Raw genomic sequence first — 71526 nt, forward strand, 5'->3', positions numbered from 1 at the left:
TTCTTGCTTCTCTGAAAGGCGTGTAATATCTGGAATCGATATCCCGCTTGTTTCAATTAATTTCGAACTTGCTCTGAAGAGTGATCTGTCGCGATAGAACTGTGGAACAGGTCTGAGAAAACTCTGTCTGCGAGCTACATTCAAGAGAGAGACTCCTTTGTGGTATCATAGAGTGACGTCATAACCGCTGATGTCATTGATACCATTGGAATTGAACATTCTATCAACCTTATTCCTGGGAGGCTTACTGGGGAAACGATTAAGGGTGATACTTCCGTCGCCCACCAGAAGTAGAAGTATTTCATTGTAATTTGGAGGGTTTTTGGCTAATCTATATTCATGATAGAAGTTACATCTCTGTTTTCAGTTATTGTACAATATTTAGTAAATTTGTTTATGGACACCGTCTGCTATCAGAGAGCTATTCAGTACAGAGGATTGTAATTATGAGCTTAATCACGGGGAGCGACAGTGACACCGCGTTAAGTTTTGTAACGGAATTTCAAAAGAAAAGCCTAAATATTCCTCTCAGGGTAGTGCTAACTAATATTAGCCTTTACTATCTTTTTTCTCTCAGGTTATTGCACTGCCCTGCTGCGCAAGACAGTAAATTAACCTTAGCACAAACCTTTGCATTTCACTGCCCCCATTAGCATTAGCCTTTTCCCTAAAAGAAGATTTTAGCTATTTTCCTTATTTATTAGCCATGCTTAGTACACTGAATGGAGTGATGCTCCACATGCTACTGACAGCATTTTGGCTAATGTTAGCAGTTTGGCTCATTTTAACTTGTACACTAATTTCAACATACTGAATGGCATAAGTCCATGTTACTCAACACGTTTGTCAATCTCCACATGCTATTGAGTACATTGTAGCTTACTTTAGCATTGATGCTAATTTGTTGCATCAGAACGCCCACGAAGTGTGCCAACCGACAGGCACACTTTGGCAGGCCTCGTTTAAATTTCTTCAGAAATTTTCCAGTTTTATATTAATGGTTTGCTGTCATCACCACACACAGCCATCAAGCACCAAACTAGCGTTACTTTTTTCACAGATATTGAGAGGTCATTTCACATCTGATTGAGATTATAGTAGCAGAGTGCAAATGCGATCACTGTGTGCGTGTTTACTCGAGGCAAACAAACACAAATAAAGTGATGACCTCCAGTCAGAGATCAGGGTAAGTTAATAAAAGGTTTAGTTGTATTTATACCTGGATGAGAAGAGTGTCACATAAAGTAGTAGCAGCCCTTAAGCAGCCCTTATCCAGGTCAGGAGCTGAAAATACACAAAAGAAAACATAGAAAGGAGATAAGTCAATTAAACCTCACAGATTTCTCTTTCCTTTTTAACTTAAATAAATTTACAATATACTCTTCCATAAGGATTTACAAATTATAATGCAAATGTATTCTTGTCAGAATATCAAAGTTTGTGATATTCATATCATGAAGAACTGTGGTTTAACAAAACTTTCCTGGATTTAGGTGCTTTCAAATATGACAATTTATAGCATTTGACTGTGATGTATGTTTTGTTTTTTTTAATTACGTTTAATCATAGAACCTTCCACATTTCTTGACAGCCCTGGTAAAGATGAGTAAAAGGTCTGCAGTAGTCACAATGACAATTCAGAAACATCCAACCTTTTATTGAAGTACATTTATTTGGTACGAATAAAAAACCCAACTTGTTCCTAAGGTTAAGATTTTTTAAACAAAATTAGTAGGGGCATTATCACTGCTATGCTTCTACTGTTAACATGGCAGAGCAATGATTTCCTCTACATCCAACCATCCATCCACAAGTTCAATTCATGTGTACTGTATGTCAATTTCTTCCTTAATAGCATCTTCCCTACCACAGGAAAGGCCAGACAGTTGCTAAAGAACATCAGAGACCAGACCAAATCTGCTCAGAGCTGGAATAGACAACAATAACCTGGGGAGAAGGAGACACTGTTGTTGAGACTAATTCAATAAGAATGAAATACAGGATGGTCATCAACTATCCTGTCAACATGTTGCCTCATAGGGTCAAGCTAATCATGAAAAAGGGATTGCAGATCAGCTTATAGTACATGACAGTGGTTTGTTAATGACCAGATCAGGGCTTACCTGCATACCTTTCTTCAATTCCTAAGATAATATCTAAATTATACTGAAAAAGTCATGAGAAATTGTGGTGGTCAAATATGACCAAAATGAAGATCTTTGGAATCAGCTTGATCCACTGTGTTTAGAGGAAGATAAATGCTAATTATGACCCAAACAAAATGTTCTTTATGGTCTAGCATGGGGGTGGAGATAAGATGCTTTGGGGCAGTTTTTCTGCGTGGGATAAATGATAACTTCACTGCATTAAGAAGCCAAAGAACCGGGTCATATCTGACCTTAAAGAATATCCTTTGTCACTCAGCCAGAACACTAAAGATGGGTTGTGACAATAGCATGACAATGAACTCCACAAACATATCAGCAGAGCAACAAGTAAGTGGCTAAAGAAAGAGCACAAACAGGTCAAGGAGTGGATGCAGCAAACTCAAGATCTCAATTCTGCAGAAGTCTGTTAAGGAAGCTAAAACTTTGAGTTGTGAAGTAGCAGCCAAGAAACCTGGGTTTGGTTTACAGTTTCTAAAAAGCAGAGCAGGCCAAAGTCCCTCGGGAGGCATAGAGTCTGTATTTAAACTACAGCCAGTGGGTAAATGGAAGACATTTGTGTTTTAGATCTACAACAAATCATTTATATTGTGCAAGAGACATCATAAATCAAAAACATATTCATGTTGAACATGTTATATTTTTATATGTTCTTTTTCTGTGGAGTTCAGATATTATTGTTTACAGTAGAAGCAAAACTACTGCATCTGCTAAACCATAAAACCTTCACACGTCCAATAATGTCCTAAGCGTCTTCAGATGAATCGTGTTTAAAGTAACAGACTGTCCCTAAACAGAGCAGCAAGGTGCTTAATGAGTAAAATACAAAACAAATCACTCATGCAATCCCTTTGCTTAGTCTGATAATGGGATTCCTTTATCAGACTCATTGCGTAAAAAGTACTCTTAATAATCCAGGGGATGTGTGCATACGCAGGTCATCTGTTGTGGCTCACTGGCCAGGTGATTATCCAGTAGAGTTTCATAGGAAAGAAAGAGAGATGAGTGGGTGGAGCAGAGAGGATGGATAACTAAACAGATTAACTGATAGAAGAGTGACCGTCAGAACAAGGTGGAGAGAGGAGTGAGATTAAGACGGACTGTGACCCATACCGAAGGACCTTGGACACTGGAAATTGTACAAGTCAGCTTAGGGATGAGCAAACGGGACTCTTGTTTTTAAATTAAAAACACTCATTTTTTGTTAGTTTTTTATTTTCTGTATTAAAAGCAATTAGTTTATCTGGTAGGGCTGGCACAGCTTAAGTGTTGCCCTGGACCTGTTGAGGAAAACACACGGCCGGCGGAGGAGCACCAGGAGGAGACGGGCCGCCGGCAGGTCGAGCAGGAAGCTTGAGCAAAGGCTCCGCTGCGTGATGAGGACGGCCAGGCGTGCCAGCAATGTGGAGGTGCCCTCTTTTCTCCGGCAGCTGGTTAAAGAGACGGAAAAAATGGTAACATTTTTCTTCAAAGGGGGATCCAGAGAAAAGGGCTGTGAGGAGGAGGACAATTTAGAAGACGAAGACGCAATGCCAAGCCCCTACCTGGACCACCCCAACTTGGAGAAACATGTTGCAGAAGGGGGTTCTAGTTTGGGGTTGAACTACGCTGTGGCCAGCATGCAGGGCTGGAGGGCTCAAATGGAAGATGCCCACACCTGCATGACCCAGCTGAAGGGAGACCTGGGGGACTGGGCATACTTTGCTGTTTTTGATGGACATGCAGGCGTCACAGTGGCCCAGTACTGCTCCAGAAACCTACTGGATCATATCCTGACAACAGGTACACAACTAATGTTGATAATACCTTCAATATGGTTGAATGCTGATGCAAAACATACAGTTTACTGGGACTGCATGTTTTTACGGACTAGAAACACAACAAAACAGGTAAACGAGACCTTTGTAAGGGTTTAGAACAGAGTCTTGGAAGAATTTGAAAACATGTTTTGGGAATTCCCTAAATTAATAAATCTTAACCCAAAAGGCTTATAGAGGAGATCATCCACTATGCCAAACAGAGAGCCTCAAGTGCTTCTCCATCAACTCTTTGTTTTATGCCAAACCCACCATTAGATTCACAGTACAATATTTTAAAACCTACAAGTGGATCCCAAGCAACCAGTTGAAATGTAGACAGCTAAAATCTAATGGAATTTATAAAGTCTTGTTGACCCCTAGACTTAATCATTGCTCCCATATGCGGTGCACACATTTATCTGAATGCCAAAGTATTGTTTTCAACAGGTGGGATCAAAGCAAACGAGGACCCTGACCAGGTGAAGGAGGGAATCCGTGAGGGATTCCTGGGCATCGATCGCCACATGCACAAAATGGCTCGCAAGGACAATTGGGACAGAAGCGGCTCTACCGCAGCAGCTGTTATGATTTCTCCACGGTATATTTACTTCATCAACTGTGGGGACTCACGCACCTTCCTCTGCCACAATGGCCAGGTGGTCTTCTACACAGAGGACCACAAGCCGTTTAATCCTAGGGAAAAGGAGAGGATCCAGAACGCCGGCGGCTCGGTTACCCTGCAGAGGATTAACGGCTCACTAGCCGTTTCCAGAGCACTGGGAGACTTTGACTTCAAGGAGGTGGACTGGAGACCACAAACAGAGCAACTGGTGTCACCAGAGCCAGAAGTGTACGAACTGGAAAGGACACCCCAAGATGAGTTCCTCGTGCTGGCATGCGACGGCGTGTGGGACGCCATCGGTAACGAGGAACTGTGCGCATTCATACGGAACCGTCTCCAGGTGTGCGATGACCTGAGAGACATCTGTACCCAAGTCATTGACCTCTGCCTCTATAAGGTGAGACGTAAGACCAACGTAAATTACACAAGGACCAAGAGGTGTCAATATTAATATTTAATTTGTGATTAAGATGCAGATTTAATATTTCAGTATGACCTTCTAGGAGAGTAGATAAAAGGAAGAAAAATCAACAAATTTAGGAATCACACCGTAGAATACTTCTAGAAATAAATATAAATAATTTAGCAAATCCTTCATTTCCTGCTGGCTTCTTGTATCAAATATTCTGTAGCACATTTATTTCCTTCATGTGTCATGTGTTATTAAGAATTAACAGGACATATATAAAAGAAAAGCTGAAATCAGTGTCAGAGAGAATCTCTAAATAAAATGCTTAACAGTTTGATAAATGTAAACATTTATCTGAAAGAGTGTTGTGATGTGTTTTGGGATTGGGCCAGTTAATTACAAAAAATAAGATTAACATCCTAAATTCCACCTTCTGAATGTAAAAAAAAATTTACAGTTTACATTTGTTTTAGTTGATTTGTTTGCAAAATAAACAAGTAAGCATCGGTTATGTAATTCACTCCTCCAGTAGGATTGCAGCTCCTCCCGCCGGCTTCGTCACAAACAGACTTTGTTTCTCCATCGCCGCTCTGCATGGGTCCAGCGTGTAGTAAGCATCTCTGACGCATCTAATCATTTGTGGATTAGAAGGCCAATGATTTTGACATTTGTTTTTGGACGTTTTACATAAAAGGAAAGGAATATGGTTTACTTTATGCCACCTAAAAACACATATCATTCTAGTTTTTTTTTCCTTTGTCCTGATGCTAATCATAACATCAAAGCAATAAATGGCAAAATAGTAAGTATTCAAGATCGCAAATCTAATATCCAATCTAACCACACGACAACAGACTTGATTATTTCACTCATTTGTCCTTTTACTGCCTTTTATTAGATTATTGCAATCCTTTATCAACTGCCAAAACTAATAAAAGACTTTACTGTCCTATATTATTTTCAGTCCAATACTATAATACAGATAATTTCAACAGGCAAGTCTAGAATCAAGTGTGTTTTTCAGTATTTTGCTCTGAAGTGAACTTACAGCAACTCACCAAAACTTCTACGGACTCCAGTAGAACTCAACTGGTGGTTGTTTATCGGCTCACTAAATGCTACAGCAGGCAGATTTATGAATCAGTAGTCTCACACTGACAAATAGGTGAGCTAAGCAGGCTTTTAGTGACGCACCTAATTGTTACGTAAGTGGATTCTACTCCTGGATGATCAAAAATACCGATGAGCGCTTTGCCTGACCTATATATAGATGCACTAAGAGATCCTTAAACATTCGGTTGGAGCAAGAAAAGCTGCACATGGTTGGGATTAACACTGAATGTGAGCTTGTTGGCGAGAGCTCAGCAGGAGAGTGGAAGACACTCCCCCTCTGAGTTTTAATCCTTCCCTCTGTGTGTTGCTATTTATTTCACCTGGAAAGGCTTTAGTGTATCTATAACACTTCCTGTTCCAGTAGATTGACCCTCAGTGCTCACAGCTCTGCAGTTATAACACAGTCATGATGTAACCTGACTTTTATAAAAGCTACATGCCGTAGCCTATTAACATCACCAATTATATTATGTGTTATTACTGTAGATTTAAAACACTGCAAATGCAACAAATGACCTTACAGCCAATAGCCTAAATTACTCAGATCTGACCATCTACTTGTAAATAGTTATTAATCCATTCTTTTACCACATTTGGTTGATTAATATTTGATCAATCATTCAGCCCTTAGTAGCGGAACAGAAACACATGATAAAATTAATGTAATTGAAATATAATGCTGGAAATATTTAATTAAGAGAGTAGCAAAGCTACTAGATTATAGATATATTTTATTTAATGTTTTTTTTACGTTTACCACTGTTAATAATAATAATAATAATAATAACAACTTATATTATTATTATTATTATTAAGGTGCCAACTAGTTTTTTACACCTCTTAGTCACAATATAAATGCTATTTAATATAGCTATTAAGATCTTAATGTGAATAGAAAACCTAGAAATGACTTGTACACAGTTATATAAAAAAAAGCAAATCCCACAGGAACATAGTAAAGCAAGACCAAATATAGAAAAAACCTTTTCTTGTTTATGTGTTAAAATGCTTTGTTCAATGGCTAAAGTTATTATTATTTTTATTTTATGTTGTTTATTTAACTCTTCAAAATTTTAACTTTTCAAAACCTATCCCAACACCTTTTACATCATTTTAATCATTATCTTTTGCCTCAATTCCTCTCAGGGACTAATGTTTTTGCTGAACGGAAGCTAATTTAATTCTACATCCTCTAGCACTGGAAGTACTAGAGAAATGCCAAATGGCCTTTCTACCTTTGGAGTCCAGAGATGGGCCAACTGGCCTGAAGGATTTTAGCTAGCATCCTATAAGCAGTTTTGCATGATTTTCCACTCCTCCTTTCTGGCCTGACGGTCAATGGCCACGTTTACAATTGAAGAAGGGATGCTAATTTGAGCCATCAGAGTCGTCAGTTTGGACTCAGGGTCTTTTGGCTCTGTTTCAGTAAGTCTGGGAAGAGGTCGAAAACCCTTCGACTCCTAGTGCTAGGTGTATGAATAATGTTGGACTTACCTGCATTAATAATCCTCTGCTTCCCTCTGCAGGGCAGCTTGGATAACATCAGCATCATCATCGTGTGCTTCCCCGGCGCCCCCCAGGTGTCGCAGGAGGCACTGCAGCGCGAGGCAGACCTGGAGCAGCACATTGACATGAAAGTGGAAGGTGATTGGATGGCTTTGCAGAAGTTTACACTAACTTTTATCAGACTGCTTTCGTCTTGCATGCATTTTTCATCTCAAATTGTTGCCTCTGCAGAAATCATTCAGATGATGCGATCCAAAGATGAAGACCCCGACCTTCTGTATGTGATCAAATTCCTGGCTGCAGAGGAGTTACCGGGGCTCCCACCAGGGGGAGGCATCACCAGCAAGTGAGTTAAATGACATTGTGGTTAATAATCCATAACGCCATCAGCTTTAATAGATCAAAGCAGAAATGTGTGGACTGAACCACTTTTACATCTGTTTTTGCAGGAGAGACTGCATCATAGGAGCTTATCAGAAACACATCATGAATCTCAGGACGCAGGAACCTATGGTGAGGCATTCATGCATTTCATTCAGTCATCATTGCTATTTGGAACACAATTACTGCTTTTCAATATGTTCATCTTTTTGTCCAGTCAAAAATGAAAAATATTGAGTAGCAGAGTGAAAAAAATTCCAAAAGTCAAAAGTGAGAATTTTTGCCCTTGACAAGAATTAGAGGAATAATTAAAATCAACTAATGGTATTGGAAATTTTTACAGGATTGGAACAATTTACAATTTAGAAATGATTTATAACGTTTAGACGTTCCAACTGGACTAACTCATTGAATTGCAACTTTGCAGGACATTGGCGGGTCAGAGGAGGACTCAAGCTAACGTCATAACCACAGAGTCAACACTAGCTTCAAGTTTTACATTTTAGTTGAGCATTTAACCAAGAGGACAATGTTTCCTGTGATGCATATCCTGAATTTGTCCTCATGTTTTTATTTTCTGGTCAATTAAAAGAATATATGGATCAGACACTCACTGGGTTGATTTTTGACGCTGTGTTTTTCTGTATTCAAAGTATTAACAGTTTGTTATGGTAAGAAAGATTTTCTAATTTTCAGGCTAACACTCAACTTAATAAGTAGGGCGGCAATCAAAACTATGCGCACCTCAAAATCACAGGGTTTTGTGATGTAATCTGTGAGTCAGTACCAGAATTATCTCGAGTTCATACTGTCATCAATTATAATCTGGTTAACTACAAATAAACTTCAGCTGCCCAAGAACAATTTTCTACACTTTTGCTCATTCACCATTTTTGTGTGATTATTTTGGGCCATCATTTCATAGGGTATGGTTGGCACCAAACAGAACATGACCGAAACACTGAATATAAGTAACTGACAGCAACATAATTGTTAAAGACTTGCTGCCATATACAGACTTAAAGTCCAACTGTTCAATATGATTCACCATTTTATATAATGTTCTTTGATGTTAGTCGTTTTTACTTTATTTGTAAAGTAATCTTGAGTGTTATGAAATGCAATATTACAATTTGGAATAAGGCAATAACATTACAAAATGTGGGAAAAGTGAAACACTGGGAATACTTTCCAAATGCACTGTATATGTACTACTTCCCATTACTCCACACTTCTCCGCCATCAGGCATAGAAACTCTTCATATGAGGAGAGAAATGACAAATTTCAAACCACAGAGAATAAAAACCAGATTACAAAACAGATATACATTTTCTGTGTATTAGGTTACTCTTTTGATCTCTGGAAACAAATAGTTTTCTTCAAGTCTTGGGAAACAGAGGTAAATGAATAGAGAGAAAATGTTGGAGACACATTAACCATGACTGAAGAAAGTGAGACACAAGAGGAGAAAGAGAGCGGGTTCTTTCCAGGAATTAGCATTTCTGTAGCAGGTCACAACATGTGCAATGAACTCTCTTTGTTTTGTGTAAACAAGTCCATAACAGACAGCAACTTTCAGCAAAACAAGTTCTACCATAAATTATGCTGTATGGAATTATGCTGCCCCTTTACTCCCTTCAGTGATGTTTGTCAAATCTAATCTGTTAATGATTTAGTTAGGCTTGCATTTTTATCAGCTTATACTGAGTAGGTGATCATTTTTTCCCAATCTATAACCAATGGGCGAGAGGGGGGGGGTGCACCCCAGACAGGTCGCCAGTCCATTACAAGGCAGAACATTGTCACACAGGATAAACAACCATCCACAAACACACACTTATACCTGAGTATAAGTAACTACTTAATGTAGCATTCATGTTGTTGGACTTGTCCTTGACTAATATTTAAATTGGTTTCATGTTCTGAAACACATAAATGTAAGAGTAGCATGCAAAGAAAATAGGAAATCAGGAAGGGACCAAACACTTTTTCATACCGTTGTATATATTATTTTTTTTTATAAATAATCTTATTCGGATTATAAAACATCCACAATAAAAGCAAACTTGTGCAGCCAAGCCTTGCTTTAACACTCCCTGAAAGTAATGGTGTGTAATCATCCCTCCTTGAAGAAGAACTGTTCAATCATTAGAAGTCCAAAACCAGTCGTTGCCCACGGCGAGGCCAGCTACTAAACATTAACTACATATATAACTGCCTGGACTACATTGTGAAAGCTGAAAGCCAGATGGTGGAAAAAAGTTATTTTAAAAATCCGCTTTTTTCCCAATTTCACCTCTAGAAAACATACCGTGCCCATTTAAAGCCATCTACAGGCTACGATGGTCTTCAAGGAGCTGACATGTTTAGCAGTCATGGGGTTTTCAGAATGTGTGGTAGTGGTGTGGGGACGATTCACGCCTCTGTATTAATTAACTGAGCAGAGTTTGTATCTGACAGTCCTTCCTCTTGCCAAACAAAATCCGTACAAGTCAGATCATAAAATAATTAGACTCCGACATTTTGCTATACCAGAAACACTGGTGGACAACAGAAAGCAGGAAGGTAAAGGAAACACTGGATCTTTCTGGAGGAAAAACAGTGAGTATTGGTTGAGTTTTCCAACGTAAGACAATATAGACCTAGCTGATGTTGAAGCTCATCAAAATTGTTAATATTTCCGAGTCTTGCAAGTGTGACATTTGATAAAAATTTTCCTTCTGCTGGACTGAGACGCTGTTTTTAAAGACTAAGACTGAATAAGTCCAGCTTATGTTCTCAGGAAATGCCTGCAGATAACAATATGTGTATTTTTCTTATTAAGAAAGAGATCCTATTATCCTAGTTTGTGGTATTTTCTGATTTATATTATTTGTGTTAGTACTGGCAAATATTTCTAAACTACCAGTCAGTTTTTTTCAGTAAAGTGGGTAAATTTTAGCAGAAATTAAGTTCAAAGGGAAGATAAATTGTCAATGAATAATTTCCAGTACACATTCATGTAAAATAACCAAAGATAACTTACTGGTGTCTGTTTTAAAAACAAGCTACTATACTGTATTTAGACCAAAGTAAAAAATATTAATCCTATGCAATCCTTAACAAAAAGGTGGAAAATGAATAAAAACATACAAAGATGAAAAGCATACATTTTAACAACACAGGACTGTCCTTGGGAGGTGAAACGTTTTTGAAACTTTCTAAGACAGGAATGTCGGCATGCATAGCAAGGAGGCGCAAAAGCTGACGCTCTTTATTGAATATTACAGTTATGTAAGTTTTGGAGCAACAGTCAACCACAATTACAGGTACATCTCAAAAACTAGAATAATGTGCAAAAGTACAATATCACCACAGGCTGGCAGTGACAGTCAGGTAGACAACTCTAAAGTAACCAGTCTTTCCCATAACTATGTGGGCCACAAGTTGTGGCCCACAACACGGCTGTAACACATTTCTGACAGCTCTCAGAGTCTGGATGATTTTAAAACCATGCTATTCAACCTTTATTTACTTTCTATATTCATAAGCTTTGTTATATTTTAATTACTAGCTCTTTTAGCAAGCTTATATTATTTATATAATAGCACAGTTCTTTTTAATATGGAGATTTTTATCAAATATACATTAATTGCATACATTTTATTGTCTATATTTAAGTATTTGATATGAAGTTTGATTGATTTTTGTACTGGAAATTCCTCTTCTATTTTAAGCCTAAAAGAGGAATACCTGACCTAAAAAGTGATATACATGAGACTCTGTTGTTGTCTTGGAAACATAAAATGTTGCAGGAAACCTACGTGGAAAACGTTCACAGAGTGTTGCCATAATGGCCCAGCAGGACTGGTCTGAGTCACGTGACCAGCAACAAGCGAAAATAAGTAAATGAACTGCTTAAATCACCTGTGAAAAAGGTAGGAGCAGACCAAAGAAGCGTCATCGGGTTGATGTGACCAGAGGACAGGCAGCACTGTCTGTGACCTTTAATCACATTTAGTGATTTTTCTGCTGTTGTGTATTTTACCAACCTGCAGCCGGGTCCACATGCCTCTGAACGCGGGAGCAGAAGCCTGTTACGGCAGCGTGCCGGACGCCGGGCCGCCGGGTGGCGAGGGCGCCTCGGAGACAGCCCCTCTGCTCGCCCTGGAGCCGGTGCATCAGTGGCAGCCAATGAACAGGCAGCAGCTGGAGGCCGCCGCCGGAGGTCCGGGCTGGAGGGCCGTACGCCGTTACCTGGTGGTGCTGTTCTGGCTGGCATGGTTGACTGTGCTCGCTGTTGCCGTCGCCATCGTTGTCATAAGCCCGAAACCGGTTCCGACGAGGCTGAAATGGTGGCAGAGGAGTCTGTTCTGCCAGGTCCAGCCAGAGCCGAGCCCTCACGGGCAAGACGAGAGGTCAGGGGGCATCAGCGGTAAGAATGAGAGGAAATGTGACAGCAAATATGTAATTGTGAAACATGTTAAATTATGAAAAAAATGACTCAGTAGAGTAGAAAAAAAATTTGCGCTTTTTTTATTCTAATTTACTGGATAGCAAAAGAGAAGGTTTTTATTATTATTATTTGTTTGTACAGTTTTATGTAGCAGCATTTTCATAAAATTGTTTAATCAAAAAATAAAAATTTAAATACCAATCTACTACTTCTGGAACAATGTCAAACCTTGAGATGTTTGGGGAAAAAAACAAAAGCCTCGTTAACTGTTGAGCATGGTTGTGGAGAGTTTGCTGTAGTTTTTCTCTCAGCACGTCTGCTGTGGCTGGTTTAGCTCCATTTTGACAGTTGTGAATCTGTCACTGACTGCATGCTCCCCTTATGCATTTGAGTTGCTTTTCTTTCTCTTTAAACAATATTGATCTCAAGATTTGCGTAAATGAATAAAAATCAGCCAAAGGACCTGTTTACAATTACCTATCCCCATAATCATCTGGTTTGATATTTGCTGAAAGTCACGTGGCAGTCTTTTCTTCTCTCTTTTTTTTAAATGTATGACTGTTTTTGTGAGTAATTTTCTGTTTTGCGTCACAACTTTTCACACATTTCAATCTAAATTTAGGGCTATAAGCTGATCCATAGTTTGGGATTTCAGTTGGCTGCATGGATTTCTAACTTCCATGGAAAATCTTTGTCATTTTTAGGTTATTTTACTGCCTTTTAAAATGATATCTACAAATGTTACATACCTACTGTGAGCTGTGAATTATTCCCTTTCAGTCCATTGTTGGGAAATGCCACCCTTAATGTTCAGTCTTAATGCAGGCAAATTCCTATTGATCCAATATTTGAAACAAATCAATTATTTTATTTGAAGCACTTGTTCCACCATCTAGTGGTCAGAGTGAATGACATCATGTTGAAATTTTGCACCAACTTGTCTTTGAGATGTAATAACAAACCAACATAGAGGGTAGATTGTACATAAACTTATTTAATCTATTTCAAAATCCTGTTTAGCATTAGCAGAATCGATAAGCTACATAACTGAGAAAATTGCTGTCATGCCCAAGTAAGCCTAATATCAATTGCATCCTACCTAAATGTTGTATTCTACTATGAGCTCAATGTTAAAAATTAGCAAGCTCTGCCTAATTTGGCATTTGATAGCTAAAACCCAGCATAATTATGTTTTATTTAATTGTAAAAGAAAAAAATTCAAGTAAATTCCAGCAGAGCTGCGCTGTCAGATTGAATAACAAAGAAAATCTAAAACAAACTGGCAAAAAAAAAGAACTGTTCAGTAAAGAATCGCATCCTAAATTAGTGAAGTGCTAGTTGGGCCATGTGAGAACTGTGCAAAACGTCACGGTTCAGACATCTTGCAGAACCAAAGCATTGTTGTTTACAAAAGTGGGTCAAAGTTCAGTGACACGATGCAGGCCGATAAGGTCAACACACAGAAGATGATTAGTTCAAGATACTGCTAAATGTGGAGTTTCTTTCCTCTACTTCAGCATTTTAGCTTTGGTTTGATACATAACATTTAAAATATTGAATGTTACAGAAAGTGTCTCTTTTTGCAGTGCACGAGGTGACTGTATCTTACATGATGGAAAAGATGACGCACTGCATGTTTTTGTTTTGGCTGAGGCTATTTATCTACCAACAATTCACAACAACTGTTAATGCTGACTTATCATTCAGATTGTAATGGTGTATTTAGACAGAAAAGTTGTTGTATTTAAAGAAATTAGTTACCCTCTGGTTAAACTTGAATATTTTCTCTGAAGCGGTGTATGAGCGCCTTCCCTACCTCAAGTCTTTGGGAGTTGGAGCTCTAATCCTGCAGGGTGTGTTTCATAAAAAGGCAACTCCAGCTAACCTCAGTGAGGTCACTGAGGCCCTGGAAACAAAGGCTCAGATCCAACATCTGCTTGCAGAGAGCAAGAAAGCAGGTAAGTAAAAGGCTTTGTAGTTCCATTTTTATTGGAGTTTTCCTGCATAAACACCAACATGTTTGGGAATTTGGTCTTTCAGATCTAAGGGTGGTGTTGAGCATATGTGAAGTGAATCTGCTGGGACAGGAGGAGATGCCCGGAAACAAACCGTCGAACCGTTCAGCTACTGTACGAGTGAAAACGACGGTCATGAAACAGCTTGTCACACCAATGTGCTTATGAACAGGCATTTTCTTTTCCCCAGGATGCATTAAGGTTCTGGTTGGAGCAAGGTGTGGCCGGATTTGCCATCTGTGACTCTGATCCAGCATATTCAGCAGAGGTAAATACGCTACTGATGTCTTTAGTCTTGGTGCAAGCGCTATTCTCATGAGTTCATGTTTTTTGTATTAAACGTATCAGACTCTGCTGGAATGGAGGAGAGTCTTTGAGGAATTTAGCACTCAGCAGGAGGAAAGGTGCAACTTACTGTCAGTTTTTTTTTTTTTGCATTGTAAGATGTGCAAATAAATATGCAAGTCCATGTTTTCCTGCAGGATTTTGTTGGTAGAACAGACCTCAGATGTTCTGCGCCCGCTGAACGCCTCGACTCAGAACCTTACCTTGGTAAATGTGGTCATAAGGTCCATCTTACCAAAGTCGGAGCAGCCTCTCTCTGCTGAGGAAGTAGCTGAAGCTGTAGAGACGCGGCTGCAAACACGACAGGAAGACGTATGGACCAGCTGGACAGTAAGATATTTTTATGCAAGCTTATTTAATCTAACTAGGTTTGTCTAGGTCAGTGGTTTCCAACTCCAGGTCTTGAAAGCTACTGTTCAGTGACTTTTAGATTATTCCCCTCCACAATATCTGGATGAAATGAATAACTTCCTACCGGGACTTTGGAGAATTACAGATTCTCCAGACTCATTAAAGGATGAGTCGAAAAGTTGCCGAACAATGTCTTTCAAGGTCTAGGGTTAATCCCCCACTTTAGAAATGTGTGTGTTTTTTAAATAACTTAAGTGTACAGTAGGGATTTTATAAAACTTTTAAAATCTGCTTGGATGTATGATTCTTTTTTGTGGCATGTTCAGTCTATAGGAAACCAGTGAAAGGACTTTAGAACTGGGGGACAGGAACTGATTTGTTCTTAAATGGCCTTGTGGTCGTCTGATGACATTGTAACATAGAGCTGTGCATCATCTGCATATTTATGGTAACTAATCTTATGCGTTTATAGTCTTATTATGTAGATACTAAATAGGAGGAGCACCTAGATGGTGTTTGGCCTTTTTTAAGGCAAGAGCTGAAATGTAGCTTATTCATTGAAGGGCAAATTGTTTAACATGGAAATATAAAATTGCTATAGTTAAGGATGCCGGAAGATTTGAGTTATTTACTTGCAACTTTGGTATTTCCTCTCATTTCAAGCCTGGATGCTAGGACAATGTTATAACAACTTTATATCAGGTCCTGCAAAAATCCAAAATGTTTTTCCCTTCCCCTTTTAAAATGCAAATTTATTTGCACTCACACACAAGACTTTAAAACTGAAATCTGGAAAGAAATTTAGTTGCCATATGTTTTTATTACATTTCCACAAAGACTGGTTCTAAAAGTACTTGTCATATATTTATATATTTTATATATTTTTCTTGTCGTTAGGTTGCTTTTGTTTTTTTACAAGTATCAGAATTCCGTGGTAATAAATGCATTCATCCTCTTTTCAAAAGTTTTTCTTCTTCTTTTTAAAACTTGAAAACAGAAATAAAATTGTGTCTTAGAAAATAAAATTTCTTATAGTAAATATTTTTTAAACTCTTTTTATTTTCTTTTAGAAGGGGATCTAACATTTTCATCTTTAATCAATCAATCAGCTTTATTGTCAATTCCTCTTACATGTCCAGACATACAAGGGAATCGAAATGACATTTCTCACTATCCCACAGTGATACAAGACAGGGCGTTACTAACATTGAGTAACAATAAAAGACACAGTCTAACTAAAATTATCCTAAACAATTAATAAATAGATGTACAATAACTAGACATATAGCGTAAAAAGTTTTACAACTGAGAATGTATATGTTTATATATAAGTATATGGAGATATACAGATAAAAAAAAGTGGCAGAAGTGCAGAGTTTAAATGCCGAATTTGCCCTCTATGTTAGGAGGAAGGGCAGTTGTGCAAGGTTCTGGGTTTTTAAATAAGGTTTCTTTAGCTGGAGTGATGGCAAAATTGACTCTTGGACTTGTAAAGATTGCAGACCCCTGCCATATGAGATGAACAAAAAATGCAACCCCTTAAATTTGGTTGTAAATTATGTTTGGAAAACTTAGATTGCTCCTAACTCATTTTAATTGTGGTGTTGACTGTGTTCCAGTAATATTTTGTAACATCTGCAGGTTGGAGGTGAGGTGCCTGTTGAGCTGAAGAGGTTATTCCTGGTGCTGATGATGACGCTGCCAGGATCACCTGCGTTCAGATACAGGGAAGAGATCGACCACACATGGGTAAAATCTTAGCAGTCCAGACGTTATCGGATTTAAAACCCAAAAGGCTCATGTAAACAAATGAACCGCTATTTCCCCACAGACTAAATGTGTGACTAGATTTCTTAAGGATTATTCTCACTATTTGCTGCCAACTGTTTTTTTAAAAATGTATTTCATTCCTATGCCCTGCACCTTTTAGGACAAAGAGTCAAAGCACTCGGAAGCTGCTCTCTTCTCCACTCTCAGCCACTCCAAGTCCAGAGAAGAAGCTCTCGTCTACGGCAGTTTGATGATCCTCCCCTTCAACGCCACCTACAACTTTTCCTCGCGTTCGTTTTCCAACTCCTCCGTTTCACCTCGTCCCTTCCTGGCCTTCCTGCGCTCCTGGGGTTGCGTGCAGTTCCTCGTTCTGCTCAACACGTGGCCCGAGCCGCTGTCCCTGGATCCGGCCTGGGCCCCCGGCCTGCCTGAAAAGGGCGTGTTTGTGGCCAGCACAGGAATGAACCACATGGGTTCGACGTATCTGTACTCTCTCCAACTGCAGCCTTACGAAGCCATCGTCATCAAGCTGTTTAACCCAGGAGGCTACTCGTAGAGATTCAGCTGTGTTGATTTAATTATCAGGATATGTTGTCATAGTAGCAGGATTTTAAACGTCTGGCACATGTGCTGTGAATACCTGCTACATTTAAGCGTCAAGCTTTCTGTGCTTCTCCAAGTTTAATCTGTTGGATGATGATTTAATCATAGAAAATGGTCTGCAGAGTTAAATAGAAGTTAATCATTTATTGCAGTTCAGATACTTGGGGTATTTGTACAGATACGGTACACAGTCTGCATTACTGTAGACCAAAAGAACGTTTTGGAAATAAAACAAACAAATTTCTCTTGGTTATTTCACTCAGATAGTTTAAACACAAATCAAGAGCCACATCCTCCTTATGTAGCTAAAGTATTTTTGCTTCCAGCCCTTCATGTGACGTTTGTTCACCAAATAAATTTGTGGTAATTTGCCAACTTTTTTTCTTTCTAACAGTTTTGTCTGTAGAAAGCAACATGCAGTACCTTGGACAAATATTCATATTCCTTTAATTCAGTTTGAGATTCAACCATAAATTTGGTTGAACTTTGTGAACGGAAAGAAAAAAAATCTGAACTTTATTTTTTAATCTGAAAATTGTTGTACTGTTTCAGCCTTCCTGACCCTGCTGAAGAATGGTGCTGCCATCACCATGTCACCCTGGGAATATGTTCCCAGGCATTTCAAAATCCCAGGGTGGATTTTGAAATATTGTACAGGTTTTTTGCAGCTATTTTATAATTATGTGATGCTTTAGTCTTTTACACACAGATTGAACAAAATGCACTGCAGTTTGTGGTTATGATGTAGAAAGTACAATAAGTATGAACACATTTTGCAGTGGACAGTATTACAGATGAGACCCTCTCACTTTCTTCAGTTTTAGTTTTTGATTACCACTAGGTGGTGCTACAGCTTTACTCGCAGCTCCCTGGGCTGCATTACAACTCAAAACATTTAAATGAGATGCTATCAACTTTTTTCTTTTTTTCTTTCTCTGTTACACCTCGGTGGAGTTTTGGAAAAGTTGGCATCAGTCAACATATGAAGTGTTTGCCGTTTTGCTTTATAAGAATTCCTGAAGACATCACTGCCCTTGTCAATTAAGCGTAAAGTTGTTGTACTTGGATTGAAATAGTATATTGCTTTACAGCTCTTATGAACCTGTAAGCATAAAAATGCTTCTTGCAATACTGCGACATTCCCAGTGTTCTCAAAGACAAACTCAGCATCACGTTCTAAATGTAAATGGTTTCCGCTGAAAATGCCACCGACTCTAATTTTCATGCTTATACCTCTTGCTAAAGAAGATCTCACACATTTTTATTTATGGTGGAAATATTTTATTGGATTACTCCATTTTTACAGCTCAAATAACTACTTACACTTCACAAAGAAAATGTGCAGGAAGAAACGTGTACAAATTGCACTGGTCATGCATATAAACAAAAGGTGACTGCATACAGTAAAATGTAAAAAAATAAAATAACATAACACTTCACCATGCCTGTTGCATTCCATCAAAAATAGATGATCTTCTAACAAAGAGCACAGTGACTGACCTTAAATAAAAAATAGTCATCATAAATCTACAGTTTACTCTCACAGTGCACGTTGAAGCAGCAGACGTTTCCAAAAGCGGAAAGCTTTCACACAGATCACTCTAGGTAGCTTTGAAATCAGCGACAGAGAGATGGAAAAGTGAAATCATGTGCATTTCATGCAATAACTATATGGGTTAAACTACAGTGATAAAATGTCATCTTGGGGCATCTTTCTACTTTACTGTGGGTCTAAAGAAATACTTGAATGTTGTTAAAACAAAGGACTGTAGATTACATTAAAGGAATACTACGATGTTTGTTTGGTTTGGTTCTAATCTTACATTCAGTAGAGCTAGAAAATTAAACGCAGCAGCATAATTTATTTAATATACCTGCTCAAGAAACTCGAGGCACAACTATGGATCTATGCAAGCACACACTTACACTTAAGGGCAATTTAGTACATTCAGTTAGCTTAAGGTCTGACCAAACCATCAAGTGAGCATGCAAACTCTGCACATAGTTTAAACCCAGGACCTTCAGGCAACAGATTCAAACATAATACATTGGATTTTCTGTAACTTTTCTTACTACAATCATTTGCTGCAGGTGGAACAGTGTTTACTAAAATACCAACAAATGTTCACTTTTTTTAAAAAAAGAATTAACCAATACTTTAAGAAAACTTGTCAGCTTGGCATTCAGGACTTTGTTTTTCAAAATCCAGTCTAAAATTAGGCATAAGGCTTTACACCTCATAACATTCACAAGAGAAATTCTACAAGCTTGCAGACTTGTCTTTAAGAGGATGTGCACATTTGACTAATTTAGCCTGAGAGGCAACAGTTTTACTGTAGAAACTCTGTAAAATCGAAAAGGCCAGATGAAGTGAGGCAAAGTGTACTGGTCATTGTCAGGAAATGGCTACCAGGCGTCAACTTGTCAACACCTGCTATTACAAAACATTAAAACAGGAAGTGAAAATACTAACATGACTAAAAACAGGACAGGATTGGTTAGGGGCCGGTGTCTAAGAGGGGACACATGTAGAGTGTACTGTGTTTCCTGAGATGGACAATGTTTTAGTAGGAGTCAGAGCTTGATTTACTGACATTGTTTGATAATTGTTTGCTTAGCATGTTATTGAACTTGAACATGACCATATTTGATTAACTTATATTGCCATGAATATGGCTGTGCACAACTGGACCAGCTTGGTTTCCTGAAAATCTGACAGCAAATTAGAATGGAAGAGCATCTTCCGATGTCACCCAGGGCATATATCCATCAAAATGACAAAGTTGAATAATTTACAGAAATTCTAATGGGAAAAAAAAACCCACATTTTTTTTACATTAAATAACTATTTTAGCCATTGTTAGTCAGTCATTTAAAAACAATTGAAGTTTTGAAACGATAAAGATTTCTTTCACACGCACAAATAATGACACTGAAGGAAGTCCAATGAACACACCTTTTGAGATGAACACAACGATGATTACACAGGATTTTATAGAACTTTTACGATACATGGAGCAGAGACATTCAATAAACATTTAGATCAGCAAGTCGGTGTTTCGTCACCTCTGTCATGATCAAAACTTGGAAGAAGTAAATCTACTGATCACATATCTGTTAACAGCACAAGTCCCACCTGAACCTCCAGAAAAATAAAATGAACACTTGACTCCATATCGTTACCACAGCCTACACTGATATCAATATTGAACAAGAAGCATATATGAAATAAAGTAGTTTTGCTCTAAACTGCCCGTTGTGATTCCTTTAGACAGAAAATGTTTTACAAACTGAATGTGGCTGCTCTCCATCATAACTAGGGTGATACTAGTATGTATTTAACATAATTTGAATCTACCTAAATGGCTGGATTCATTTCATCGTATATTTCCGGATACGAGTTGATGTGTAGTGAGATGGAGCCTCGAAAACAAACCGAATTGAGCAGAATTTGATATGAAGTAAAGCAGGCGAACAAAAGCAACTTCGGGCTGTGGTTTGGTATTAGGACTTCTCTGCACCCGAGTTTGTTGGACACGTTCTCAATCGTACTGTATAAGTCCCCACCAGTTTCTACACACAACTCATTTTAATTAGAAATGCTTATCTGAAGTCACCTGTCCCTGACGATGGCTGCAGTATGACGTCAAATGCTTCAAGTGAACAGTAGAGGTCAAAAGTTTCACTGTGTGTGTGTGTGTGTGTGTTCAGAAAATAGTTGTGAGGAAAGTGATAGCATACAGTAATGCATGTTAAATATCCACAACAGTTTATCAGAGTGCATATTTGGTCACTCTGATCGAAGCAGTTGGGCTTCGGTTTATGGCACGGCTCCTTTTGCGGTGTTGAGGTGGAATGACGGTGACAGACACAATCAGAGAATCATCTGTCTCTGAATACAAGCTGTACATTCAAGATCCCTCTCACTCCAGAGGTCTGTTAAACCGTCTTTCGGACCAGACAGTCTCTCCGCCTGGACTACTTCATCCTTCCCTGCTAACGAGTTTGCTCTGGGTTGTGGTAGAGAGTCAGTTTTGTCAGTAAGTGCAGCTCCTGTGTTCACGGGTTGCGGTGTATGGAGTGGTCGAGTGGGAAAGACAAGGCGCAGTGATCCGTCGACTTCATGTCGCCTTTGCCGAACCGGCAGGACAGCAGGGAGCAGAGGTGACGAAACACCGACTTGCGGAAAATGATGAAGACCCACGGATCCATGATGGCGTTTAAAGAGTAGAAGCGGAACGCTCTGAAGTTTTCGCTGTCTCCAGAGAACGGCTTAACGGCATTCATAAAGCCGGCAATCTGAGGAGGAGAGAAGGTTATGATTAGACACAGAATTTACTTTTCATGGGTAAAAATAAAGATAGATATAAAACATAAATGTTTTTTGGGGTTTTTTTGACGACCTGCTGCTTTGGTCTCTTCTGTATGTAACCTAAACTATCAGAAATATGCAAACACCTAAGAATCAAGATGATTCACGCACACATAATGACTCCTTAAAGGTTTTCTCATCAGTAATGGATGAAGCAGAAGACCCTGCAAACGACTCTTATTTAAAATCAGCTAATGCATGTCTGCTGAATAGATTTGCTTCCTTGTGTTGCTTTCCCTCACTTTTGAAAGACTGTTTCCATCAGTGGGAGGACAACTGAAACTGACAGTCGTGTTTTTCTCCAATGTACAAAAGGTCAACTCGAGGAAATGGCTCCTGATAGTCGAACTTCTTTACTGAAAACTCTCCTTTAATGTCTGCCTCACAATGAAGATCGCTGCCGGCTTCTCAGATTATTTAGCCACAACAAAGGTTGTCACATTTTCACACACTGCAGCCAAACATCCCCAGGCAGGTTTTGTTTTACCACAACTGTGCTAGTTGTTTCTTAGCAGACAAAACATTTCATCTGCAAAACAACAGCTGAAGAGACTGATGACCTGCCTGCCGAATAAACGATCATTTAATTCAAAAATCAATGTGTTTTTGGATCAGGAGAGTAAAATTGAAAAGGCGCGACGGTGTGAGAACTTACTTCCGCCTGAATCGTTTTTTGTTTCGCAGGAGATGGCGATATCTGTCTTTTTTAGTAAATATCGATTACCTGACCATCTGAGGCTAAATAATCTAGATTATAATCTAATTAGTAAATGCTTTATGTATGTAATGTAATCGAAGTAAAAACACAGCTGTTCTGTGAACAAAAAGCATCACAGAGAACCAAGTAGCATAGAGAAAGCTTTGGTGAAGGTTTTTTTTTTGCTTTTTTTATGAACTTTTCTTGGCTTTCATGGCCTTTACTTGATAGTGAAACGACAGGAAAGAGGGTTTTGAGAGAGGGGGAAGACATGCGACCGAAAGGTCAACAGGACGGGACTCAAACTCGTGACGGTCGAGTGTTCGACACGGTATGAAAACTTTTACGATGCATCTAGGCTGTTGATTGTTTTTGCAGTTTTCTCACGTTTCAGTTTTAAAAAATGCAACAATGTTGTTTGCAGAAGCTGATGTGTCTGTAACAAATACAGTGCAGCATTTCCTGCACTGTAGCGAGATACAGTGCAGGTTTCACGCTGTGGTTTATCTAACTCAGACGCCACAAAGAGCTATCAAATATCAGCAGGCGGCTCTCTAATAAATACACATTGTGAGAATTCTGTTTCGCAACCACAAACTGACCCGAATGTGAACAATCATGACTTAGCTACGAGGTTTTCTTTTGTACAGACATTTGAAGTTTGACAGACTGTAGACAGGCGGCCCAGACAGAAGAGGCAGCAGCTGGCTGCTGAATCACCGTGGGCAGAGAGAGAGAGACGCAGCAGCTGGCCCAGGAAGCTCGCCACCTTGCTTCTCTCCTCCATCAACAATTTTCCATTTTCTTCATGAAATATCCAACAAACAGTAGCCTAATTAATGACCTGTGCTGATTGAGAGCCCTTGTGCCTTGGTGTAAATGTTGTGTTTGTTGCTAGGGCCTGGATTGAAATCTAATAAGCTCAGGACAATGTGCGAGGGGCCAAATGAGCGAGTCCAGACGGAGGACAAACTACCGGAGGGACGAGACGCAGACCTGACTGTGTTCGCCGCCCCGCAGTTTCACACAGAGGGGATCGTTTGCATTGACCCGTGGAGACACCTGCAGGAGATCAGGCCGGATTTAAGCTGCGTGGATTGAATTAAAATGACCATCGTACAGGAGGAATGGCGCTTGAAGCCTTTTTAGTGTCGGTTTGTGAGCGGGATTGCTCACGCAGCATTTAAAATCTCAAAAATGACTTTAGAGCAAGTAGAACTTGGTTCAGTTTAGATGTAATTTCTTTTGTATGTTCATCTAAAACTCCATCTGGAATCAAAGCTTTGGTTCATTCAGTCTTCTTGGCCACAACCTCAGATTAAAAGCAAGAGCGTTCGCTCACAGGGTGGAACAACCCAAATGTCCAGATGTTGTTGATTTGCTTTTAGTACATATTACTCTGGAAGTTTTCTAGTTGCAAAACCAATATTGCATCAGAGCCATTACCTAACACACTTGAGAGATGAAGTATGAGTGTGCGCAACACAACAAGAATCCATTTTAAATTAAGTTTAAAGGAAAACTGTGATAAACAAGCCAAGTTAGCATCTCCCAGTTTTACCTGAAGGCTCTTGCATTTGCCACTATGAATTTTATGAGCTTTAGCCATCCAGGAAGTTACATTGTAATCAAATGTGTGTTCTTCCATTTGCAAGTTTCAGATTCATAAAAGTGCTGTCAAATTGGGCTGTCTGTTATCGATAAAGGTGCATGCACATTAAAGTAGCTCCTGCAGCTTCAAGAAAATGTATGTAACTTACCACTTAAAAATGTGAAATAAAAGACTGAATGCAGGAAAGCATAAATATAGCACATTTAAATTGAGACATTCAATAAAGTAGTTCACTTTTTCAATTTTTAATATCATTTATCCTGAGGGTCAAAGTCAATTCTGATAAAGAACTCAACAAAGAAACTCAGAATAAAATTCAACAAATTGGCTCCTATTCATTCTTTTTTTTTTTTTTTCTACAATCAACAATTTAAGTTTTACGTTATTTTGATGTACAATTACAAACTGAGTGGTGCGTATTTTTTAAGTTGGAAAGCAGAAGGTGCATGTCTTTCCAATTCTTACGTTATGAACATGAGTGCCTTCGCATTCAGCCTCCTGGAACACACCAGACGGGCAAAGCAATATTCCCTACGATGCTTGAAACTGGTAGAAATACAAAGTAAAAGCTGTAAAACAAAATCTGCATCAATTCCACCCCCGACTGTTGCACACATTCGTGTTGCTCTTTAACATAAAGGCCAGATAGAACGTAGTTTGGTTTGTGGTTGCAGAGAAGTGCAATAAATGGTGTCTGTACTTAGACGGTTTCAATCCCTCTTCCTCATCAGATCCAAAAGTTCACTTTAATTCATGAGGCATCGAAGGGAAGCGAGAAGTGGAAGTGGATGTTACATATGCCACTTTGTTTCACAAAGAAATGATTAAAAATCAAATAACCTTTTCCTATAAAAGATAATCAATGTACCAATAGGTCAGAGGTGTTTCACTCCTCAAAAATGTAATCATTCTGTAAATTACTTTCTAGACAGAAAACAGGTCAAGAAAAACCCGTTAAATAAAGTTATCACAGCAGTAAAGTCGTTGATTTAACCAACCAGCTAGTTATCATGTCACTCTGGGTTAGCATCTGTGGTTTGTCACATGAATAATCCAAGCAGATTAAAATCATTAATCATTGTGAAACTGTGGCTGAATAACTGATCTAGCGCCTATAGATTGGTAAATTATGTAAAATACAAAATGAAAGCCTTTCAGAAAAGTTGTTTTTCTGGCTGCTTGCTGAAAACTAATCTGTACCAGATTTGCTTTGAGTGCTGCTATGAGATCCTACAGGCTCTCCCTTCAAAGATGACTGAGAGCTATGTGTCTGTGTGCAACTACTTCAAAAAAAAACCAAACTTTTCCACAAGATATATGAGGTTGTTTTAAGTCAAAAATTCCTTAATATTGCCACAAAAAAAATAAATAAAAAAAGGACCCCGTAGTTCCACTGGCAGATTATTTCACTGATAACAAGAGAAAAATGTATCGTTATAAATGAAATAATCTGCCAGTGGAACTAGTCCTTTTTAAAAACAAGCTCCTACCTCTTGCTGGAAGGTTACTTGCAAATTAGTTTTGTCTTATTTTAGATGCACTAAAAACCAAAAATACCAGGTAAGATTTTGTGTTTGTGCAGTGAAGAGGAAGGAGTAAAGTCAAGTGATGGGATACTTTACAGCAGCAGAGTAAAAAGGTTAAAAAGACATGTTTTATATAAATCCTTTACTGACTAAGGCATGACGCAAAAATTTGATTAAGACTTTAAAAAAAACCCGCCTCTGATAACATCAGAGAAGTGAAATATCTTAGAAGTCTTTGGGAACAATAGCGAGCAATCCCTTAACAGCCTTGGCTTCTGATCAAGAAGCTGCTCTGGTTCAGCGATTTGTTATTTCCACACAAAGTTATCGTCCCGCCTAATTCATCACGCAGCCTTGCCAAAAACATTTCAAACACGCGGCCGCCCCCTCGTCTCCGCTCTGCGTTTACCAACCCGGCTCTGGCTTGTGCTCCTGCATGCCACCCTGCCTCTTATGGTGCTCTCGGCGGACTTTGAGCCCCCACGGAGAGGGGAAACAAATCACGAGCCGCTCTCTTTCTGCGGGCTGTGGGGCCGAGACTGATGACATGTCAGGATCTCCTTAAACAGGAGCATAATAATGTATCACTGGGCGCTTAGAGAGCAGAGCAGAAGCAGAAAAGAAATGGGGGGCCATGCAGGTGCACTTTAAATGTTCCTATTATGAACATGCTTAAGGATATATTAGGCCTGCAAAAGCAAACGTGCTCATACACACACTATGTAAACAGTTCATAGTTGCAAACCTTCTGCAAGCTTTTTGCATGTAAAGGCCTCGGAGTTAAAGGAAGCAGAACCAATGATACAGTTACAGTACGACGCAAAAGTATTAATTTTTCACCCAACGTTGTCTCGTATTTAGCTCTGGAAAGAATGAAGAGCCCACTGCCCATTTTAATTTTTTAAAGTATAACTTCACAAGATGCTCAACATTCCTCAATTTAATTTTTTATTTTTCGCATCAGATTTCTCCTAAAAATACTACTTCATTTTCATATTATTATGACTTTATTCTCGGATTATTTTGAGTTAACTGAAAACCTCCTGGTTATTGAAAACCTCCTGGTTATTGAAAACCTCCTGGTTATTGAAAACCTCCTGGTTATTGAAAACCTCCTGGTTATTGAAAACCTCCTGGTTATTCCACCAAATATTGGCTTCTGAACTCTTCCTGAGTTAAAACGTTAGTGTTGTTTTATCTAAATAAATTTAAACTTGTTTTCTTTGCATTATTTGAGGTCTGAAAGCACAGCATCGTTTTTTATTATTTTGACCATTTCTCATTTTCTGCAAGTAAATACTACATTTTTGCTTAGAATTTCAGAGACATGTTGTCAGTAGTTTGTAGAATAAAAGAGCAAAGTTCATTTTACTCAAACATAAACCTATGAGTGGTAAAATCAGAGAAGCTCATCATTTTCAGTGGTCTCTTAATTTTTTTCCAGAGCTCTATATTTAGCTTCATTTATCTTCCAGCAGCTTCCCTGTCCCTGCTGAGGAAACGCATTCACACAGCATATTCTCAAAAAAATCCCTGAGCCCTCACTTTATTTACATACTTGTTAGGGTTAATGGGGCAGAAAAAAAGCATGTCATACTTTTCTGAGTTTTTTTGTCAGAAAAATAAATAATGAAATACGTTGATTGTTGGTCATAGCACAACAGAATAAAAAGAAAGGCTGAAGGAGCATGAATGCTTTTGCGAGGTGCTGTGTATTAATGACCACAAAGTTGGTTTAGGCTCTTTACAGAGAATGAAAACCAGGAAATTTGTCGTAGCTTTATCACTGATCTATTTGCAGAATCCACTCTTCAAGCCAAACTGGTTATTAAGGCAAACATTTCCCTACCTTCCTAAACCATTTTGCCTGGTGTAAATGAGCACATCCTGTCAGAGACACTCAAGACGCAGATAACACGCATGCTTCAGGAAACAGACCCCATAATGGATGTCAACATTTTGCGACTCATTATTTTCCATCCACCAGTCCTGGTGGACTCTTCCTACCCATCTCTCTCTCTCGCTCTCTCTTTTACACTGATTCCCTGATTTGGTTGCAGTGCCGCATCATTACACGTGGCAGGGTGCAGACAGCTGACCCGCCAGAGACAATGGAGAGAAATACTCAGCGTCTGAAGAAGTCCCATATCTTTACAGACATGTTTAATGCACTTTGTAGTGAGATTAAGGAGTAAACTCTTACAAAGGTGATAAATGGGTCGATAAAGCCTCGTTAAGTAGATTTATGGTGCAGTTTCAGTGCCAAAAATTAAGACTATTGTGAATTCAGTAGGGGCAAACAAATCCAATGCTACTGTTTGCTTATTCGTGCTAATGGGCAGCGGAAACATGTTGCATATTGAAACAGAGGCTGCATTAAACAAATGTGGGACAAAAACCTTCCTCCAACATGTGTGCAGGGAAAAATGTAGCAGACAGACAATGTGTCTGACTTCACAGACAGCTTTTAAGAGCTTAAAAAAAAAAGAAAACGGAGGCGTTTTCTTTTCTTTCGGCCTGTCGGTAGCCCTCGTCCTTTCAGCTGCTCATCATGCACGGAGCTTTTGCTGCTGAATGTCATACAGACTAGCCACGCCACCAGTTTATCATCACCTCAGCTGAAGTACGTTCATGCATGCATTCATCTTTGAACTTTGAGAAAACATGAAGCTTTTATAAAAAAAATTTTTTTAAAGTCATTTGACAGTAAAGCAAAGGCTAAATTTCTCCAGAACATCAACCTGGACTGCAGCCACTCACACACAGTAGTGTGGGGAAATAAGTGTTGTTTAAAACACTTATTTAAGTGTTTAAAACGACACATTAGTAAGTTTAAAACAACACATTTGTAACAATGACATTTAAACCCAAGCTATCAATGTGGAGAAATTGGTCAACCTCATTTTTTACTCTGGCTGCTTGTGTGCCTAAAAGTTCATGTTGTTTTGTTACCTTTACCTCATGAGATACAGCAACCAGCCGCCAGTGGAAGTTCAGCAGTGACGATACTTGCGTGCGAGCTGAGTCATATGGAAAAATATTTGCTTTCTTTTCTATACTGTGCATATACAGTATATACAGGGGTTGGACAATGTATATACTGTATGTATTTTATATATATATACTTTTAATATTTTTAAGACTTTGATAATAGATCTTCCATTTCCTCTAAATAGCTATAACGTTTGCACAATTACAGCCACCTCTTTCTCATTTTAATTTAGCAAAATCTGTAAGAAAAATAACTTCATTGGGCATCCTGCATTTTATTCTTACTTGAAAAGCAACTATCCAAAAACATACAGGTCAGGCGTTATTATTTTTTTTCCTTGTTTGGCTTTTTAGTTTTTTGCAGCATGTCTTTCACCCCCAGAGCTTCCTGTGGCTATATGCAGATGGTGCAGCCATAATACTTCAACATTGAAAAGATGACTGGAGGGGAATTTTCACAACCACAAAGAGAGTTGGAGATACTTAAGGTGCAGAGGGGAAAAAACGCACAGACGAGGAACGAGTGGGTGTTGTCGCCACACTACTGAGACGCTTTTTTTTTTTCCCCATCATGATTGCCTTATCTGTTCATTTGGACCTATCACATTGCATGTATGAGTGCAGCATACAAAAAGGGGAGAGCAAATGCTTTAAAGATAGTCTGTGGTTATCTTCAGACGAGTTCCATCAAGGGAATGACACCATTTAAAAGTCCATTAGCGACTTTCCACCTCTAAGTCAGGCTCAAGTCTGCAGTGGGTTTGTTCTTTGGCTATTAGATCGATTTGCAAAGGACGTACCAAATGGGTTTAAGGGAGAACTACAGTTTTGTGGCCATTCAGTCCGATTAATTGCCCGTAAAGACAAGTGAACCCGTTCTGGGTTATGTTCACAGACCTATACAAAGTCTTAATCAATTTCTAAAAAAGAAAAAGAAAAACAACAGAGGAAATGTTGTGTTCTTGGGTAGAGTCTATAATTGGTAGCTTTTCGTTCTCATTTTGAATGTAGAGCATGGTTAGCTCTGTGAACACGGCCGGGGTTAGAAGTCGAAGGAGTTGCTGTTCGCTGAGCAGCTGAAAAAGAAAACTGCTGACGAAAATTAAAACAAAAACAAGAAGCTGCACAAAAAGAAAAAAGGGGAAGCTAATGTCAAGGAGCGAATGGCCAACTTTTGATGGAGGTGTGAGCCAATATGTAGCTAGAAGAAATGGCTGAACGAGTTGTGAAATGTCTTGCAAAAGAGCGTTAGTGTTCCTCCCGGGTTGTGCTGAAATGTCTTCATGCAGGGTTCAAACTTAAAGATTAGTGACAGGCGTAACGAAAATCTTCTTTTTGAACACAAACCAAGACTATTTGACAAGCAAAAGTCTTTAATGCTGGATGTTCTGTTTGTTTAATATTACTGCTGGAAATGGCTAAAAAATAATTACTTTTCAGGTTGAGACGTACATTCTCACAGAAAGCCACCTGGACATCTGCCATGTGTGGACTTTGTCTTCTTCTTTGCCAAAAGCTGCACATATTTGAACATTATAAACTGCGTCCTTTGTTTTCACTGGCAATAAATAACATGCGCTTGAAGCAACTATGCTGCACACTGCTCCTATTTTCGTACATTTATCCAGCATTTCCATCACAGATGACGACGGCTGGCGAGTTGTGAGGATGTGATAACATTTGTGCTAATTTTTGTGCTCAGCATGCAAGACAAAGGGTGGTCCGATCAGAAAAGCTCTATAATCTCTACATCATTTGATGCGCTGTTGTCCAGACTTCAGTCAGAATGCCACTGTGCATATTAAATGCCTTTTGACCCGTGTTTGAATATTCTCAATATTTTTTAACTTCTGTTTTAGCATGCCTTCATACAATTTAACTAAGTGTGTTACAAAAGTAAAATATTGAAGTGGAAAGTATCAAGAATCTGGTTGCAAAAGTGGACACTTCTACTAATACTAGTGCAGGGTTTTTATTATTCTAATGGTTTGGCTCTGTTTTTGTATTTCAAACTTTCTATTTATTATTTTTGTCACTATAAAAAAAAACTTCATAAATTACAAATTGAGTGGGAGTCAAAAAGTGGTGAAATTGACTTTAAAAGTGACCTAACACACAGCGTTGTTACCACTCTGATCCAACACTCCCCTCAAAAACAAGCAGAGAAGTCCAAGAGTAGACAACAAACCTGTGCATGTAGCGTCTGCAGACTCTCATGCAGATGCACCAGTCTTCACAAGTGCCGTCAAATAAACAAGTGTCAAACTTTCGGCTTCAAAAGGGGGTTGTCTCCAGACTGGTGAGATGCTCCAGTAGCTTTGTTTGTTTGCTTTTGTTGTTGTTGTTTTTTAAAGGAGATAACACCTCGCCAGAAAAACAGATATAGGTGAAAGAGTAAACACTTTTCTAAGACCTTTCATTGGTGGTTCTGATCAATGTTGTAGATTTGAATGTTTTGTTGGGTGTTGAAAAAAAATGTCATTTGAAACAACATTTTAAAAAAAGCTTAATGATATTTAACTTTTCAAAATGTTCCGTTTCATTGTTTTTTTGTTGTTTGTTTTCTTAACTCATCTTGACTCAATAATGTGAAGTTTGATTTCAGGTTAGAGTCTAACTGAGTTTTTCTCGATGTTCTGATCCACAGATTTGTGTCGCAGGCTCAGCGATTCGGGGAGGCATCAGCTGGGGAGCAGCACCAAACAGCATCAGAAGCAAACGGCACACAATAACAAAGATGGATTACTCTAATAGCAACACATCTGTGCTCAAAAGCAATAAGCAGACCAAACAGCAATAATGTTGCTCTCATCTAACAGAGCATTGATATATATAAAGTTATGGAACAAAGCAATGGGAAAAACAGTTGCCTTCTTCTTATAGCTTTTAGTTGCAATTTAAAATGAGACTCTGGCATGTTTCCACATTATTCTAAAGCTCCTTTGTTCATTAGCATGTGATGATTGGTGTCAACAAATGAACAAAAAGGTACAAGTTTTAAGCGATTTCAAAATCCTTTTTTTCTTCCAGACACCCAGACTTTCTTGTAATCTTTTAAAGAGCCCCTCAGTGTTCTCAGTGTTTCTCATGACTGTCTTTGTGCTCACACTGCTTGTACGCAATCTTTTTTTAAGGCGTGCACCGATTGCAGTTTTCTGGCCGATTGCAATCATTGAAAAAGCCTGACCTGCGGATTCCGATTTTGGCTGACACAGATTTTTTTTTGTTTTGTTTGCAATATGGATAGAGATTGCAAGAAAGTCGGGGAGTTGGCAACAGTGGAGCGACTACTGATGACTGCAAACATGCAGACATGACCTGGTGGGCCGTTCTGCCCGTCAGTCAAACTTTTCTCACAGGAAACCAGAAGAAGACGGCGGTTATTTTTAGACCTCAGCTGAAGAACTGGTGATAAGATCGGCTTCACGTGCGAGTACCGGACGATGGCTGTCTCCTAAAATTAAGGAAGTTGGTGCATCGCTGAGAATCTTTTGTCTTCATTCTACTGAGTATACTGTGATGGCTATTTTTGCATCTGATGTTTAATCCAAAAGGCTTCAAGGTCCACTTTGCATCACTTTTCAGTCAAAAACTACATTTTCATTTAAAAGTTACTGAACAGCAACCTTCAGATAAAATGCAACCTGACTGCTTTAAGGCTCATTTATGAGGCAACAGAAGAAAGGAGGGAAATGAATATGACGACTCAGCATACGAGCATAAAACAGCAAGACACACCATTTGCCTCATGGGCGATAAATCAAGTCCTATGTGCTTTATCAATTTACCCCCAATGTCCAATTCCTTACAATCCAGTCAGGAGTGAATAGCAAGCAGTGCATTGCACATTAAAACAACTTATTGTAGTGTTAGCTTTAAGAGATCAGCAAGGGATTCATTTTGGATTTAAAACCAAAACGTTCTTGAAACAAGAGGCTGACAATAAGAGTGGGCTCCCGACGGGCCTGTAAAAGCATTCAACATGGACTTTATTAGGGCTTTTTAAAACAGCACAGGAAACTACATCTAAAACATGCAGGATAAATAAGTAGAGTTTCAATTTTGCAAAATAATTTGTCAATTTCTTCGGTGTTGGCATTTTTCAAATAAACATGTTATTTTTCATAGTTTAAGAATGATATATGTAGCTTCCAGGTGCATTTCGGGGATTGAATCACAGATTTAATGCACTTTAGGGCATTGTGGTATCTGTCATCTTTGGCTTTGAGGGCTGTGCCACCAATATTCCTACTGGATATGTGTTTTGTATTGTCATATTACCGGCCCGGCCCGTATGGAGATTAAATGCATGTCTGTCAATAATTCACACGATTGTATCAAGACTATAACTAAAAGCCCGGCGGCTTTTAGTTATAGTCATAGAAGGTGACAAATCGCCTAGAAGGTGATTCCTAACTACGTATCAAGAGACCAGCTATTTGTCACGTCCAGTTGCATCTAACATTATTTTAGCAGAGGTCAAAGGTCGCTCAGAGCAACAGAAAGTCAGTGGAAACTTCTTCCCATCACTTTTAGTAAACATTTTGTGTGCAATGCTCCTTAAAATCCCAGAACGCGACGTTGCCTTTTCTGGCAGCAATTATCTTGTTAATGCTGTTAAATGCCTGTTGTCTACATGCTGCTGCGGCTCTTTGGAGGAAGAGCGTGCTCCATGTGCTGAGCGCAAACATTTTGGAAAAATTGCAAAGTTCTCCACGCCTCCCAAGGAATAAATAAATATTGAACAACCACACCATTCCGATAAGACGCTTTTTTAGGCTTTAAGTTCTTCCCTAACTCAACCCACTGAACTTGAAGAACAAGGGGCGATTTTTACAGCTGGAGTGCAAACATCCTTGTTCCTTTTTTTTTTTTTTTTTTTTTTTTTTTGAACTGTTGCATCATTAGTTGTAAAGAACCAAAGAAGATGCCACTTTTTCTGTACGCCATGACCTTTTTTTCCCCATCTTTTTCTAAAGACATACACAAAAAACCTAATTAGTCACAGTGTGATCTCTGAAATCTTTTCGATTTTTCTCTTAATATCTTTGTTTCATTTCTTTAGAGAGTCATTTGACTTCCTTTTAATTTGCTCTTCAGCACCTGGACAGACGATCACCACCTTCTGCCGCATATATGGTGTGTTTATTGTGAGGTATTGTATTTCACTGCTGTCTCTCAGCCAAGTTATATAAGCTCATAAATCTCCTGCTGCTAAGGTGGAGCATCAAACAAGCATTAAATTACACATTTAGCTGTAATGTAATATCAAAGGTGTAACAATTACTGCTGACGGCTAACTGGATTAAACTTACATTTTCATTCAGCAGTTTAAAAACCGTTTCAGATTTTTATCCTCTATTCATTTTCAATTTTCAGGGGATGACGAGGATATATTGATGCGGAGCGATATGACCGCAAAAACACAAAATCTTACCAAATATTTTTTTTTGTATATTTTCTGGTATAATTAAAAGAAGGCAAAACTAACTTACAAGTAATTTTTCAGTGAGTTATGGGAGCTTGTTTTAAGTTAACCATTTCTCGTTTTTACATTTTCTTGATTTTAAAAAAGAACTACAGTAGACCCACTGGCATTTTACTTCACTTATAAAAATAAATTTTTTGTCATAATCTGCTATTGGAACCAGAACGTTTCCATCAGCTTTGAGATATATTTGGCTTGAAATGAGCTCATGCAACTTGCTGAGAAGTTAGTTGTTTTTCTTATTTCAAGTGTGCTGAGATATTCTGCACAATAAACTATACCAAGAATACTTGGTAAGATTTTGTAATTTTTGGCAGTGTATTGAAAATGTTTGTCCAGTTTTGAGATTCTTTTTAAAATCATCACATTCAAAGAGATGGACTACTTGACATTTAGTGGTTCCCCCTCGTTTTTTATCCTGTTTGTTCATAAAGCTGTTCCTAATCTGTCGTGTGATTTCTATTGTGATTTCATGTAACACTCTCCGAACAATGTCGTCAAGGTGAAGAAGGGATTTTATGACATTTAATTAAACATTGTGTAGACGATTTAAAATCTCCAACTACATAATACGACGTTGACACATAGGTGTTCAAATGTTCTGCTCTTTAAATGACTCCTGTGCATTTTGAATGTGCAATGTGATCTCCTTCCCTTCACTGCAGAGTGACACAACAAAAGGGTCGCAGCCCTTGGACTGAGACACTATCCTTGGGTGTGGAGCGCAATTAATGTAATGCTGTGCGAGCAAGGAAGCTGCTGAATGACAGGATAAACAAGATCTGGCACACATGATGGCAAACCAAACGTACAGATATAGAGGGCTGCAAATAACTTGCAGGTGAAGGCAGAAGATAACTGCAAAAATATATGCATTTCTGCTGAATGCCTTGGCTGTAACTGTTTAGAGCTGCACCCTGACGCAGTGGGCAGCTGTTGTCTTGTTGCAAATGGTGCTGTGTTCGAGTCCCTGCCTTTTTGCAGGATTCCCTTTGTTTCCCACATGCAGGCGTGAGTCGACTCTACTCTGACTTCCTCCCACAGTTAAAAAAAGAAAAAAAAATGCTTGTTAACTTAATGGGTTTCTCTAAATTGCCCTCAAGTCTGAGAATGTGTTTGTTGGTGATGAGCTACAACCCTGCAAAGACCAAGGTAGTATAAAACTGGATGGCTATTTACAACGACCTTTATGACATGCACACACCAATTATAAAAGCATTTATATTTCAACTGATGCACTGCATTTCATTAAGAGAAATAATTCACTGCAATTGCCCAGAGGAGTGATAATGTGCTTATTTGTAATTAAAGTCTAAACACCGGAGAAGACGTTCAAGGGAAAGTTTATTTATACATAATCCATTTCCAACAACTCATGCTGCACAAAGCGCTTTACAACACACCAGAAAGAAAGAAATGCAGGACAATAACGCCATTTAAAATTTAAAAGAGAATTTCAAAAACAAAAGCAGAAATGTAATTGGAAGGGGCTATTAGGGGGATTCCCCAGTCAGTCATGAAGCTGTCGGCGTATTAGCGCGTCGCTGTGAGCCATTCTTGTCAAACTGAAAGCTAAAGTTGACAAAAGTGTGTTTTCACATCAGGACGATCACACATCTAATCTGTTTCAAAGATCAGATGAGCTTTGAAAACCACCCAAACAAAACAAGCATCCTTCCTTATGTAACAGAACAAACTGTAGTTCATTTAACCCCTTAACCGCCACTCTAAAAATGATTACATCTTATCCAGTTGCTCGGTTAGGACACCGGTGTGTTCAGACCAAGCATCTCCGAGGTAAATACATTTTATACACTTTAAAAAGCAAATAATGTTGGTTTGTTGTGTGCAGAAACTGTTTGTCCCCTTAATTCATAATGGAAAACATTTTGTTTACACCAGCTTTTGATCAAAGAATCCGACTAATTATTAGTTTAATGTCTGGATTTTAACATCTATCGTCTTTCCTGCAACACTTTTATGTTTTTACTGTTTCTTTCCATCTTTCCTTTGATGCACTGTGCGGCGCTTTGCCTTGTGTATGATTGGTGCTGTATGAATAAACTTGCCTTGCCTAGCACATGTCTGTCAGCAGGTTATAGTCAGACATGAATCCCTCTGTTTACCCAGATCTTAAAAAAAAAATCTGACTTAAGTCCAGCTATCAGTGCAACTGTAGTTTAAACAAGAAGCAAATCTGAAGCAAACGGCTGAATATGAAGTACCAAGGTCCCGAAATGGCCTAGTTGAAGCGCAGAGCTAAACCTAATAGGCAAGCTTTGATCCAACGAGCTGTGCAGAAACACCGTTACACATTACACCAAAATCTAACCAATATTGTACAGAAGAGCAGCAGGCAGCTACTCCTAAATAATCTGAGACCTCGGAGATAAAATTGAAAGAAACTATTTAAAGGCGAGATTCGTTAAAACGTGGCGACTACTTTTCCTCACAATAAGCACCAAAACAGAAATATTATGATATCCTCATGTTATACCTTGACAGAAGTTTCCACAGGAACTGTAATAGTGTCATAAATTATCAAAAAAATACATCATAGAAGTGATTACAGAATTTGATACACTGAGCAGCTATTTTACAAAATGTCTGATTGTATTTCTTGGAGAAAATTGTTTTTTTTGTTTGTTTTTTTTTACTTATTTGTATTAGGATAATCAAAAAACATTTATGGTGGACAGCACGGTCATTATATTCACAGAACGATGCATACTACATGAGTTTAACGGGACCACATTAAATCTTAACCCATACTGGTGTTTTAGAAAACGCAGATCAAATTTAGCACCAAGATAAACTTATGCCTTGTGTGAGTTTTCAAACTCTGTCTCGGTTGTTGAAATATCAAAATTTTCTTCTCAAATGTTTATTATTACCAGACAATAATAGCCTGGCTCAAATCACCACTTTACAAAGTTTCTTTTTAGAATCATCATGTAAGCAGAAACATCAGAGTATAAAGATTTAGTGCGATCATTAAATAGGCTTGTGGCTTGTTCTGGAAAGAAACTCTCTTTTCTTTCCTGCGATCATTGATATGTTTTCAAAGGCTTTTATGATGCAATAACAGTAGAATATGTGGAAAACTTCTGTTTTAGGAGGGAAAAAATAGATTATTCGTGGGACTATGAATACTAATGAAAAATATGGGGAGCAACCAACCTCCTGCTCTCTCCGTTCTAATCAGTGTTTTCACTAGAAATTACTCAAAAACTGGAAAATGACCCAAAGTTGCGAAGTATGATTAAACTCTCCATGTTCCAAAGTTTCAGCCTCACTTGTTTTTATGTATGTCTTGGGTTTGCTGTGAAACATCTTTCATTTTGTACAAGAGGCAACTTAAAAAAAAAAAAAAAAAGGTATCATTTCAGGACCTTAAAGGTACAGCCTGGAGGATCTTGGTAGCTGCTAGCAAATAATATGAGTCGTAATTATCTGAATGCCGTCCACTTCACCTCGTTTGTCTTCATTGCAAACAAGAAAAAAAAAGCATGGTAGCCTTGTTTCAGTCAGCAACAAGTGGAGGAGGGGCAGCACTGCATTACTCTTATGTCAAAAGGAAGAACCACTGACCTCTGGCACTTACTTTTAGACTTTTAATTGAAATGACTTCCAGTCAGTGGGATGGTATAGCAAAGATAAATAAACGTGGAACTGTAACTTTTTGAAACTTTGGCGCCACTTGACACCAGTATCAAGTCACATTACAGGAGCCATTGCAACTTTTTTTTTTTTTTTTGAGAGAAATAGAGAAAAATAAAATAAAAATAAAATATTTAAACTCAGGCTAAAAAGAAATATTTTGTCATGCATGGCTTCAAACGAACAAACTTAAAAGACAAATCAAACTAAATGGATCATGAGCAACAAAGCTGGCAGGACTGTAACCTGACGACAACCAAAACATTCGACAAACATTTGAGCATGAATGCGAACACATACACAAACATTTAGGGTCATGCCTCTCTCCGTTAAAAAAAAAAAAACAACTCTTTTTGTTCCCCTTCACAAAGCAAGCTGCTGATTGCAGAGCATCATCTTTCCTGGGAAGTCCGGATGGAGCGCTTAAGTCTCAGCAGCAGCAGCACCTGGAGCACAAAACCAGATGGGAACACAAAGCAGTCACAGCGTGTGTCTTTCTATATCTACGCCACACCAATCCCACGGCGCGCAGAGACACCCGATATCTATGGTCAAGGGATATTCTCCACCACTGTGACTGCATTCGATTTCCATTGTGATTCCTTTTCTGGGAGCTAAAATTAGCTTGGCATCAATGAGGATGCTCCAGTCCTTCCAATATACCACAAGTCCTGTGGGGCCATTAAAGGAAATCGTACTACTGTAAAGACAACATCCTATGGGATAGAATAGAATAGAATAGAAAAGAAAAGAAAAGAAAGTGGCAGGAAATCAAAGAAAATAGAATTGCACAAGGATATAATTTGTGTAAAACAGAATGAAAAATAAGAGTAAAATACTCTACAGTAAGGGCAAAATTTCAAGATTAATGTTAACAGTTACTCAAAAAAAAAATCACACTCCCATCCAAAGAAATATGCAACTGGGTAAGTTCATTTAAAAAAATTTAAAAATGTGAATCATGGGCAGAATTAAAAGACAACAGACTAATAAATGACATTTTAAAAAATTGTGCTGTCTCAGCACCTGATTGGAAACCTCTGAATTTATATAGCTTTCAATCAAAGTGGACAATGTATAAGCAGGGTTGGCTGTACTGGCATTTATATGATCCCTGAAAGATGGCTCATTCAATCAGTCAAGTTTATTTGTATACACCCTGTTCCAAATTATTATGCAAGTGAAATTTTTCCAGATTTTCCTAAATGGTCAATGCAAATGACAATCAGTATAATTTTCAAGTCATGAACTATTACAGTATAAATCAAATTTTACTGAACAAAGCTCCCCATGAGAACAGTATTTTTTCCAAAATAAAAAACTCATAATGCACTGTTCCAAATTATTATGCACATCAGATTTTCTAAACATTTTATGGATTATAAATAACTGCAAACGGTCATTCTGTGAATGTGCAGCATTAAATGGTCACATGTACTAAAATCAAAAGCTACTTCAATCAAAAACATGTTAACAGACCGAATTACATGTTAACATAGGACCTTCTTTGATATCACCTTTGATATACTTTGCTGAGGTCATTTTTACACCTTCAGGGACTCTGAAGGTTCCGACCAATGATTCTCTCCACATGATTTCGGCCCAAAAAATGACTCCACCACCTCCTTGCTGACGTCACAGCCGTGTTGGGATGTGGTGGCCGTCCACCACCAATCCACTACTGCGTCCATCTGGACCATCCAGGGTTGCACAGCAGTCATCAGTGAACAAGTCTGTTTGAAAATTAATCTTCATGTACAGCTGGGTCCACTGCCACCATTTCTGCTTGTGAGCTCTGGTTAGGGGCCCAATAGCAGGTTCATGCACCACAAGCCTCTGGAGGATCCTCCACCTTGAGGCTCCAGAGGCACCAGCAGCTTCAAATAACTGTTTGCTGCTTTGTAAGGGCATTTTAACAGCTACTCTCTTAATCCGATAAATTTGTCTAACAGGAACCTTCCTCATTTTGCCTTTATCTGTACAAACCCATCTTTGTTCTGAATCAGCCACAAATCTCTTCACAGTACAATAACGCTTCAGTTTTTGTTAAATATCTAATGTTTTCATACCTTGTCATATGGCTCTACACTATCTGATGACTTTCATCAGCAGAGATCCTTTCTCTTTCCCATATTGCTTGAAACCTGTGGCCTGCTTAATAATGTGGAACATCCTTCTTAAGTAGATTTCCTTTAATTGAGCTCATGAGACAAACTAATCAACCAGCTCTCTGAAATTAATTATAGTGATTCAAAGAGCCCTGACACACAATACCATCTATAAATTTAACAGCACAACAAAAAATTTAATCTTTATGACACTTAAATCCAATTTGCATAATCATTTGGAACACGGTGTACAGCACATTTCATCCACAAGGAGGTTCAAAGTGCTGTACCTCATAAAAACACAAAAATACCAAGTCATACAACATGCAGCCTCACTGTGGGATAATACTGGTCAAATGTTCAGCCACACCACAAACCCACATAATCAATGCTCTAAAAGTGCGACTATAAGAGGAACTTACTGCATATGATGTAATGTTTTTCCACCAACCTGAGCACGCATTTCTTTGTGAAAAAGAAATGATCTGGTTTTGGAATTAAACCGATATGGTATTGATATTATCGATATTTTGGATCGATCTGCCCATCTCTAGTTTACAGGTTGCACTTTACTCTGTGTCTGCGCCAAGAAAAAACACACCACCAGCCAATCAGAGTATTCCTTGCAAATACTGCATTCGCTTGAATAACTAACAACCAGACATTAACAAAATGGAAGATCTTAGGAAAACACAAGAACATGTCATACAATAATACTTGAATATTGTACCTTAATTTTTAGCTAAACATAAAAATTCTCATCATTGTCTGTTTTAGCTAATATTTATTTTATATTACTTTTAAATGTGAACAGTGTTGCACAGTTTGTATTAACATCTGCATGTTGATTATTTAATTAGTATTTTACTGAAGTGAATGAAATTTCTTCTAATTTATTTAAGTTGTATATTTTTTTGTGTTTGCCTTTTTGAAGACTATAGTTGGTGTTACAGTAATGTCAATAATGTCTACCAATTGCATGTAGCATGAATGAGGTAGTCATATTGTCAAATTTCCTTCAACTTTTAACATTTTTAACAAAAAGACACGATAGGTCCCCCAGCACCTTCACCACTGATTAGTAAGTTTTCTATAGAAAACCCTGCATCACCCACTTGATAACGTCACAGTCATTTTTCTCCCCACATCTGTGGCAATAAAAGAAACTTGAGTCATTATCACTCTCTTTTGGCAAGAATCAGCCTGTTTTCAGACTTGAATCATCTTTGACCTTTGCAGATTTGGAGAGATTTCTTAGCCATCACCGCTCTTTCACTTGATCTGGATCCAGCTGGCTGCGGGTGCCGTCATCCAGTGACTCTACTTATTCCCACTTGTGTTTGGGACGGGACGTCACTGTTAACAGACTTTTGTGGCTCATGGCCTTTTGTAATGAGGAATATATGTGCTCTGGTTAACAAGGAAACAAACGCTAATTTGCATAAACAAAGTAAAGTTGGCCGTAGAAGCAGAACCTCTAGCAAGTAGGTTGTTAATTGCAGATAGGGTTTTGCATCTCTTGCTTTTTCTTTTCCCAGGCAGCTTTACTCTCCAGGTTTTTCTTATCTTGTTCTCAATTGACATTTCCCCAGAGGTCCATGTGCCATTGGATTTGGTTTGCTGGATTTTGGTTTTTCTTATCTTTATTTAGAAGGTAAAACTCAAACATATATCAATGCTTACATTAAGGATATTTAACATCTGGAGTATATAGATTATAACAATGGTGAAAGGAGCTGTAGCAGGAAGCTACACATCCTTTCCTATATGAACACAGAATAACAAACTAATGTGCTTAAATACTGCATTTACGTTAGTTAGGTTACAAATAAGAAAAGCTTCCTGAGAATCTCTATCGATTCTTCCATTTCCAGGTCTCATAAATCTCTTCACCATAGATGCCTTTTCACGATCAGAAGGATCCGCAGATGTCATGTCTAGACTTTGCTTAGAAGTCAGATCATTTTCGGCTCTAAGTAAAACCTATAAATAGTTGAAGTAATGTATTTCAGAAGTTGCTCTGTCAGTGAATACTCATTCTGAAACAGCAGTGCAGCATAATGGAGGTATTAAAGCTATTCTTATCTGTGTAATACTTTCCCTTTCCAGCCAGTGGAGTAGTTATTTAGTTTATGGATCGATATGAGCCTTCCTGACATTTTATCTTACGTACGCAGCGATCAATACAGTATGTCTGCTAAATAAGTTAAGTATATATACACTAATGGAAACTTTTTATGAAGTTAAAGAAATAAGGTGATCAAGATTACCTAAAAATGCTACACTTCATATGTTTTTTCATTTAATGGTGCTAGACGCTAGAAAAAGAAAGATCTGGAGCCATTTTTCCCAAAAAGGAAGTGGCACCAGGGAACACTTCATCGATCCTGGTATTGATTACTGATTTATAGCCCAATGGGAGCTTTGTGGTTCTCATGGTAACATTTATTGGAAGTAATGAGAACAATCAAATCAAAAAGCTTGTAAGTTCTGATATTTGTTTTAATTTCATATAAAACACAAAAGCTGAGAACTTTGTAATGTCTAAATTGGTCAGAGCGATCTTGCTTTAAAGACCCTCTTGTGGGGAAAATAGACCTTCAGTGATCTACTGTTTATCGATTTTGACTTTTAAAGCATTACTTTGATAAATTTAACAAGCGGTGACCACATATTACCTCTGGTAATACATTTTTAAATACGCCAATAACTCGAGTACAACAAATAATCAAAGGCTTCTTCCGGGAACAAACAAATTAAGTGCATTTTTCACAGATCCTCTCAAGTAATAAAATTCATCACATCAACTTTTACTGCTCAATAACACTTTAGCGGGGCCAACAAGTGTAATGACACAATACACTATAAATCAAACAGAGGTGGTAGGTAAGATACGGAGACAAGCCTGAGTAGTTGAACGTATATCAGACACAGCAGCTGTAGCTGACGGATAAAGCTTTATGCCAACAACTATCGCCACAACTGTCTTTTACCACTTCCTTGAACACAACATCCCTGGATGTGAAGTTTGACTTCGAAGTAAATCTTCCCCAAGTGAAAAAGCTCAACAAGATGACTTCTAGTTTCCACAAAGTAAACAAGGGTCTGCTGAAACCTGAACTCTAAAATCTGAAAATACTATTCACAGATGAGAACCAAAATAAATACGATAAATCTTCTCTCTGATCATATAATTATTATTCTTCTTCCCTGCCAACGTTATGGTGAAAAAAGACATCATTTACTCTCTTTCCCTGCTTTTTTTCCTTCACTATTCTGCATCAGTATAGTGACAACACTGGCACAACTCTTCTCTCAGAGGCACAGCAGGTTACAAGAACTTGCTGTACGCATGCAAGGATAAACCGGAAACACACGGTTGTTTCATGGTTTTGTGGTTTGCTCTTGCTGTGTTCACTAGAGCAATAAATAAGGATGCAGCATTTAGCCTTCCTGTACATGTCAAGAGGAAAACTTGTTGTAATAAATTCAATGTGAGCAACACAAAAACATCCCACTAGACTGAATCAGACATTTCCCCCCACCCTTTCCCTTTCCAGCATCTGTTGCGCTGTGAGCCAAACCAATGGGTGTTAATCACCAGCTCTCATCTGTCTGGAAAAGGTTACTGTTGCTTGTACGTGCAGCATCAGGCTTCGCAGCGTGACTAGTGCGACTGCAAAGATTTACACGTACAAACAGGCACAGAAACCTCTAGAAATGTGTCCGGGCTCGGTATAAGAGTGATAAATTATTTAAAACATTACAAACGTGCTGGAAACGCAACTCTACACTCGATTTCCCGAAACAAGGACTTGTGGTCCCTAGCAAGTCCCGAAACCCGTCTGTGATTTTGTCGAAAGTCACATCGCAGTGTTTTGAAAAGACAACTTTCAACAATCACAACCTATGCACAGCAAGCAAATCGGTACTAAAGGCTTTGCACATTATTTTGTTAGTCAAATCTAGGTTTTCGCCAGAGACTCAGCATTATTTTTTTCACCATTTGATTTCACATTCAGACTGAGTGAGACGACATTATATCAGTTTGTGTTATGTGGCCCTTCCGGCTTGCTGTGCTCAGATTTCCTGTGCTCAAACGCCTTTCACTGGGCAGAGAGCAGCTGCTAATCTAGATTTAAAATCTATTAAGTCCTGGTCAAGATCGGCCGAAATGATCAGAGTATGACGAGAACAGGAAAGCAACTACAATAAAAGTGTTGTTAAAATCAGAGTGGCCAAAAATTAAATCAACGGTATATCAATGACATAAAACACTTGCACTCAAAAGGCTGACAGAAAATCCTTGTAAAAAGCAGGAAATGAAGCAGGAAGCCATTCTTTGTTTTATCTGTACACCATCAACAGGAAACACACTGAACTGTATAAAGAGTTTAAATATCAATGACTCATTAAAAAAAGAGCTAGCCCTGTAGCATAGCGTACGCTTAGATGTTTAGCTATAGTTATTCAAGACTGTGACTGTATGGGTAAAGTAAAATACATATTAAGAAATAATTGTTAAAACTACCTTTGTCTTAGTTAAGCGTTGTCAGAACATTTTAATATCAAAAATAACTTGGAAAAATAACAAAAAAGCTATAAAAATGCTGAATCATTTCCAAACTATCCAGACCAAGTTATTCTTACCCTCTTTAGATCCTGAGCAAACAATGACAAACCAGAGTCTTTAGGAAAGCTAAGTTTAGTTGTAGTTGCAACACTAGAGTGTACATGTGAGCAAGTAGGATCCTACTTACTCATTAACCCATGGACTCAAGGAGTTGCATAAATAGAACATGAAGCAGGTTAAAAGACCTCAAAAAGCAACAAATGATTTTGATCCAAAGTAATTGAAACAGAGCTCTGATCCATCTGCCACTCTGGGAAGGATTAGACATTTAAAAAGTGTTGGTTCTCCAACAAGCTACAATGAGAGCCAATTTTAACATTTGGGAAAACAAAAGCGGTGAATCTCCCCAAAAGTTAACAATTAATCGAAATGAATAGCGTTTGATCAATTGAAACATATTAGCAAAAGTAAAACAGAAAATAAGTGCACATGCTTAATTGCAGCTGCTTTCTTCAACAAGTTAACTCCACCTTACAACTAAATATCTGTCATTGTCAGGAAGGCAGAGTTACGTGCGATATTGATATTTTGTATTTTATTTTTTTGTTGGCTGCACAGTGGCGCAGTTGGTAGCACTGTTGCCTTGCAGCAAGAAGGTCCTGGGTTCGATTCCCGGCCAGGGTCTTTCTGCATGGAGTTTGCATGTTCTCCCTGTGCATACGTGGGTTCTCTCCGGGTACTCCGGCTTCCTCCCACAGTCCAAAAACATGACTGTCAGGTTAATTGGTTTCTCTAAATTCTCCCTAGGTGTGAGTGTGTGTGTGCATGGTTATTTGTCCTGTATGTCTCTGTGTTGCCCTGCGACAGACTGGCGACCTGTCCAGGGTGAACCCCGCCTCTCGCCTGGAACGTAGCTGGGGATGGGCACCAGCAACCCTCCCGACCTTAGGGACAAGGGTGAACAGAAAATGGATGGATGGATGGATATTTTATTTTTGCTGAAATTCAAATCAATAGAAGGCACAAAAACACTCGGGACATTCCCAGATCCAAATCTCATTTGACACAAACGCCTCACTGCATTACTGAAATGCTTGCAGGCACCAAAGTTGGGGATTCCTGAATCTTACTCAGACAGATGAGAATACTTTGTCATCACTGTTTATTTTCCCCTCTGGGTTTTTCGACAGTGATTTAGGTCAAATACCGTCATGAGCCAGAACTGAGTCAAGCATCCAGGCACAGACCACAAACGAGCATATGGCAAAAACATGAATCGTTTTTATTGCTTTTCGTAAACTAATTTATCACTAAAAAAGATGGCACCCATGCAACAAAAGCAAACATTGTTTTACTATGAAACACATGTCTATGACGCATGTTACGCTCATTAGGCCAGCTAATGATTTGACCTCAGATTCCAACAAAAAGGAGAGCAACCTTCCACCCTGGTGGAGAGAGGCAGGACCAGTCCTCCAGGGTTTTCAGGTTAGGTCCACTCCCCTAGAATAGGAGCAAACGTGAAGCTTACTCCTCAAAACAAACTCGCACATTTGCGCCGCACTCTCAGACACACCTAAACACAACACAGCCGTTAAAGAGGCTTAAACTGTGCCTACAAGCACATTCCAAAACAGCTGCCATGCCCAAAAAGGCTTTTTCTATACAAGTGTGATGATAAAAGAACAAGAGTCAACAATGACAGAAGGGAATATATGAATATACCTGCTCTGATGTTACCACTTACAAGTGCAAAAGAACTGAAAGTATAACCACTTTTATGATTAAACCTTTTTTTAACTTGTTCTGACTGCAGTTTGGAGCTCTGGTGTTACAAGTTATTGCTTCACTTTTCTTTAAATAACTTTCTAGTTTTGCAGTTGTGACAAATTATGACTCAACGTTTGGACCCGGACCAGCAGCGGTTTAGACGGCCCTAAAATGTCATCTACAAAATGAATAGATTTTATAGATGAAACATGGAATCTTATAGGTTTACATAGTAATTTATATCACTGAGGTGCTTTAATTTGCTAGATTGTTGTGATGACTAGTCGTCACATTTTTGAAAACAATGGCGCTCCACCCTGCCCTCCGACATAACTCAACCTGTGCTATATTTAAATGCGACATCTGTGGGCTTTAATTCACCGGGGGACAGTCAATGTTCCCAAAGGACCATGTGAGTTAGTGGGACTTCTGTTCTGTTGAGAGCTGGATCATTAAGTAAAATGAATAACTACAAAAAATGTAATAACACAGCTAGATGTAATAATCCTTCTAACAGAACCATGTAACACAGGCATGTCCAAAGTCCGGCCCGGGGGCCAATCACGGCCCGCGGTCAGATTTCATACGGCCCGCAGCTTCGGTCTTATAATGTATTATTTATGGCCCGCCTGCACTGTGAAACAGAATAAATAAATCATAAAACTTGAAACTGTAATTCCTCCTTTCACCAAATGGTGGCAGCACCACTTTAATACTATCAGTCTCTGCCTCCGTGCAGCGAACCGCTCTCCACTCATTTCTGCCATGGCCACTGCAAAGAAAACGAGGAAAGTTTACAGTGAGGGCCGCCGCTTTCAAGAGAGATGGGAATTATAACACTTCTTCACTGAAAATCAAGGCAATTGTGCTTGTCTAATTTGTGAGACGGTTGCCTTGTTTAAGGATTTCAATGTAAAGAGACACTACCAGACTAAACATGCTAACACATACAACAAGCTAACAGGAAGTGACCACGAAGTGACCGTGCTGAAAAAGTGAAGCAGCGATTCTTCACGCGGGCCTGTGAGTCAAAAGAAAATACCACCAAAGCAAGCTACGAAGTTAATGTTAATAGCTAAACATGGCAAACCTTTTACTGAAGATACATTTATCAAAACTGTGTTATGAAAATGGTGGAGAACATTTTGCCCTGAGAAGAAGCAAGAATTTGAGAAAAATGTTTGCCTGGCAGTAACAGTGTGGCTCTGAGAGCTGAGGACATGAAACTGAGTGTTTTGAACGGCAACGTCTGTCACTATCAGCAGTGAAGAGCCAAAAGAACATTTGTGCACCTGGATTTATGGCACTTATTTTTATTAAACTCTTGAGTAAGATTTGGTTATGAACCTGTAGATATAGTAAATGATGAGCAAAATTCACTTGTTTTAAGATTTAATAATAACAGACAACTTTGCATTACTTATAACTCCTGTTTAAAATGTTCTTGAGGCAAAGATATTTTTAAACTCATGTAAATTTAAGGTATTTCATACAGTTTGTTCAATGTTATCTGACTCTCCAGATATGAAAGAAAGGCAGAATTTGTGTATTTAGAGTTGTTCTCATTTGCCTGAGTGGCTTATATTTGGTTATTTTGTCATTTGAAAAATAAAGATAATTGTGACAATGAAAATTGTTTTATAACAGTGTGTATTTGCATTAAACTTTTGTAGTTAAAAAATGTACGAACAAACTATTGGCCCCCGGGCATCTTCACTTGATCAAATCTGGCCCTCTTTGCAAAAAGTTTGGACACCCCTGATGTAACATAACAGGCCATCCTAATAAGTTAGATTTTATCACATCTTATTATGAATACTAATAATTGGCAAAAACAGAAAAGCAATTATCAAATTCCTACATTTCACTATATGTTTAGTCAAACCAGATCTAATCCACGAGCCCAGAAATCTGGTCTCCAAAAACAGAGCCATCCTTCTTCAGAGAATCAATATTTAGAAGCAGCATTACGTAACCTTGGAGAAAAAGTTGCAATTTCTGTGACCTTTAGCACCGTGGGCCTATGTCAGCTATAAGTGCTATGCAACAAACTCGACATTAACTGGAAAAGAAGACCATGGCCCACTTAGCAACAGATCAGTTCTTTTTCTTCCTAGCCCAGGTAAAACACCAGCAGCCCATGTCTAGGATTTATCTGGGAGTGATGACTCCACTCCCAGGAACTCTTGAAGACATTTTGCTCGACAGTCCTGTGAAGGCTGTGGTCGTCGTCGTTGCTGGTGCAGATTCCCGTACAACACGTTTTTCTTCCACTCATTTTTTTTCTACGAAGATCCTTGGATACAGGACGCTGTGAACGACCAGCTTCTTTAGCAATAACCATTTCTGCTTCTGGTCCTCAAAGACGGGTCTGCTGCTCCTCACAGGCCTTAATAACTAAGAGAAGCCTTGTATACATAAGCGTACTCACAGATAAGTTGCTCAGTTGCTGTAATATAGGCAAATTGCAGAATGACGTCATGTGTGCAAGATCACCTACCACTACCATTGGTTTTAACTGTTGTCAACATAACGCGCTAAATCTTACATGTATGCATGACATATGAACAAAAAAGGGACGCAGTGCTTTGCTACTAATTGTCAATGCTACGACAACGAGATAACAAGGTTAGCAAAAAGTTTTAATTAATAAAAAAAAGTATCAAAAGAGGTAAGTAGGTCAGTTATTTGACTTTGACAACCTTTACATGTAGATGTGATGTGGGATTTGATGTGTTTTGGTTCATTTAAACTACAAAAAAGGGCGACCTTCACACCGACATCAGTAGAGCAGGTGCTTAAATTAGCTAATCATGCAAATTAGCTGTGTTAGATTAGCCACTGCAGCTAATGTACAGTAGCTAATCTGCATTAGTAAATTAACACAGGTCGTTCATCTACAGCCATTTCTTGCAATGGCATTATGTTGCAAGAAACATTATAATCTATGCAAATAAAAGTTTTATTGTCTGAAATAAAATATTATAAAAATATAGATTGTTTTGTGATTTAATTTTTTTTAAAATACACATTCATATGAAGGACCCCATCTTAAACTCATGTGTGAAAATGCTCACAAAAAATTAGGGAAAAATCTGGGTAGCGTCGTTGAAATGTGCCTTAAGAGTTTTCATTTGCAGCAGACATGTTGGAAGATGTTCAAATAAAACAGCAATTGTAATACACAGCATGTTTTAAACTAAGCAGCAACACAAATGAAAAAGAAAAAAAAAACTGCTGAGGTTTTCCCCCTCCCTTCTGATTTGCTCTCTTGTCTTGGGGGACCAAAACCTGCTCTAACCCAGGAGCCCACATCCCGCAAAACCCGGCCCTGGATGGAAGCGGGGTGGCATGATACTCACGGTTAGAGGCAGGGAGCACACCACAAAGATGACCGTGATAAGCGCCAACAGCACCACGTGGTCCAACTCCTCCTCCCCGCGTCCGAACCAGGCCAAGCTCAGCTTCTTCTTCCGGGCCACTGACACCACGGAGCCGCGGCGCATCAAGTGGCTGCGGTGCATCTTGCACAGGCTGACGATCACGGAGCCGTTGCAGACGAACACGATGAAGATCAGCAGCGCATTGAACGAGGAGTAGGACAGAGAGAAGGCCAGGATCAATTCCCCACGCTCTTCCCAGGTGCCAGGGGCGTCCCCCATGTCCATGAAGCACCACGTCCCTGGGCAGTACTGCCTGAATTTACCGTACCCGATGAACGGCAACAGGCAGAAAGTCAAAGAGAAGAGGTAAATGAAGAAGAGGGCGACTTTGGCAAAAGTGGCGCGGATGTGCACCGAGTAAAAATACGGGTGGCTGATGGCCATGCAGCGCTCCAGGGCCATGGCGCACAGGATGAGGGTGGACGCCAGGCCGAAGAAGTTCATCACAAAGCCGAACAGGTTGCACAGTTTCTCCCCGCCGAGGCCGATCAAGGACATGTTGTGGGCGTAGCAGATGAACACGGGTGGGCTGAGGAGGCAGGTTCCCAGCAGGTCAGTGAGGACCAGGCCGGTCACCAGGATGCAGAAGACCGAGGACCGGGAGCGGTTCTCCTTCTGATGCACTAAGAGGATGAAGAGGGCCAGCAGGTTGCCCACCACTCCGAGCGAAAAGAAAGTGATGGTTATTGGTTTGTTGCCTTGGCCAGCGATCGAGTGCTGGCCGTGGCACTTTGAGCTGCTGTTCATGTTTGTCAGAGGAGGGTCTTCCAGCATGAGGGGGGTTTACTGACAATAACCCGAATTTCCGGACGAGTGTAAACCCTGTTTTCTGGAGACAGTCATTTGTCACGGCAAAACAGCGATGCTGCCTTGTGTTGACAGCCTCACCGCCCCTCACTGCATGCAGTGTCTGTAGAACATATAAAAGTACTTTTAGACCAGACAGAAAACACTGAAATATCACAAAGTGGCATTTTAGAAAAGTTTTGCCTTTACTTTGTCACAACGTCAAAATATGATTCACAAGCATATTTGCAATGAATAATAGTTACTTACCGCTCACTGAAGCAGCAGTGCAATAGTAATAATAATAAATCTATGAAGAAGTTTCAACTTTTTCATTTCTCTAACTTTTTCATTTTGCCGCTCTGGCTATTCAGTCTTTTTTTTTCTTTTTTTTTTTTTTTTTTTTTTTTTACTCCGAGAAAAATGACAGCAAATACTTAAGATCCAGAGTTTGAGTTTTAAGCGCAGCTCTGCCGTCTGATCCGCGCCGACTTTCCGGGCACAGAAACACGACTGATCGGTTCAAAGCTTTTTTTTCCCCTCCTCCTCTTTAAGTTTGTGCTGCGGCGCTCCTCCCAGTCTGTTTCGGATCGATTCAAAAATCCCTCCCACTGTGCAACACGTGTGTCAGAGATGAGCTCATAAGAACAGTTCTGCAAGGATGGTGATGATGATGATGATGATGATGATGATGACGAAGGTGAAGATAATGATGCCATGTGTATTTAAAAAATTGGCCAGTGTAAATATTTGTAGAGCAAATGTAAACCATCAGCAGTCAAAATAAATCGCAATTAGTGAAATTATACACAAAAAAATGTGTAAACAAGCTCTCCACACGTACAGTACACGTGTTGTTTTTTTTAATAATCACTAACATTTGTCATGAAGTGTGGCGTGAGGTGGTGAGGCAGACCCGGTGGACCCAGCTTGAAGTGAAGGAAGTGATGATTTAATGAGGAAATAAACAAAATCCCTAATACCAGGCAGCACAGATGAGCAGAAGGCAAAGGCTCGATTCTGGTAGCAACTGGAGGAAAAAGAAAAAACTTGAGACATGGACAAGCAGCAAGACAGATACGACAAGGACCCGACAAAGAACAAGAAACACAGGTGGGGGTATAAATACTGACTTTAATCTCAGAATTCTGACTTTAATCTCAGATTTCTGACTTTAATCTCAGAATTCTGACTTTAATCTCAGATTTCTGACTTTAATCTCAGAATTCTGACTTTAATCTCAGATTTCTGACTTTAATCTCAGAATTCTGACTTTAATCTCAGAATTCTGACTTTTATCTCAGAATTCTGACTTTAATCTCAGATTTCTGACTTTAATCTCAGAATTCTGACTTTTATCTCAGATTTCTGACTTTAATCTCAGAATTCTGACTTTAATCTCAGATTTCTGACTTTAATCTCAGAATTCTGACTTTAATCTCAGATTTCTGACTGTTATCTCAGATTTCTGACTTTAATCTCAGAATTCTGACTTTTATCTCAGAATTCTGACTTTAATCTCAGATTTCTGACTTTAATCTCAGATTTCTGACTTTAATCTCAGATTTCTGACTTTAATCTCAGAATTCTGACTGTTATCTCAGATTTCTGACTTTAATCTCAGATTTCTTTTTTTTTCTTTTTTCGGTGGCCCTAATCCTCTTCCGTAGGTGCCTGCACCGCCCCTTTAAAATTGTGAATAATTTTAATAGCAGATACATTTTTGAAAGTGTAGAATTTGGGACATGGAACAAAAATTAGATGCAAAATGCCCAAAGTGATGAGCACTGGCTTCTCCCTAAAGTTTTTTTTTTTTTGTATATGGATATTATTCGTTTTTTCTGCCTTTTTTTTATTTATGTATTTTTTTTTACATGTTTGAGATATATACATTTCTGATTTAACTCCATCGGCTAATGTTTAAAACTTTCCAAAGGTGGTTTAGGAGTGCTAAAGTCCGTGGGCTCCGACCAGCACCCAGAGCCACGACACCAACCCTGGACCCGTCTCCAGCCTGTCACACAGCAGGATGCACAATGTGCAAAGGAAATGTACAATCATTATTTTTTTGGAAGCATTTGGCTTGGCAGTGTCTCCTCTAGTTTCTAAAGAGATGTTCTTAATGACTCTTACCTCACCTGGTTTACATTTGATCATGCTTTCCCCCTCCAACCAAGAAAGAGACTTTGCACATTATTGACTACAAATGTAACTGAAGCAGCTAAACCTTGTTTGCTTTTGCTCCACTCTTTTTAATTAGCCCGTCATTGTCTGGGCTGTGGGAGACTTAGCTTTGTTTTGTTTTTTTTTAAATGTTTGTGTGGTTCACTTTTTTTTTTCTCTGTGTGCAAGCTCTACAGTCATAAAATCTTCTTATTTTTCTACTCCCAACTGTTGGGATAAATTACGACTGCTGTCAACAGACAAAAGCCGTGAAATAGCAACGTACTGCCACTAGGGGAGTGAGCGAAAACAAACAAAAAAATGTCTCAACATTTCAAAACCTATTGAGGGTTAGAATGATTTATGTTGGAGAGTTACACTATTTGTTTCTCCCTGTCTGGCGAGCATTTTCTAACTTACCTTTAAGTACTACAGAGGTTTCTCAGATGAGGATGCCACACAGAGTGTTGACAGGTTCAGCGCCCGTAAAACAAACCGAGGTGGCACTTTTAAATAAACAGCAGACACAGAAGCTCAAAACAAATATTGCCATGTGCACACAAACTCCTCACAGCAGTAGGCCTGTTTGTGAGCACACCAAATGAGGAAAGGAGACTGTGACACGTTGAACATTTTACACAAGCTCCTATGATGATGTATGGCAGGCCTGCTGCACAGCAAAACAATTCAATATTTTGTCTGTTTCGTGGCCAAAAACGTCATCAGCATCAGCGAATATTCACTGGACTCCTATCCAGAACCGCACAGCATTCTGGGAGACGTAGGCAGAAGAAAAGGCTTTAGCTGCTCAACCGCTTACAGCCAGCTAAGCTAGGTTAGTCGCTAGGTCAACTAACTCGCTTGCTCTTTGGTTGCCTAGCAACAACCTGTTGAGCGACTTGCACAGCAGCAGTTTCAAGTTTGGCTCAAAACTGCTTGAAAACAAACAAAGGTGTGGAGTGAAAACTGTGGGTAAGCCAGGAAATATCACACCACCAATTTTGAAATGTGTGATATTTTTAATGGATTCAATTGGGGAAAAAAAAAACAAAGTCATGTTGTGTGTTTGTAACAAGACGTTTTAACAAAAAGCTCCATTTGCAACCAAATTCATTACTCTGAGTTTAAGAGCCTTATTAAAAATGTTTCTACCAAAACTATTGGAAAAGCAGACAGACAAAAACCCCTGTCAACCTGGGCAACTATTAATTAGACCATTTTTTAGAGATTAAAGCGTTACAAAGAATAGAAGTAAATCAGCCTTCGAGTGAAAACAAAAAGAGGACGGATCGATGTAGAGACTATAATAGGGCATATGAAGGAAAGTACCTGTAATGGATGTCTTCATATTCTACACTGTTTGAATTGGCCTTTGGCAGAGACTGAACAGCTGAAAGCATGAAAATTACTTAACAACCGCAAAACCTGAAAACCCATTGGCCCTGGCGTTTTCTAACATCCTGTACTTTTGTGAAAGTGAAACATAATATGAGTGAAAAAGATAAAAAAAAAAGCAAGAATTTTTGTTTTTCTCCCAAACCTTGACCTGAATATATCAGCTAAAAGCTTCAACGCCTTCAGCAAACACAGGAGTCTTTGATCCAAAAATGCATTGATTCATTTGATATTTTTTTCCCCTACACTAAAGCCGATAAAACATCTCGTTCAAGACGAATGGTGTTTGGATTCCATTCCGCCTTTCAGATTTCTTGCTTTTTAGATGCAGTTGCCACCAACCGCACAGTTACTTTGAAGTGGATTCAAAAACTGGCCCGCCGTGAGTTTAATCTGTCTCGTCACATGATGGAAATGCTCGACCTGGCGTGCATCATTTTCTCTTTTATGTTAGTGTCAGAACAATCTGGGCTTCCGTCCATCCTCCTTAAATCTGTCGCTTAAATCATCGTCGACTCCCTGCGTGTGAACGTGAGCAGCAGGAACCGGGGAAACATGGAGCGACGCAAAAGGGGCAATTTTCGGAAAGAGTCTCCGCACCGTCTATTACTTCATAAGTCAAAGGTCACTCGGTTGGGCCGTGGCATCTGCGTGTCCTGACCAGGCTTACGCAACAAGCCAAGTCTTTTGTTCCTAATTGGAAGCAGAGAATTTGAGGTGAATATTGATCCGTGGAGAATTGAATTAGATTTACTGAAAGTCTGTGTTTGACGTATGTTTGTTTTGCATGACTGCTTGCTTGTTAGGTCAAAGCCCTTGTGGTCCGAGGAGTTTGTTTATTATGCAACCAAATTACCATGTCTCTCCCCCCCCCAGCACTTCCTATGTTGTTTCTTCTGCTTGTGTTTCCACTGAGTTGTATATTGATCAAATGCGGATAAAGTATAGGAATGTTCATCACTAAATGATTTAATTGCAATGCGTTTCTTTTCAGTCATGTCTAATATTCCTGGAAAATTGCTCTATTGTGTGTTTTTTTTCTCTCCCACTCTTTGTTGATGTTTCTACTTCTAGCCAGGCAAAGCAGCTTTTTTTGTTTTGTTGTTTTTGTTCAGACGGATGACAGAAAATAAAATTTTATGGACCGGAAAAGAGACGGACTTTAAATAGCTCAGCTGTAGCCAAAGCTACGTCTTAAACAAGCACATTAATAATTTTTAATATTTAATTTTATGCTACAATTTCCCAAAGGGAACATTTGTAAGTCGACCTAAAATGTGAAATATTTTGTTATGCCACAATTTCCCCAAAGGGAATATTTGTAAGCCGACCTAAGATTATCATATTGGCTCAATGTGAGTGCTGTTCTAACAGGATTTGAAATCTTTCAGTAAATGTGCGTTTACTAAAAACATGATGAGACTACAAGCCAGTCTAAAAACCTGTTTAGAAATGCTAAAATGTCTAAAAGACGTCAAGAACAGGAAATCTACTAAAAATCCGCTCAGCCAAATAAAGAAAACCAATGTCAGGAAACAGAAGTATTGAGAGTAGAGTGTGTGCTATTGCAAGAAAAAAAACCCTACAGATCCATGATTACTTTCTGTTGGAATAAAAAGAGAAACAAAAAGGAGAAACAATACCTTCTACCATTTCAGAAGGTAATGGCAGAAGTTTGTCCATTCATGACTAAGTGCAGAAACGTCTTACTGATCTGAAAAATTCATAGTAAAATTCATAAAGCCTAGTTAATCTGAGCATTGGAAAGTCCTCTGCAGGAACATACAGGTGGAAACATATCCACAAACACAATGGTGCAGTGGAAATCAACACAAGACACAAGCAAGGTCTTTGTAATCCCAGAGGAATCCAGTAGACAATGTGCAGGTATCAAAACTACCTATAATGAGCCAGAGCTGTGTTGTTTCACCTCGTCTGATGTAATTCAAGCCGCAATAGATCCTGAAAATGTTTTTTTTTTTCTTGTTCTGAGTCAAGTAGTTGTTTTTTCACAAGCTTCTCTTGTTTTCGTTTTGTCCAAACAGGCCTCAGCTGGCAAAAAAGGTTTCTCTCTCTCTCTCTCTAGTTCCCTATCTCTCGCACACACACACGCCAACACACTCGACACATCCAGCAGGCAAAGCCAGAACAAACATGCCAAACAGAGCTAACAGTATTTACAGAATTGAGCGAGCTGTAATAGTTGTCTTTCATCGTTGAAATGCTTCACATTTGTCACATGGCAGCCACGAACAATAATGTGCTGTGGTGGGATTTCATATGGTTGACCAGCACAAAGCAGTGCATAACTGTAAAACCATTGCAAACCATTCCTTTGTAGGTCTGGTTGTAAGTTTGGGTTCTTCGCGCTGCAGGAAGGAGAGCCTGCATCCCGGTGAAAAAGTGGCTCGCAGCTTCTGAAAGGTTTCCTTCCAGGTTTTTCCTGCATTTAGCTCCATCCGTTTTTCCATTAAGGCTGACGACCGGCTTCTCTGTATTTTCTTAATGTGATATTAGAGATAAAAAACCACCAAGATGCCTCGGTGAATGATGAGCGAGGCCATAACGTCTTTCTGATCAAATTTGGAGAGCCATATCGCACAATGCCTAATTCTGGGGGAAGAGTCTCGAAAAGACATTTTATAGTTTCATAGAAAGATAATACAAAGCTGCACAGTTCTTGGCGCGCTGTTGACTCAAAACGTTAAAAACTAGCATCACGTTTCCAGTCGCAAGCTGCAAATATAAGTTCGGTATTGATGAGAAAAAGGAGTCGGAGGTCAAGAACTTGCCGTGACAAGTGGTGTGCGCAGGGTGGGGAGCAGACGTAGTTTTCTAACACACCTGGCACTTAAAAAAGAAAAACAAAAAATATGTTTTTTTTTCCATTTTGTTCTGCTCAGAGCTTCTTCTTCTACAGGATTTCTTGCACACTTGAAATTGGGGCTCTCATGACTTTGCCCCTATAGGCCAGATCAGTAGAGTGGATAAGTAAATATTATGTTGTCCACACTTTCATCCACTTCAGCTGTGAATCTTTGCAGCTTCTGTTGCTATGTGCCTCTTGGCTGCTTCTCTGATTAATCCTCCCACCGCTGACCTCCGCTTTTAACTTCTCCACAACTTCATCTTGGACGTGTCTGCCTGCCGTGTTTCTCGGTTTTCATAACGCTGTGTGCTCGCTAATTGCTCTCTCTAGCAGACCTCAGAGGGCTTCACAGAATAGGCGGGTTCATACTGAGATTAAACTAAACCAAGGAAGACGGATGATGATGATAATCAGATGAAGGCAGCTGGTTTCACCAGATTTCATTTTGTGATGTCGGAGGTTGAGAAGAGATGCGTGCCACGCTTCGTTATTTTTTACGTTCAAGTCCCTTGAAAACCATGCAATAGTTAAAAACTAAAAATCACAATTTCTTATGTGTTTGATTGGCTACAAAAAAACCAACAAAAATATTTTGAAGTTTGTGGGTGTGTGGCAAACATCAAGGCATTTAAATATTTTTAAACTGTATTTGAACTTAATAGTTGCATGACTAAGTAAATTATACTTCTAAATAGTTATTACCTCATTTCCATAAGAGATACCAGATAAGAAAATAGTGTTTTAAAACAAGGATTTATTTTTTTTTTTTTTACAATTTTAACCAACATGTCAGCGAGTTCTTGTAATAACTTTTTTGTGGTTGATATTGCCGGGAAAACTGTTGACCATTGACTTCTCTGCCGCTGGAGAAGCATTGTGAAAGTGACCTTTGTGAGTACGTGCGGTAAAATGTTTAGTTGGTAAATGTGGTCAGACAACAAACAGAAAGGATGCATATCGTTTCAAACATACTGAAGCCATTACAGGCATGATGGTCTGTGAACTGCGAGTTCCAGGAAGGGAAACAAAGGAGCAAAAAACGAATCCCATATTACTTCTGCTGACCCCCAAAACAGAAATATATGGGAACCGCATCAGAAACCACACTGTGAAAGAGATACGGCTGTGAGCCTGGAGAGAAATGTCAGTCTGTGGCCTGTTCTCTGTCTGATCTGTTACTATTTGAGGAAAGCAGATTGTGAAGACACAGTAGAAACCGTTTCCAGCAGCGTGGGAAGTGCAGGAAGTTCACCTGTTTATCCCATCTTTTTGCTTCATATTTACATCTCATGAGGTTCATGAAAAAGCTCAGGGATGATGTTTGGTGATTCTGCTTTGAAACTGGAAGCAGTTCGGATGTAGAGATCTGTTCGGATCTGTTTTGATCTCAGGGTTTGTATCGTTGCAAGTTTTACAAGTTTATATTCCAGATAAAGTTACTAAAGCAGGCGCATGTGGGCAACAGATAACTGGCAAATGTTTGTACTAAACCACTACTGGAGATTCTCCGAAGTGTCACCTGCAGACAAGAAGCAGAAAATGGTGTAGAAAAAACTAAACGTATAAACCACGTTGCCACGATGATGTCACGACACGAGTGAAGTATTTTCCCATTTACAGTTTTGTTTTGGATTTTTTAATTTTGTTTGGTTTCTGTTCCCCTCAAATGTTTCAGACATTTAAACACATCTTATTGTCAGACAAAGGAAACCTGAAGAAATACAAATACAAAAGGCAGTTTATCAAATTATGATTTTATTTATTAAAAGGAAAACGCTTAAACTCATCATTCGTCATGGCGGCAGACGCGCAGCCTGGTTGTGGCCTGGCCGCCTGATGCAGGCTTCCTGCAGTGGTGGAGATAATGAGGACGGTGGCGGTGCGCTCTCTTCTTCTTTTCTCCACTAGTGCAGTGTCTTAATAATCATATTTAATGCTGCAGACGATTTTCTTTCCATTCTGTTTCCGTAAAAGCAACTCAAGCTTTCTTTTCTCCTCTACTGTTTTTTTTACTCTTAACTAAGTTGCTTTTTTCCAAGAATAAAGGGTTACATTTTCAAAGGAATACTTTGGGTTATCCCATCATCTGATTTTTGTGGCTTACCCAAATGCCTTGCCATCCATTAGAGCTGCAAAAGGTTCTATTTAGCTTGGTTTCTCAAAATAAGCAAACAGATGCTTCTCTAGAAGAAATCGAAATTCCTCGTCAAACCCAAGGAAAGCAATTCTAGGATTAAGGTGCTATAAACCCCCTGCAGACACCTGTTGTGTGAATGCACACTGCTTACGGTGTCCATTTACAAAAGTTCTGATATTTAATTAAACTCTGGTTGAATGTGACGTTTTTTGGGGGGCATCTTTGGATTACGTGGTCTAATCTGTATCATATTAAAGGCTAAAATGGGTTGTTCTTTCACGCAAGCACACTAACCAGAGAAAATAAATTACAGGCACACTGGGACATTAAAATAAAAGATACTGAAAGACCAAGAATAAGAAAGTGGAACTTGATGCGAAATTGTTTTGTCATTTCACACACAGAGAAACTGGAAAAATAATTTCAGGTCCTCATTTCAGGTATTTGAATACAAATTGAATTCATGTGTGACGATGTAGCAAAGTAAAACAATAAGGATATTGTTGTTTGTAATACGAGAAGTGTCCTTCTGCCCATTCTTTCTGCCAAACGATTTCTATTATTTTAATGACTGCAAGATGTTAGAAGAAACCACTTCGGGCTAAGTTTCCACTTTCTCAGCAACCGCCAACTAATTTCATTTTGGTGAGCTGAGACATAAACAATGTCATTTAATATCTTACACACTTCTGTGATGCCAGTTTCATGCACATAATCACATAATTACCAGTAATTACTAATTACTTTTTTTCTTCTTCTTTTGGTTCATCCCAAATATATTCATATGCCTTTAGATCTAGTCCAAGCAACGTTGTGACATAGACAAAAAGACAATTATTAATTATTCACTTTCTCTCATTCATTTCGCCATTGAAATAGATGAGAATTCCGGATGTAAGGCAATTATTTTCATAGTAGTAGCAGGAAGCTGCCGGTAGGAGGCAGTGTAAGACTGTGTAATCGCTCCAGAACCCAGGGCCCTTCCCTCCCCAGAATTTAAAAACTATTGCAAATCTGTTCATATTTAATTCATATTTTATCATATAAACCATCGGCTGTTCTAAGCCTCAAAATAATTTCCAAAATCAGTTTATTGAGTGAATCGCTAACATTTAATCAAGACTACTCAGTTTGAAAAAGTGCAAATGATTCACTGGTATTTGCACTTTTAGACTTAATATAGTAAAACTTTTTACAAGTATAAGCATTAGTTACCATCAGCTTCTTCAGTTTAGTTTTTCACAAGGTATATAGTTTTAAACATTTATTGTGGAAAGATTTGCAGCAATATTGCTTATATTTCAGATGAGAAGAGATGAAAAGTGAATAATATTTTGTATTAACAATAAAAAGATAGGATTTGTCTTATTTTCTGGCCTTTTTTCTGCGAGTTACAGTTACTTGTTTATGATAGAGTGTAAGGGCCAGGCTCCGACTTTTAGATTTGGGTTTTAAATACGAGTAAAGTTGGACGAGAATAAAGTCCTCATGTCATGAAACTGATCATAATGACAAGAGATGCCTTGTATCTCACAGAAACAGAGTCTGTGAGGAAGTCGCATCCACCTCTCGTGCCCGTGTGGGTTTTCTTCACGTGTTCCGACTTCCTTCCACAAAACAAGAACACAGTTCAAAGGTTAATACATGACTAAGTCGATAGGGAAGATGGCTGGTTTTCTTGCAACTCTCATGAGGAGCGTAAAGCGGCTGATATGATGGGAGAACGGGGAGAGGACTTGCCATTAAAAATCTGGAACTAGACTGGCAGTAAAACTGGAGGAAGATGACGCGACGACCTCAGAAAAATCTCATCTGTAACCTACTCTTACAGCTCTACTCTACAGCTGAAACCTACTCTTTCAGCAGTAGGTTTCTAACTGAGCATCATAGCAAGCATGACTTGCTTTTCAAACCCAAATATTCTGAGTTTAAGTACATAGTTCCAGTTTACATTTGGAGACTCAACAGGTAAAAAAGTGTGAAAGCAAAATTGTTTTTTTTTTTACTTATTCATTAAGTTCTTGAAAGAAGTAAGACTAGTTAAAACAAGCCTTTAATTCCTAAAATCAAAATCTGATAATGGAGTCGACACTAAATGGTGTAATTTTCATGTTATTACACAAAGCCTTTCTGCAGGAATAATAAGAATTGTTTTATTTTTCTAAAGCAAAGGGGGGCAATTATGTTATATTGTGAATGTACATTAATATGGGTAGAGGCTGCAGCGCATCCAGTCAGTCTCTAACACACTTTCAGCCAAGTGCTTTATCTGTCTCATAAATTAGTGCAAGCTTTAGAAATGTTTTGCTTTTGTCTGTGTGAGACTATTTTTACTTTTTAGTTTCTGATCTACTTCCTGTTTTAAATGCAGTTTTTGTGTTCAACCGAAGCAGGGAAGTTTCAATTCAGTTAAACGTGATAAAACAGCGCCATCTTGTGTTAACCCTCCTGTGATATTTCTAATTTCTTCACGTTCACAGCTCATTAATGAGTCAGTGCTTGGTTATTGATTTCCATCAAATAAGTCATATGCTGTTAACCCGCTCATCAGTTTTAAAAATGTTATCTTCCAGAAATAAACCTCTTTACAGGTGAAAGTAAAAATAAAATTGCAAAAATAAAAGACTGGAAAAAAGGGTCATTTTGTGCAATTTAATCCCTTCCTTCTGGAAAAAAGCAGCTTTAAGATGGGTAAAGGTATAATCACTGAATTAAAGCAATATTACTTGCAACATCCTAATGTATTTAGCTGTTTTCTGTTACGCATGTTCATACCTCATTGTTTACAAACTTTTTTTTTTAAGCTTTAAAATGCAAATGATGTTCATGTCATCTGTCTAAAAAAAAATCTAAAAGAAGTGTCTTCAATAGTGGACCACAGTAAAGCTGCATAATGCTTACTGGTAGAGTTTAAAAACTAGAATGTGTAGGAAACAATATTTAGTGCCTGCAATTTTACTTTTAAAAATAAAAAAATGCAGTCGGTTGTTCAAAAACAATCGTCCTAATTCATCACCAGAATTAGGACGGTACCCAATTGCAGCTGGTTTCCTGATGTTGATTTAGAGAGGTTCTTGTTCTCATAAAGTCATGACATATTTTCTCTGAGGGGGAAAAACCCAAAGGGCTCAGACAATGGAAAATCATTAAAAATATCAGCGGTTAACCACAGACATAAGGCTTGTTCGAAAACGCCTCATAAAACAAAAACGTTTTCTGGTAAAAACTTTAATGTGTCCACATCCGTCAGCCTCTGGAGAAACGGAAAACAAATTAAACCAGCATGCGAGTTTATGCTTTGTCGTTTTGTGCCGTTGAAAGTGTTAAAGGTTAAAGTTACAGTTATGTGGAATTTAATCTGAAGGGATTAAACATGAAGAGGGATCCAAGAGGACGATGTTCAAAGCTTTAAGTTTATTTATTTTTTCTAAAGCAGCAGTTTTTACAAATCAAGTATACGTCTCTACTCTTGTCGTAGTCAAAGATATTTAAAGCTGAGCTTTTTTTCTCGATTGCTCAAGTCGTTTGTGTTGGCATCATTCCTCGCTGCAGTCTGTCATTACACAACCAGAGCCGGATGATCACACCTGCTGGTAATTCTGTTGTCTCGTAAGGCTGGATCCAATTTAATAAATCATTTAACTTATCGGATTAAGCACCAAATTAGCATGCAGGCTCCCATCCAATCAAAAGCAGCTGCTCCAGATAAAACCACCGCCCATTGGCTCACCAACACAGCAGTCTTAGGACTGTGTGTGAGAGGTCATGACCCCTGCTGACCTGGATTACTACACGCTCCTGCAGCAATCTCTTGAGCCACTAAAAATAGCCTGAGCCCGAGTTTCTCTAGTGAAAGGCTGCAGTGACCCGGCCTGCCCTGACCCAGTCTGAGGCTGTCTGGATTAGAGCTCTGCTACAGAACAGCCAGAGACGCATTTCAGAGCTGCAAACAGGCCAACCTTATACATCCTTCTCCTGGTGAAGGTTCAACTTTGTTTTTTTGTCTTACACTTGAGCTTTGGAGGTTTTTCATTTTTACTTTCTGTATCATCCCTCTCTCTGTGCATAGTAGCAGAACAGACTTGGAACCTCATCCAGCTCTATTAAGAGCTCAAATTATGTCAAGTTCTTGAATTATTGCATCAACTGTAAATATGGACAAATTTAAGCAAGGAGCCAATTCCCTGTCAGGGTCATTTTGTGCAATTTAATCCCTTCCTACTTCCATTTCATGTCTGTAAAGACCCATTTAAATTCATGAACTTAAACCATTGTGGTTCAATTACTCTATTTTTACGGCTTGCATAGTCAAAGTCATAAAAATACTGAAATCTCAAGTACCGACAAGTTTTGCATCACTTTCCAGAAACTCATTTACCATAGTCATCATCTCATCTTAGCCAATTGACTCGTTAAATTTGACTATGATGCCTAATCAAGCCTCAATCTTCTAAAGCGTTTTTAGCTTTAAGGATCTGATTACCCAACTGAAATAAGAGCCACATTTATTTTAAGGCTCTTTGCACAATTCAAAATTGTGTCAATCAACATTGAGGACATTGAACCCATATAACTATCAATTCATTTTAAATTAAGGTTACCAAACACGTGTAGGTGAAGTAAAGCTTAATTTATTGGTTTATGGAAAATATATCACATTTTTTTACATTTGTGAGATACCTTCAGCTTTTAGTCCATTAAACATTTTATTCCAAACAGGTCTCAAAAAACATCTCAAAGCTGCATTTAAAACTCGCCCTGCGCAAAAAGTCGTTTTGAATTATTTTAACCAAATCGTTCCAAAGCCACCACTTTGACGACGCTTTGACCAAAAGCACGTCTGCATCTTCGCTACAAAACATTTTCCTATCCCATCAAACAGTCCAAATCAGACACAAACAGCCCAACCGTAAGTATCATTTGTGAAAACACAATATATGAATTTTGGTGCATTAAAACGACAAGCAGACTGGAGTTTGCTCACTGGACTACAAATTGAAGAGCCGACACAAATACAATAAATGAGTGAAACATACGCATTATTATAGCAGCAGCAACAGTGACATTTGGTTTGTTTTGCTTCTTTTAGAACCTTTTGGGTTTTTTTTTTTTTAAACATCCACATGGTTGATACCAAAGTGCGACTGCATGGACAAGTTTACATTGTTATAGGTTGATTTATAATATTCCGATGAACTACGAGCCTTGCAAGGTTGAGATGCATTTAAAGAGTATTATGGCACATTTTAAAACCGAAGAGGAAACGTGTCACGGATCTTTTTACTAGAACAATAGGCAATGCAAACTTTACGATACACTAATATATAGAGATATATTTTGTAACCAAAGTTTGTCGTCAATACATTAACGTAACATTTAAAAAGCATCACATCAATATTTTTTTTTTTTTTTTCATATCCGTTTGCGGAACAAATGTATTAACTGCAGTTACTACAGTGGTTTTTTTTGTTTTTTTTGTCTTGTTTTTATTCCCCCCCCCACAACAGTCATTCTGAAACGGCACAGAGTGCGCCCGTCTCCGATCGGCGCCGCAGGCTGCGTAAAGCCTGCAGCTCAAAACACCACAACATTATATCCCACCAGGAAAAAGCCTTCTTTACGTCTCAAGTTCTTCTTCTGTTCCTGAATTCCCAAGCCGCTCGCCTCCAGCTGAGCACAAACACCCTACATCTCAACTAACTGCTCTTGCAATAATCAATAGTGACACAAATTGTACAGATATATAGCTATATGTTCATGTATATACCTCCAGTGTGTACACAAGCTGACCACTACCTCTGATGGGTTCAGAGCCTCCTTGTTCTCACAAGAGACGGCCACAAAAAGGGTGCATGCAAGAAGAGTACTCGATTCATGGGTTTTGTTTTTTTTGTTTTTCTTTTTTAAGAGTTAACACAGGTGCAAGACAGTTTTCCTTTGTTGAAGACTATCTGGGAAGAATTAAAAAGCCAACGTCCCTGTACAGATTATAGCCTTAAGTTCTATCCTTCTACCAGTTCGGTGTTGCTCTTTCCTCTAAATTAATCAGCAGCTGGGTGACTCAGCAGATTCTTGGTATGAAGTTGGAGGACTTTGGCCCTCTTAAAGCTTGGTCCTTTAACTTCCTTAGGGATTATTCTGTTGGCGGTTTTCTTTTTACGTTTGTTTTTCTTTTTTTAAACAGATACCTTCGAAGTGTTATTTGGATGTTTTGAAGCACATATTGAGAAAATTCCTACAGGCGAGTGGTTTTTGAAGGGGGTGGTTGTTCGACATTTGATAACTGTTCCTGCTTTTTAAGTTTCTTAGACGACGGTAATCTTAGTGGGACGAGCAACATTGAGAGAAATTTCATCGCTCTCTTCACTTGGCGGTCATCATCTGGACAAACTCTGGATGGAAGAAGACAGTGCAACATTTTTCAGATATACATGTTTAGAAATATTTCTTTTTTTTTTAAAAAAGGGCTTAATGGGTTGGTAGTAAAGACAACTCACCCTCATAGTTGACCTGGCCATCACCATCAATATCGGCCTCCCGGATCATCTCATCCACTTCCTCGTCTGTGAGCTTTTCTCCCAGGTTGGTCATAACGTGCCGAAGCTCCGCCGCGCTGATGTAGCCGTTACCGTCCTGCAAATAAAACAAAATCTTACTTTGGGAAGATACGACATAAAAATGATGTCTTGTAATAGTCGGGCATTTCTTCTCTGTGGTTTGGCTCTTCCATGTGAAAATAGATTAGCCTGGTGACTTTACTTCCATTTTGGGTAAAATGCCAGTCCTTTTTATCAATTATCCAACAAACTGGTAATTCGGTGTTTAACACAAACCCTGACAGACGAGGAAATGACCAGGTTTTCAGGCCAATCAACAAAATTCAAAAAATGTTGACCTGCTTTTATAAATTTTTTTTTTGGTCTGAAAAGTTGCTAGATATAGACGGTAGCAGCATAACGTCTGCTGCCGTTTACAGCAGATGTGATCTGGTGGGCGGGTTCGTCTCTCACGGTGGAGTATAAGAGGACAATGGCCGTTTTTCAGATCTTTGAGGGGGCAGAAGATGTCAATGGACAAGATCAGTTTCACCTGCAAGAATTGACCAATTATCCAAAATAAGGAAATTGATTTATCAGTGGTCTCCTAGTTTCTTTGTTTTTGTAGACTAGTTCAAAAATGTAAAAACGGAGCCCAGTTTAATATTTATTACGAGTTACTTTACCCAAAGAAAATTTAAACCCAAGATGATGTTAAAATATTTCTCCTGTACTTCTGCTGAAAACGACTCCAGAACGTTTAACTACGACTAAAAACAAATATCTTTTTAAATGCGTTTTTCACAACATTTGTTTAACAAATAAATTATACTTCAATACAAAAAAATCATCATCTAAAATAATTTGGGTAAAATGTCATTTTAGGACAACACAAAACTCAGACATTTTTCCACTTTGAAATAGTTTTGAATGAGTTCTTCTTGTCATTGTTATGGTATCAAGATAAAAACATTATCCAGTTTTGTTTGGGACTGCTGATTAATTTATACCTTGTCAAATACCCTAAAGGCTTCCCTGATTTCCTCCTCACTGTCTGTATCTTTCATTTTTCTGGCCATCATAGTCAGGAACTCGGGAAAGTCAATTGTTCCATTACCTACAATGTTAAACAAAGAGAAACGAGTTAGCATTCATTTGACTAACAGGGCAACTGTTACTGAAAAGCACCACATCAAAAACAAAATAACTGTTTAATATTAGCAATAGTATAGAATATGTTGAATTGTCTCTAGACTGAGGTAGACGCATACATCTGCAATTACTACCGAATACTTTCATTGTCTTGAACTAGGGCTGAAACGATTCCTCGAGAGACTCGATTATTAAAATTCCTCGAGGAAAATTCATCTGCCTCAAAGTTCCGTAAGTTATATTTCATTATTTAATGCACCTGCTCCGGCCGGGTTATTACTTGCGTTGCGTGGAGCTCTCACTTCCGCCTGAGTTGTTGACAGAAACTAAGTGTTGGCAGCATAACGTCCAGTTTTCAAGTTCGGCCTGGGAGGATTTTATTGATTGATGACAATATCTGGGTCTTTGTCGTTTTTCAGAGGACCAACAAGCATCCTTAAAATAACTGGCCAATGTTACAAATGTTTTACTTTTTTTTTTATCCGATTACTCGTTAGAATAATCGATAGATTACTTGATTACTAAAATATTCGTTTACAGCAGCCCTATCTAGAACATAAAGAAAGATCAGACAGGAGCGTCGAGTCTTTTGACTGCACACGGTTCTTTGTTTTATGGGATCGATATGGTTGAGAAATTTTATTTGGTTTCTTTACCGTCAGCATCAACCTCATTGATCATATCCTGCAGCTCAGCTTCGGTGGGATTCTGTCCCAGAGAGCGCATCACCGTGCCGAGCTCCTTGGTAGTGATCGTACCGTCGCCGTCCTTGTCAAACAGTGAGAATGCCTCTTTGAACTCTGCACAGAAACAGTGGCCCCAGTGGGCTTCAGACTTTAACACAAAGTCTTAATAATAGTCAATAATTAAACTATGTGAAGCATTAACAACGTATCTGCAATGACATGCAATACAAAGAAGAACCAAAACTTTTTGAAAACTTTGCTAGTCATGACTAATAATCGAATTTGACCTCCTTCAGAACATGCATTATTGGAAAAAAGTTTTAAAAGTAAGAATAAATTGATAAAAACAATGTTCTAATGAGCACATATTTTCTCTAAATGTTTTGTCTTTTAAAGCTCAACTGCTGAAAACTTCACACACATAATCCTAAGAAAAACTTTTGACTATTTCGCTGGTTCACAAGATCATAACCATACTTGTACTGACAGAATGAACCCATTCCTAAAAGCAACTTTTGGTTCTTTTAATTTTTGACTCTGGTTTTTCAAATTTGGTGATGAATTAAGGTGCTGCTAAAGATAAAACAGGCCAAACATGGTTGAGGTATGCGCTCACCAGCAATCTGCTCCTCTGTCAGCTGATCAGCCTGTAAACAAAAGCACAAGACAGGAGTGAAGTACAGGCAGACCTACTAGAAAAGAAGCACTTTTCACATTTCTGTTCAGTGTAGAATGTATTGCAAGTTACAAGATTCAAAATTAATGTAAACAAAATGTGTTTGATTGCACAGATGTTTAAGGATACAAATTTAGACGAGGCGATAAGGAGACAAGTAAAAATTAAGACTGAATAAAAATTTCTCTTTAAGGACCATCTCCCTAAATATACTCAATAAAAATAAAACTCAAAGTGTGCATAAGATCTAATCTGCTTTCAAATAAATTGATTATAATTCAAAATCTATCACCTGCAAATAGCTCCACTGTGTACAGTAATGCAACCTTGCTTCAGACAAACTAGTCAAAACGCACTGCAACAGCTGAACCACTACTTATAACTTAAATTACATTTTCTACAGCGAAATCTACCATATTTTAAAGAGTTCACTTTTTATTTAAAGGTCCACCCTGCCAAATGTGTAACTTTGTGCATTTTTTGTATATAAATTATCTTTCAACAAGAACTCAAGTGATTTGAAAAGCAAAAGTGACTCTACTGTGGAAGGTCAGACAATGCATTTCCAGACTGTGTGAAAGTAATCTCTCCATGTGATATACCTATTCTCCCACCAGAACTAACACTTATCCAAGACAACACTCTCCCCTGCTTGTAAACTCTGAAGAGGCCTATCTAAGTCAGCCGATGTGCTCACTTCAGGCTGAGAAAGTGTGATGAGGGACGGGTATAAATTCTCCACAGCCCGAAATACACATGCCTGCTATAATTAGTGAGACACGAACAGGGTCGCCTATGTAGCACACTGAATATCACAGCAGCTAACCATCTCTGTAATATTCTTTACCGGGCAAATAGTAAGTTCAGGCCATAGAGACCCAACAACCTCAAGGACGGATCGTTTGGCCGTGCTCTGAATGCTGCTTTGAATATTTATGGAGTCTGAGGAAGACTGCGCGGTTGAATAAACTGTATTCGGTGATGAAGATAGGCTCATAACTGTATGTTGGCACAAAACTCAACTCTGATAAATGGTTTGCATTTTGTGGCTCTCCCTCCAAAATGTAGATAGCGAAACTTTGCAGATTTCTATTTTTATGTTGTCCTTTTTCAAAAGTAAAAAGATTAAAGCGAACATTTCTAGAGCCTGAGGTGTTGGTAACGCCATGTGTTCTTCGAATCAAAATCAATGAGTCACCATGTTAGATGAAATGGGGGGTGGGAGGGTAAGCGAAGGGGAGCAAGACTATCCACACTGTCAAGAATGATGGTGTGTGTGTGTGTGTATATATATTTGTTGTAAGAAATGTAGTCAGCACAGCAGCTGTAAAGTGATGGTAAAACTGTCAAATTATAAGCATACAAGTATAAATTCCTATAGTGAAAACACAAACTCTATTTTGGGAAAACTGTAGCATGATAAACCAGTATGTGCCACAGTGTGATAGCCCACAAAATTGACATGTTGCACGTTGTGTTTTTTCCCCCCTTGGCAACAGAGGTCGTCTAATATGAGAGGAGTCCAACAGTGAAACACGCAGGGATGGGAAAGAGGCAGGGAGTCATTTGCGTTCCTTAACTGGGCCGTTCAAAACTAGTTAGTTCCCGATTTGGAGGATGCACTGCGGCTGCTGCACCAAGCATGTTTTGGTTCAATGCGGGGGGGAAGGGAAAGGACGCGAGAGGAGGGGTGGCAACGAGGATCATTCAGCAGAAGCAGAATGCGGTTCAACGTTGTGGCGCAATACGTAACCGAGGAGAATGGTGACATGGTGCTGCTGCTGCCACAGCTGGAAGACTGAAATGTGGACGCAACTGTAGCTAATCTCGTGCAGCCAGCTGCTACCTGCAAGCCGTATTGTTATGCAATTGCAGTCATCAGATATCATAAACCCCCCATCTGCTTGTTGCGCATGTCGAGCTGCATTTAAACCATCCTGCTGATGTGCTTTGCAGGAATTGCTGCATTCATAGCCAACGTGGAATGACAAAATGGTTGTTAGCATGCCATCCAACCCGAACGCCGAACGCGTTCTTGTTGAATAAACAATACGAGTCTACGGATGTCGGCTATTATTACACTGCAAAACCATTAAACGACGCTGCAACCACGCCCACTGACGGGTCAAAAAAAAAATAAACATGCTGCCAACCTTTATGCATGCAGGCTACAACCACCTAAATGTTCGCTTGGTGTCGCATTTCAAGTGGTTTCCGTAACAATTTCTTAAACTTGCGCTCCACTGTGGATAACAGGAAATTAAAGTAAACTGCCAACAATAGGAAGCGCCACAAGGTAAATATGTTTGCTAGGCTTCCCCACCGTCCTGCAAGATTACGATGCAAACTATGTGTCAAGTAGACCGTTAGGCTTTGCAAATGCTTAAACGAAATATTCACGTTAACGCACGAATGAATTCAACGGCGACCACTTAAGCCTGAGCATCGAGACGCCAGCGAAGCCTTGCTAACATGCTAAGCGCTAGCTTGATACTCACCATTGTTCCGTTGAGTTTTTAAGCTCTGCGAAGGAGACAAATGTTTTATTTGCGACTCTTACTTTAAACCGCTGCAGGGAATGTCACCCTGATAGGACAACCAAAAACAGATGGAGTATAAATGTCTACAAGCTCGGAAATGTGGTTAGCCTGCACTCTAGTGTTGCCCGGAAACCTCAATCCAGCTACGCCGGCGTTGTGACTCGGCTCCTTTAAAACAAAAAGATGTATCCCTCCGCAGCTGCTCTACATCTCCAGAACTGACCGGAATTACAAGTACATAACCCACCGCCGTGTTCTTTTATTACTGCTTCTTTGTTTTTAAATCTTAATTATAATCTAACACTTAATAAACCACACTACACTCTTTGCCATTCTAAGCAAGCAATGTGCGCAAAGACACTAAAATAAATCTAGGATAGGGACTTTTTCCCATCACAAAAAAAATGCTTTCAAGAAATTATTAAATTTTTTGTAACTTTACTTGTGTAGTAAAATATTATCAGCCTACAATAACTATAAGTAGTTTATGTCATCCAGAGCGTGTACCCCTATGGTGCAAGAAAAGCAATAAACAGACAGAATATTATGAATTGCATCAAGTTTTGTTTTTGTGGTCAAAATATAGAGGAAGGCTGGCTCTGCAGTCTGGACTGCTGTGAAATACTTGGAGATTATTGTGCAAGAAAGGATATTTCAGTCCAGTTTTACTTTTCATAAACTAGTTTGAAATAGTTCATATAAACATGAAATTTAACACATAATTTGAAGGATAAAATATTTGCCAATGTTCCATTAAAATGGTTTGTTTCAGAGGAGACCACAATGAAGATTAGTTAAAGTGAGATGCTTTAACTGAGCTTGTACGATAAG

General features: G+C 38.8%; 4 protein-coding genes across 6 annotated transcripts; 2 read left to right on the forward strand and 2 right to left on the reverse strand.

The window, feature by feature from the left end:
- The first annotated feature begins 3160 nt into the window (after nt 1–3160).
- Nucleotides 3161–8602, forward strand: LOC102233553 (protein phosphatase 1A-like). Its single transcript, XM_005815302.2, has 6 exons — nt 3161–3947; nt 4412–4983; nt 7635–7752; nt 7846–7960; nt 8064–8127; nt 8423–8602. The coding sequence occupies exons 1-6, from the start codon at nt 3542–3544 to the stop codon at nt 8453–8455; spliced, it is 1308 nt and encodes a 435-aa protein (XP_005815359.1). The 5' UTR covers nt 3161–3541; the 3' UTR covers nt 8456–8602.
- Nucleotides 8603–10232: 1630 nt separating this feature from the next.
- On the forward strand, nt 10233–17890 carry LOC106700207 (4F2 cell-surface antigen heavy chain-like). Of its 3 annotated transcripts, XM_023351590.1 has the most exons (10): nt 10233–10597; nt 11791–11913; nt 12034–12410; nt 14225–14389; nt 14472–14560; nt 14637–14714; nt 14795–14850; nt 14929–15121; nt 16784–16891; nt 17073–17468. In XM_023351590.1, exons 3-10 carry the CDS (start codon nt 12044–12046, stop codon nt 17466–17468), a joined length of 1452 nt encoding a protein of 483 aa, XP_023207358.1. In that variant the 5' UTR covers nt 10233–10597; nt 11791–11913; nt 12034–12043. The 3 variants fall into 3 exon arrangements, with proteins under 3 accessions (XP_023207358.1, XP_023207359.1, XP_014330523.1); XM_023351591.1 differs by lacking the exon at nt 11791–11913; XM_014475037.2 differs by lacking the exons at nt 10233–10597; nt 11791–11913 and having other exon boundaries at nt 12044–12410; nt 17073–17890.
- Nucleotides 17891–19478: 1588 nt separating this feature from the next.
- Nucleotides 19479–50907, reverse strand: ptgir (prostaglandin I2 receptor). Its single transcript, XM_023351592.1, has 3 exons — nt 50812–50907; nt 49675–50665; nt 19479–21814 (listed from the first exon to the last, which is right to left on the reverse strand). Exons 2-3 carry the CDS (start codon nt 50527–50529, stop codon nt 21575–21577), a joined length of 1095 nt encoding a protein of 364 aa, XP_023207360.1. The 5' UTR covers nt 50530–50665; nt 50812–50907; the 3' UTR covers nt 19479–21574.
- A 12809-nt stretch (nt 50908–63716) lies between these two features.
- Nucleotides 63717–70882, reverse strand: calm3 (calmodulin 3). The gene is made up of 6 exons (XM_005804124.2): nt 70654–70882; nt 68096–68126; nt 67450–67593; nt 66652–66758; nt 65603–65738; nt 63717–65497 (listed from the first exon to the last, which is right to left on the reverse strand). Exons 1-6 carry the CDS (start codon nt 70654–70656, stop codon nt 65469–65471), a joined length of 450 nt encoding a protein of 149 aa, XP_005804181.1. The 5' UTR covers nt 70657–70882; the 3' UTR covers nt 63717–65468.
- Nucleotides 70883–71526: the final 644 nt, after the last annotated feature.

Source organism: Xiphophorus maculatus, chromosome 18 (assembly GCF_002775205.1).
Source record: "Xiphophorus maculatus strain JP 163 A chromosome 18, X_maculatus-5.0-male, whole genome shotgun sequence".
NCBI classification, from domain to species: domain Eukaryota; kingdom Metazoa; phylum Chordata; class Actinopteri; order Cyprinodontiformes; family Poeciliidae; genus Xiphophorus; species Xiphophorus maculatus.

Excerpts from the sequence above, each read along its gene's own strand:
- LOC102233553 (XM_005815302.2), top strand. The coding sequence starts at position 3,542 with ATGAGGACGGCCAGGCGTGCCAGCAATGTGGAGGTGCCCTCTTTTCTC. Across the intron at positions 3,948-4,411 it reads GGATCATATCCTGACAACAG|GTGGGATCAAAGCAAACGAG; the intron begins GTACACAACTAA and ends TGTTTTCAACAG. Across the intron at positions 7,961-8,063 it reads GGGGGAGGCATCACCAGCAA|GAGAGACTGCATCATAGGAG; the intron begins GTGAGTTAAATG and ends CTGTTTTTGCAG.
- LOC106700207 (XM_023351590.1), top strand. The coding sequence starts at position 12,044 with ATGCCTCTGAACGCGGGAGCAGAAGCCTGTTACGGCAGCGTGCCGGAC. Across the intron at positions 14,715-14,794 it reads ATCCAGCATATTCAGCAGAG|ACTCTGCTGGAATGGAGGAG; the intron begins GTAAATACGCTA and ends TAAACGTATCAG. Across the intron at positions 15,122-16,783 it reads ACGTATGGACCAGCTGGACA|GTTGGAGGTGAGGTGCCTGT; the intron begins GTAAGATATTTT and ends TAACATCTGCAG.
- ptgir (XM_023351592.1), bottom strand. The coding sequence starts at position 50,529 with ATGCTGGAAGACCCTCCTCTGACAAACATGAACAGCAGCTCAAAGTGC. Across the intron at positions 21,815-49,674 it reads TGTGCTCCCTGCCTCTAACC|ATTGCCGGCTTTATGAATGC; the intron begins GTGAGTATCATG and ends TCTCCTCCTCAG.
- calm3 (XM_005804124.2), bottom strand. Across the intron at positions 66,759-67,449 it reads CAATGAGGTTGATGCTGACG|GTAATGGAACAATTGACTTT; the intron begins GTAAAGAAACCA and ends TTAACATTGTAG. Across the intron at positions 65,739-66,651 it reads CCTTTAGGGTATTTGACAAG|GACGGTAACGGCTACATCAG; the intron begins GTATAAATTAAT and ends TTTTATTTGCAG.